The sequence below is a fragment of the Sturnira hondurensis genome, unplaced genomic scaffold, assembly GCF_014824575.4.
Source record: "Sturnira hondurensis isolate 20B ecotype Veracruz unplaced genomic scaffold, ASM1482457v3 Scaffold0022566, whole genome shotgun sequence".
NCBI lineage: Eukaryota > Metazoa > Chordata > Mammalia > Chiroptera > Phyllostomidae > Sturnira > Sturnira hondurensis.
In genome coordinates, this window is record NW_028095197.1 from 350,301 (window position 1) to 422,389 (window position 72,089).

General features: G+C 40.7%; 1 protein-coding gene and 1 long non-coding RNA gene across 3 annotated transcripts; both read left to right on the forward strand.

Moving 5' to 3' along the window:
- The first annotated feature begins 17,935 nt into the window (after positions 1-17,935).
- On the forward strand, positions 17,936-45,496 carry LOC118979723 (uncharacterized). 2 transcript variants are annotated; one of them, XR_005064977.1, is made up of 4 exons: positions 17,936-18,164; positions 39,712-39,810; positions 39,912-40,070; positions 45,184-45,496. It is a non-coding gene; the product is annotated as an uncharacterized LOC118979723 (long non-coding RNA). The 2 variants fall into 2 exon arrangements; XR_005064976.1 differs by lacking the exon at positions 17,936-18,164 and adding an exon at positions 37,249-37,455.
- A 6,849-nt stretch (positions 45,497-52,345) lies between these two features.
- Positions 52,346-55,795, forward strand: LOC118979833 (spermatogenesis-associated protein 31D3-like). Its single transcript, XM_037036139.1, has 3 exons — positions 52,346-52,436; positions 53,010-53,070; positions 53,352-55,795. The coding sequence occupies exons 1-3, from the start codon at positions 52,346-52,348 to the stop codon at positions 54,142-54,144; spliced, it is 945 nt and encodes a 314-aa protein (XP_036892034.1). The 3' UTR covers positions 54,145-55,795.
- The last annotated feature ends 16,294 nt before the right edge of the window (positions 55,796-72,089 follow it).

The following is a 72,089-nucleotide window of genomic DNA, read 5'->3' on the forward strand; positions in this document are numbered from 1 at the left end:
AGTAGGTATTAAATAGAGCAACTAAAAGATGGTTTATTTTAGATTAGTGCTAGAGTGAAATTTTCCCCATGACACTAATAATCCGGCAGCTTTCAGAGGCCCGTTTTCCCTCCATGTTTCTTCACAGACTCCCAGCTCCGTCTCTTCTGGCATAAGGGTGAGCCATTGCATCACAATTTCTGCCTTAGGAGAGGAATCACCTTTACTCACTGTGCTTGTGATATTTAGAGAAGAGGGGTAAAATGCGCTTTATTTTCCTTTGGAGGTGAGGAAGAGATTAAAAAATTCTGCCTTTGCAATGTAGAGCTAGAGATGTATATATAGGAGCAGCCAGGGGTGGAAAAAAATGGTGTTTTAAGAATGGCATTTTGTAATTGAGTGGTAATTTAAGGTGCCCCTTTATGCATGTATGCTGGTTTGAAATCCAGGGGATGCACCATTTCAGCCTGACATCTTGGCTGTCTGCACCATGCAGGATGCACAGTCCTTGTTTAATTGTGTTTTTCTTGCATACTTCAAGGGCTGTCACAGGAACAACAGTAAGAAGCGTGTCGTTGAAACCACGTCGTTTCCATCACAGTGAGGGAAAAAAAAAGGTCAATTGTGAGCTGGGAGCGTTGTTAGGTTTGAGCCTGCCCAAATTATTATATTTCATTCATGTTAAAATTTGAAGAGATGAGAAACATATTGCACGAGAAGCATAAGTTATTTTGCATCCGCCCCTTCCCCCACTGCAATATTGAAAGCCCGCCTCCTCTCTCACCCTCGTGTTGCTGGAGGGTGAGTTCTCTGTCAGCCCCCCTACCCCCACAACCCACTCTGCTGTTTTTTTTTCCAATTTGTTAAGATGCTAAAATCTGCTTTGTATGATTTATGAAGGAACTTGAAGCGATTATTTTCACAGTGCATGAAAATTCCTCGGGTTCATGGGGGGATGGCCAATCTGTTACACTGTTTGCTGTGGTGGACTGGATGGGAACATGAGCAGCTCGGAGCCATAAGGAGATTGTGTTGAGTTATTAAACACTTGTGGTAAAGCTGCTTATTGTTAATTCCCCGATGTCCTGCTGAAGCGATAGGATAAAATCAGATCGGATTAGATCAAAGACCCTGGGAGCCAGCCTTTGGAGCAGATTCATTTAATCAATAAAGAGACCTCCTGAGAGAGGGGGAGAGAATAGGGGCGGTCCTGGTCGCACGGGAGATTAAGATGGGGGTGGGTGGAGCAGGGGGGTGGGCAGTGAGGAGTGGGGAGGGGTAGTGGTGGGAAAGAAACTGCAGGTTACATGTATTTATTTTTATTCCCCCCCTCTTCTCAGGTTGTCAGTATCCCCTCAGACATTTTAGCTGAGCTCACCAAAGGGTATAAACATTACTTTAAGATTTTATTACTCCAATACTCTATTACTCAAATAATGCCCTTGTAAAGCAGGTTATTTAAAAGAAAAAAAACCCCACAGCTTCTATTCCATAAAAGGTATTTCAACAAAAGCGATTTAAGCTTAAATGAGTCCCCAAGAAACATTAATCCTTTATGAGTTAATCTGCAAAATTTCCTGTTGTCCCTTTGTGAGGAGAAATAGAGAAACAGCAAAAGGCCAAAGTTTGGCCCCACCCCGCTTTGTGCTCTCCTGGATGCCCACCTCCCAACCCCCGCCAATAATTATAAAGCATTGTGTATTAAGAGGTATGATGCAGAGTCCTTCACCCATGATTAACGCTTAAACGAATGCATATTCATTCATCGCTCAGTCCTACCAAACCCCTCTAAAATGAGGCCTTGCCAAGAAGGAAGTGACATCCATTAAAAAGTTAGCCACAGAAAATGAGAGAAAAAGTGAAGGATGGAGCAAATTAAGGATTCGAGTCCCTCAATGGTTATTGGCCTTAATGGTGTTGTAAAAATGATGTCGGCTTTTACCAGGAATAATTTATATTCCGAATTAAATAAGGATATGTATCTATAAATTCATTCTATAAAACTTAATTTCCCATCTAGATATGCTGATTACTTCGGGCCGACATACCTTTACCGGTTGTTAATTACCTCGGGATGGTTTAACACTATTTTCCAAATCAGCGTGCATGCATAAAATGACTGCGATCCAATTTGACACATTATTAGTGATGATTATTGTCATAGATAAATTAGATTGAACAGAAAATAACCTTCATCTTTAGCATGTTTTAGCTCTCAGAATTAATGTGATTTGGTGAACACATATAAATAAAAAGCTGATGAGTCCCTGCTGACTACAGGGCCTACTGGTGCTGAAGTGTATCAATTTCATGCAGATGATGAATTCCTTAAGCATTCAATGATAATCATGCTTGATTTGACAAGACTTTCTCATGCTATTTTAGGGCCTTAATTTTCTGTGAAGTTCTGTCAAGTGCTCATCAAGCACCCACTTATCTCCGTATCTTAACCTGGCAGCCAATCACAAGGTTGCCTAACAGCACAGCTACCAAGTGCCAGCCCATTAATATTCGAGTCGCGTAACTGTCCAAGGAGAGGAACCAATCAATGACTGATTAACATTCAGGTCACATGACTCCCGAGGAGAGTAAATGAGTTACACAGTAAGACATCAAACAAATTTTCATCTTGAAAGAGTGATTGCTTTTTCTGCTGCTGTGATGTTTGTCAAATTCGCTCTAGCCTTGTCCAATTAAGCTCCATGAGCTGAATTAATAATGAAGAGATGTAAGCACGGTGCCAGCATGAGAGCTGTGAGTGGTGCCACTGGAATAAGAACGGCTAAAAAATAAAATTCTTAGGATGATTGAAAAATCACATCTGGCTAACTGGAATAATTGCTTTTGCAATCTTGATGCTGTTTTGTGCTCTCCGGTGCGAAGTGCGAACTGTCGTGTGCTAGGACATGGTACTTATTTTTCCTTATACTTCAAGGGTGAGTGTGGTTTGTAGTTTAGAATGATTTAAAAGCATTACGTAAATACACGTTAATTGGATTATTGTTGTGGCCCTAGTAATGAATGTCATTTGTGTACTCCATTATGTTCTGGGGCCTTCGAGAGATGTCGCCTCTGCAGGTTTAAAACTGTCCGTAGAAGGAAAGGAGCTTATTTCTTGTATCCTGGGTGGAGGACAGAACTAAATCAAATACTTTAAAGAGAATTGGGTTATGTGTATATATGTGTGTGTGCTCACATGTGCACTGTTCATTTTATTAACACAGTAAATTAAGTTCACTGAATTATTTCATAATGCTCAGGTGAACTTAATGAGAATTTTCTGAAAAAGGCAAATGCTCTCTTCCTGTTGATAGCCAATGACAGCTTTCTTATAGTTTCAGGGAAAGTTCTATTCAATCTAGTCAATTGCATTTCAGTACTGATATGCCACTAAATTCAGGTAACATGTTTAGAATAGAGAATCTATGACTAATAAAGCTTTCATTCTTTCCCTGAAGGGAGTGAGACATGACTAATGGTTTATTGGAATTATCAAAGAGTGTCAAATCCCACTTAATAAGTTCCAGCGTGAAATTAGCTAAACTCCCGAAGGCCTCTCTAAAACAATATAGTCAAATAAAAGGTGTGGGGTGTGCTGGAAAAAGTGTTAAAACCAGTTACTTGGAAGTGATGCGAAATAAATCTAACTGTAGGCAGGAGGTAATGTTTATGTATACAGTTAATAACCTTCTTAATGGGACTTCTTGGCTTGGTGATTCCCATATGGGAAGAAAGTGAGATGTGGAGCCTAGGGTTGGAGAAGGGCTATAAGTCAATTCCCAGCACTGTTAGTCAAGGATGGAAATTGCAGAGAGAGAGAAGCAATGACTTTAAAAGCCCCAGCAAGCAGATGGAGGGGAAGGAGAGATGAGCTGTTCTGAGGGAGGAGTGGGGGTGGTTGGGAGTCTGACCATCCCGATAGAATGAAAACCTACTTAGTCCAAAGAACAAGGGGCGTCACCAATTCCCCAAGAGTGACTTTTTTCTAAGAGTTCCTACTAATGACTTAGAAAATAATGTTGTTAATAACATCTCAGGGTGAGGCCCAAAAGAGGGCATACTGTACACAAAAAAATGTTTTCAAGCCAAAGTAAAGATCCCAACCACAAGACTCAAACTGCATTTCAGAGACCTGTGAAAATGTGGCTCTGAGTTTGTGTCTGAGATACCCAAAGTAATGTTGATTAGACAGATATTCTTTCCTGAATATTTCACCCATGGCTGGCTTTGCAGCAAACCGGCAGCCTGGAGCTCAGATGACACAGTCAACCCACATGCAGGGGACCACTTCCTACAAGCACCCCACTTCCTGGTACTTGAGAGCTACGGAATGGAAGGCAGCTCAGTAGCTTTAGAAGGCCCTGAATAAAAGCGTATTCCTCTTTCTGCATAACTTTACATAATTAATAGCTTTCCATGCAAACTATTGTCGGCCTTAATTGTTGCTTCAACAGCTGTTTTCATTAAATTGTAAAGCCCGCTGTGTCTAATCCTTTGAGCCCTACTATTGATAGTAAGAACAGCTCTGAAGCTTGCTTTGGAAGAAGAGTTAGTTCCCTGCCAAGCTGGAAAACTGTCATGGAGTTACTTGAAAAATAAGGCCTACAGTGAGACTGGTTGTGTAGCTAATCCATTAGGCTTTTCAAAAGAGCCATGCTCTGTACCCTTATGGCTAAATTGACCCAACAACCAATCAATGCCTTTATTTGCTGCGTGGCTGCCCCTGAAGGGTCTTATAGCTGGATCCAAGTCGTAATCAAAGCCTCCATCAGTACTGGGGCCCTGATGACATAAATGGCCAAACTTTCAACACAGCTGGCCCGGGTCCAGTCACACCATTTAGAAGATACAAAGAGGCTGTGTTGCGTGGTGGAATTCATTTTCTTGTTTACTTCCTCCAGAAACAAGAGCATCATCAGCACGCTCAGTGCATCGGATCAGACCACGGAGTTGTTGACAGAAGCTTGGCTAGGCTTGCCAGCTTTCCACACGAAACGTTGGCTTTCTTCTCATCCACCCCCTACCGTTTGTGTCTTTGCCAATTGTAGCACATCAGAGCGACCATTGAGATAATGACCGTGAAGTCTCATGATACACTTTGATGAAGTGTAACATTTTTTAAAGGATTTTTGTCTGTGCCAAAATGATTGAGGCAGCTGACTAAAAATCACCCCATCAAAATCAAGGCTGATGAACAGCAGGCAGAGGCCTGAGCCTCCCCAGAGAAGATGGGGAGTTTTTGCAGCCAAAGTATCTTTCTTTCCTTGTCTGTGTGCACCACAGATTTTTTAAAAGCCATCTTTGTTTCAGTTGAATATATGTCAGTGACTGATGCTTCAGGCTCCAACATTTTAAAATTCTTTTTTCCTATCAACCCCCAGAAGGTACAAAGAATGATTCCTTTCTGACAGTTTCTTCCTAATGACTTAGAAAACAACAAGGTTGTTAATAACTTGGTCTTGGTTGGGAAAAGCCCATCAGGCCTTTTAGTGCAAGTCAGATGCCGATCCTGGACTATCGTTCGGGTAAATTTGGATTTCTCTAATTGAGCTGGAATTGAGAGTAAGATACACAAAAATGGTCCTGAGCCAATGAAATATAAAATCAAGCTAGTCACAATGTAAATGGAGATTGTACGCTTCTTGAGAAAAAAATCGTGTTTAGTTTATTGCCCTGGTCATCAAACTAATATTTATTGAATGTATGCTGTCTCTCAGGGTGAGGTAGGTATTCATGCAGAGTCTGTGATCTTCCCGGCAACTCCATTTCATCACCTCCGTTCCAGGTGAGGAAACCGAGGCCCAGATAAAGAACCTGAGGCCTGGAGATGTTAAATTACTTGATGAAGCCCAGACACCTAGGAAGTGGAGACGGCAGGGTCTGACTGGTGTGCTTGGTCACGGGACATGTTCTTCCATCTGTGGTTCACTGCTTCCACTGTACACCTGATACAGCTCATTAAACGGTGCTCAGTGGGAGAAGAGGAAACATTTGTGGTTAAATTGGTAAAGGCAATGAATAAAATGGATTTTCAATTTGCCATTCTCACCTCTCAACTTTTCAAGAAGACATTAGCTACATGGCATCCTCTCATCCCAGTTAACAAATATATGCTCAGAAACCAGGTTTCAGTGTGAGAGAATTTGCAGTGAGGTTGTGGCCAACTTCAGTTCGTCTGTGGTTTACCTTTTATTTAGGACAGGTCCTAACTTTAGGAGGGAGTGTGGGTGGTGAGATTTAGGACTCCTCAGAATGTCACAGTTAAAGAGACATCTGTGCCTAAGTAAGTTTCTGCAGAAACCACAAGTGGAAAGGGGGTTACTGTTCAGTTGTCTTTAGAATCTTTGTTTCTGCTTTTGAAGCGAGAATGTACGAGGTCTGTCCAGAAGGTATCCAGCCATAAAATATGAAAAATAGAGACATTTATTGAAGAAGATTCATGAAATATTGCAGATAAGACAATGACACTTCAGTGTCCTTTAAAGTAGGCACCTTGGGACCTCACACAGTTCTCCTAATCCCTATCAGCTGCCCCATCATATTTTCTTGAATCTCATCGATGGTCTGAAATCTCTTCCTTTTCAAAGGCGATTTTAGTTTTGGGAAAAGCCATAAGTTGCAGGGTGCCATATCTGGACTGTAGGGGTCCTGAGTCACCTGGGTGATTTGATGTTTCACCAAAAAACTCGGCACTAGATGCAATATATGAGCAGGTGCATTGTCGTAATGAAGCTGTCAATCAACAGTTGCCCGTAGCTGCAGCCTTCTGAATCATCTGAATTCCTTCTACGGAGGAATATTCAAGATTAACACAAAATTTGATGCAGCTGTTTTGAATGCAACAGCCACACAGTACACGTGCTCATTCAAGGGCATCTACTGTCCCCACTGACTAGTACAGTGAAGTGGTCATTGTTCACACACACACATTCCAGTCCACTCTCCTTGGCTGCCAGCAAACATGGATGTTGTGCAAACTGTTGTCATCATATTAACAATGGCTGGACTTTTTCCAGACAGTCCTCGTATGTCAGAGTGGGGTGGAGAACAGTAATTAGGGGGGAAAGTGAGAGTAGAGAGTAAATGAAGTCAGGGGCAGGGGAATAACAGTAAAAACTGCTTATATTTGAATGTGCAAATGAGATTCCCTTGGGCCTCTTTTAAATGTCTTCATACTGTTTCCCTAAATTCAGTCAAATAAAAGGTGACAAAAGCTCAGACAATAGAACAAAGGCATCAAGCTAATTTAGTGCACACACTGCAAGGAACAAGCTGCGGGGGTTCACAGGGTTTCACTACCCTCTTTCCGAGGAAAGCATGTTTTAAGAGTCCAGATGGATGCATCCCAGTTTTCACTAAGAGTGTATTAATTATTTAGACTTTAAAAAGAAACAGCACTCCAAATCCAAATGTTGCAGAGTTTAGGCAACCAAATNTGCTTATATTTGAATGTGCAAATGAGATTCCCTTGGGCTTCTTTTAAATGTCTTCATACTGTTTCCCTAAATTCAGTCAAATAAAAGGTGACAAAAGCTCAGACAATAGAACAAAGGCATCAAGCTAATTTAGTGCACACATTGCAAGGAACAAGCTGCGGGGGTTCACAGGGTTTCACTACCCTCTTTCCGAGGAAAGCATGTTTTAAGAGTCCAGATGGATGCATCCCAGTTTTCACTAAGAGTGTATTAATTATTTAGACTTTAAAAAGAAACAGCACTCCAAATCCAAATGTTGCAGAGTTTAGGCAACCAAATTTGTACACCCAAAGCCTTGTGAGAGAAAAAGGACAGTGGAGGCTGAGTGATGGCAGAAGTGTCAGGAAGGCTTCTATTCATTGAGCGGAAGCCAGGCAGGCATTACCTACATCCATCTGCACAAGGAAACTTATCTAATGGACCCAGAGGTGTTCTGAGAGTTCTTTCAGCCTCCCTTCCCTACCTAAGTATGGGAACACGCATTTTATAGTGGGTGAGTGGTCGGTCTACTGGGAGAATCGATCACAAACTCGTTAGCTCATTTCAAATAGCACTCAACCTCCAAAGGAGAATGGCTCTAGTACATTTCTTTCAGGAGCCCTAGAGTAAGGGAACCACAGACATCCACCGGATATTTGTTCATTTATTTCTCTTCCCTTTTCTTCCCATCTGATTTTAAAGAAAAGCTCATTATCTGTTTGAGCCTGTCCCTTACCCTCACTTTCCTTATCTGTAAAATAATGAGTTTAGATGCTCTGAATCCTTCCCAGCACCAGAAGTTCATAGTTTGGGATACAGACTAATGGTTTTCATTTCCACCAATTCTAAGAAGACCCTGAAACTAACCGAATCGGTCCAAATTGACAAATAAAAAGATCTATTTTTTACTTTTGAAATATGCTCTACTTCCAAGCCTTTGCTCCTGTAGGGGATCCTCAAAGCATGGTCCCAGGACCAAAGACATCGGCGTTGCCTGAAATGCAAATTCTCTGTGCCTTCTCCTCCCCCTCCCCTGTCTGCCCATTGGCTTACTGAACCAGAAACTCTGGACGTGGGGCCCAGCCAGTTTCATTGAACAAGCCCTCTGAGTAATTTTGGTGCTTGCTTAACAAGCCCTCCAAATAATTTTGATGCTTGCTCCAATCCCAGACCACTTGCTCAAGACGTTCTGGCTGCCTGAAATGCCTTTTCTGAGGTCTATTTGAGACCTAGCTCAAATTTTGCTTCCTTTGAGGAGCCTTCCAAGCATCTCCCACATGATTTTGAGTTCTCTTTCTGTCGTCTCAGAGCATTCTCTTCTACCGTTACACAACTTGTTTGTATCTGCTGTATCTGTACATGTCAATGTTTGTCTAAGACGTGGAGCCTGGTAGGTTCTAAAATGGCCCCCAGTGATGCCCATCTGTTGGCATTCACCACCTGCATATTATTCTCTTCTTGAGTGTGACTTGGTTTTACTGACTTACTTCTATGGCAGAAATGATAGGACGTCAGTTTCAACATAAGGTTATAAAAAAAGGCGGGCACCCATCTTGGTCAAGTTCTCTTGCTCATCCATCCCTCTTCCTCTTTTTCTCTCTCTTTCCCTCCTTTCTCCCTTTCTCCTTTCCCGCCTCATTCCCCTCCTCATCTTCTCCCTTCTCTTCCTTCCCCTCTCCCTCTATCCTTACCCCTTCCTCCAGCCCAGCCACCATGGAAACAAGGCCAGGCTATCACAGGCTATCCAGCTAGCAAAGCTCTGGAAGATGACTGGCCACAAGGAAAGAAAAGCATAGAGGCAGCCCTGAGGAAAGGCACGTGTGAATGAGCTTGTAAGGGGACCTTCTCCGCCCATTGAACCTTGAAGTGACTGCATCTCCTGCCTTGATTTACAGCCTTGTGACTGACCTGGAGCTGGGACCACCCAGTTAAACCTCTTCTCAAGTCCTGAGCCACAGGAACTGTAAGATAAGTGTTTGTTGCTTTATATTGTCAGGTTTTGGAGTAATCTTTTATGCAGCAATAGATAAATAAATATACAGGACTGGCATGTTTTTGTATTTTCCAAATCACATAATGGGATGCTTTCCTCATAATAGGAGTTTATGACAGGATAGAATTGGAGGAATGTTGCCTTGAGAAGCTTTCAAGAGTAGTTGAGTTCCAGATTTAAAAGGGCTGCATTCACTGTAGGTCCCAGTGAAAATATGTCTGAATAACTTGCCGGAAATAGAATGAAAAGGGTGGGAGTTAGGGGAATATAGAAGGAAAGGAAGAAGGAAAAAACATGTAATTTTTGAGGGAAACTCAGGCTTTTAGACTCTGCAGTTGTGGTTCTCAAACTGGACTTTTAAAACCCAACTACCCAAGTAAATATCTTCAATGCAATAAAGAAAGCCCAGAAGTACTGACATGCCAGCCAGAGGCCATCATCTGAGGACTGAGTATGGTAATGAAGAGTCTGAGCTTGGATTTAGCCGACACAAATGTATCAAAATGACTTGACCTTGTGTCTGTTCACTTCCCCCACTATGTGCCTTTTCTCAATATCCTAACATTCATATTTTCTGCTCATCAGCTTCCAACTTTGCTTTGAATAATCTTCTAAAAGGAAGACCAAAAAATCATGCAGAATTTGGGGGTAGCTAGAATTTGGTCCTCCTTCTTTTATGCACAGTGTATCTCTTGTCCGGCTCAGTATCACTTCTGCTTTCTTTTCCCTCTCTCATCTGAAGGAGAGCTCAGAGGAAGATGTTGAAGAAGGGCTAGCAGCCCCCTTGCTCACACAACCTGGAGCTTTTTCACAGAGCGGTGACATGTTGCTCATGCTACCTTTCAGGAGTAGGACTGAGATGCTCCTCGCGTGTTCCTGAAAAGAGGCTGCTGCCTCTTCACCACACACACACACACACACATACACACACACACGAGATTGCAATACACTCCTCTGAAAACTCTAATCTCAGAGAGAATGAAGCCAGCTGGAACCAGCGGTGGAATGGCCTCCCCTGGGTCCTCTGGGAACTCTTGGAGACTGACCTGGGGGACTGTGGACTGGGCGAAGAACGAAGACTTTAATAGCAGTGAGCTTGTTTGCATTTTCCTTGAGAAAAATCTTGGCTTGGATGACAACCAGTATAATATGGTTTATTTGGTGTAAAGTCAAGTGATTTTTTTTTCATTTTAATTTTCTCATTTCCTGAACATAGGGCTTTCTTTCTGAGTATTTTTTTTTTCATTCCACTGTCATTGCCATGTTTGGCTTCATTTTGAAGAGTGAAAATTTGCTTAGGAAAAAGGCTCAGTTAAGTTTCTTATATATTAGATTGGCTATTGCTTGTGTTATTTAACTAAAAAAAAAAGGCCCAATGAAACTATGTGACTCTGTGATTCAAGGCACAGCACTTTAGAGTAAGTGTCAGACAAAACTGTTTCTCTTAACGATCTGACAGGTGGTCTAAACAAGCTTTTTCTGAGATCGAAGGGATTTTGAAGTTGGTGCTTTACAACAACTGTGGCCTTTTCCTGGGAAGATTCTCTGGGCTCCCTCTGCTGTAATTTCTTACCTGTCCCTTCCTCCGCCTGCCTGCCTCACCTTCCCTTGGATAGAAATGGCTGCCTCCTCCCACCTACTCCCAGGCTCTCCCCACGAGAGGGGAAATGTTGCCCACGTGTGGCTAGCTCTCAGCAGGATCTGAGTAGGGTCACATTTCAGTGGATATGAGTTAGGTTAGATAACTATTGCTTGGCAAATCTCATGCTCCCCTTGTGGATTTACCTAATCCACATTTGGAGGGAGATATAAAAACCCTATTGGTCTCTGGCCCAATTAATTATTCCTAATACTTCTTCTTTGTCAGATATTAAAAATAATATTTTGATCCCTCTCCTGTTCTTGATTCCTCTCCCGAGCTTGTATCTGTGTCTCAACTGGCTCAGCGATCAAAGCCTGGACTGCAGCCAACATCCTCTTCACCCACCCGCGATTGGAGGGCTCATTCTAGCTCCTCAACCTGCTCTTTCTGACCTAACCCTTTCCAACCTTGATTCATTTGGTCTTGGAAATGTGGAGGCGGGGTCTGCTCTTCTCCACCCCAGACTTATTCCTGCCCAGGAAGACACTGGGCATAGGCAGAGGCCAAACAAAGGTGGTGAGCAGGCAAGGCGTGGAAAGAGCGAGTGCTACCCAGACCTCGCCTCCTCCCTCTGTTTATCCTTTTGTCAACTTAGGGGACGTTTGGCAGGGTAGAAAAGCCACGCATTCCTGGTATAATTTATAGGGCACTGCTAAGCAGCAGATGGTATAAGTGGTTTGTTTTTAAGAAGGTTATTACTGGTCACGAAACTTCAAGTCAGCTATTTTCAGGGAACCCTTATGAAGGAAGCCCCTGTTTGAGGCATCCACCCTCGAGAGCATCTCACAGAGGGCTTACTGTGCTTTTGCACCCAACCACATTTAATCCATTTATAAGACCCCTTTGTATGAGATGCCTTGCCAGAGGAAATTGATGTAGGATATTGCAAATGGCTTTTAAGAATGTCTTTTCTATAGAGAACTTTGTAGTTCTGAGAGCAAAGTGGGCTTTTCTTTTTTCCCATATTGTTATGACTTGACATCTCCGATGTGGAATGTTTCCAGCCAGTTATGATAAGAAAAAGCTGGACTTTTCACTCTTGTGGAAACCACAGAAGAAGAAAGCTATTATATTATCTATTCACTTACTCTCCTTCTGTAAATACAAATGCATTTAAGAAATGGGTCCAAGTTTGGGGAAGGGAAGTGGCAGCACTTAAAAACCAGGCAATGAAAAATGGAAAGTCCAAGAGGACAATGACTAGTCATGTGGACAGCAGAGGACAAACACGGGCCTTGCAGGGAGGAAAATAATTTCTTCCCCAGTACTGAATTTTAGACTTTGAATCGTAGGGAATGAAAACAAAATTTTTAAATTAAAAAACTGACATCACACGCCAACTTGTTTTGTTTTGTTTTGGAAGTACGGCAATGTGAAGAAAGCAACTGCCCTCTTTTAAGCTCATCATCTCATAAAATAAAGGACCATATGATATCAAAAAAAAGTAAGACATGATTTCATTAAAAACCACCCTTTAATAAGGCCATCTCTGTGTAAAATATCACTGTGCTGGGCTTTTCAGGTTTTGTTTTTCATCTCACAACAGGCCAGTGAGTTTTCCTTATTGCCTGGCCCCAGTTCGAGACCTGGTGCTGGGAACCACTGCTCTGGGCATTAAGAGCTGGGCTGTGAAGTCAGAACTCCCCTGCTCGGGGCTGTGAAGTCTTCGAAGTGTCCCAAGTGGCTGTCTGGCCTTAGGCATGAAATTTCCCTCAGTTTCCATTTCTGCACATACATAACGTGGATAAGAGCAATACCTCCTCTTTGTAAGGCTGTTGGGAAGAATAAATAAAGGGAGGGACGATGACTGGTGCGTAGTGAGTGTGTGGCACTTGTCAGCTTTTATCTGGGGACTGACATCCGTCTGGACCATTATAAAGACAGGTTATAACGTTAAAGCAGAAATGGTGAAATGGCTGACGTTAGAGGAGCGTGTTGTTTTGTTGTTGTTCTTGTTTCTTTGCTAAAGTCTCATGGATTTTGTCATTTATGTTTATAAGCAAACCATTTAGAAAATAAAGAGTATACATTTGAAAGAAAAGAAATAATGTCTCATGAAAATATAGGTTGCCAGTATATAAAATGGAGTTCATAGAGGCAAACTTTCTACTTGAGAGAGAGAGAGAGAGAGAGAGAGAGAGATGTAAGTCAGTTCAGATGTAAGTCAGATGTAAGTCAGATGCAGCAGGTACAATCTGATCTCTGAGAGCTGTTCCCCGTGGTCAGCTAGAGATAGTCCTGGGCCTCCCTCAGTCCTTAGGTGGAGGATGTTCCCCGCCATGGATTATTTTTTCCCTTGTTTTGCTTCTGTCCTCATTAGTCAACCTCTGATTAATAACTTAGCTTTCCAAATACTTTGGCCTGGAGCCTCACTCATCCCCAGTCTCTATCCTCTTGACCTGACAAACTCCTACTCATTCTTCAAGATATCTTCTTTTAAAAAGAACCCTCTGCCTGCCATATCCCAAATTCTTTTAGAATTGTCATTTTAAAAAAAAATCCCTGTCTTTTGTCATGAAATTGTGAGGTCTTGAAAAGCAGGAATGGCATTATTATCTTACCAGGAAGACTTACCCTTTCTTCCATGTGTCATATCCACTACAAAATAGGCACTTAATAAATGCTTGTTCACTAGACATTGTATTGTATAAATACACTGAATGAGAGCAGATCAACATGTACGCAAACAAGTGTTAGGTAGTGTGTTTTAGCAGAGTAAAGTGGATAAGCCATTTCTGGGGAAAATAATGTGTGCTTGATGTTTGAACACCATGGGTTTGAACCGTGAGGGTCCAATTACATGTGGATTGTTTTCTTTCAATTGACAGATTGAAAAAATTTGCATACAAACTGTGCAGCCTAAAACATACGATGTAAACTAATGGTATTGGTGACTATAGTACAGTAATGTAAATGTATTTTCTCTACTTTGAGATTTTCTTAATAACATTTTCCTTTGTCTAGCTTACTAAATTTATTGTAAGAATATGGTATATGATACAAAATATGTGTTAATCAACAGTAGGCTGTTAGTAGTTAAGTTTTGGCGTGTCAGAAGCTCCACATGGATTTTCGACTGTGTGGGGCATTAGCACCCAGAGCTCTGTGTTGTTCAAGGGTTAATGGTATTTTTAAACTTATTGGAAAAGAGGACATTCTTAAAGGGAGGAAGTTAGCACCAATCAAACAAACATAACAACAGCAAGTCTCATTTATTGAGTGTTTACGATTGGCTGACACTCCTCAAATTGGCTTACATACATTATCTTCGCGAAGTTTTACAGTAATCCCGTGAGGCTGTTGTTGCCATCCTTATTTCACTGATGTGGAAACTGAGGTTTAGAAGTGTTGAATAAATCTCACAGATCACACGGATGCTGAGTAGTGGACTTGGGACTTGAACCCAGGTCTGATTCCAAAGCTCATGTGTGTATTCCACCACATCACAGGCAACATCCGTCACCCTGCATAATACCCTCAGACCAGTGGGGGACACCACCATAGAATCACTTTTATATTTTCTATTTTACTTTATTTTCTAAAATTTAATCTTCATTGTATTTTTTTCCATCACCATTTGTCCCTCTTGTACCCATCTCTCCCCGATAATCACCACACTGCTGTCCATGTCTATAGGTCCTTTTTCCTTTTTGCTCAGTCCCTCCAACCCTTAACCCACCTCCCCGACTAACCACCCTAGAATTCGATGGTCTCCATCTGAGGCATGTTTTTTGCAAAAGCATTATCATTCAAAGGAACATGACTTCAGAAATATGTACAAATATCATAGTTGGAGAGATTCTGAAAGTTTGCTGATACCTAAAATTATATGTAGGGGTGGGCAAAAGTAGGTTTATAGCTGTAATACAAATTAATAATATGATAATTAATAAATAATAATACAAAAATAAATTGCACTTCATGTACTCACAACTGTAAATTTACTATTCCCTATCCCTCTATTTGGAAACTTGGGAAGACTTTAATATGGGAATGAAATTAATTTTGAAAAAGGCAACAACTGAGAAAACAGACTAACAAAACAGGTACAAATGTGGGGCATGCAAAAAATAACTGAGGAAGATCCAGTCTAAAACAGCCCCAATTACTTTTATGTGAAAAGACAAATATTATCTCACTTTACGGCAGAGGAGCTGGTGCCCTTTGGCACATACGCTGAGTTGCCAGCGTTGTCCAGTAAGCGGAAGGCGGGCAATGGGCTCAATCTCAGATCTTTTTATTTAGGATCTAGTTCTTCTTTTTTGACCCGCTAAGTTAAATCTAGTAAACAAACAAAAAGATTTTAAAATATTTTTTTCTCATTAAATTTTTTTATGAAAGGACTATTAAGTAATTTTTTTAAAAATCTGTACTTCTTAGTGAATTGCTTGATTACAGCACCAATTGCTATCTTTTGCTAATTCCAAAGTCTAGGAAGTGACTAGCAACTGGAAACTCAACACAATTTAGAAAACAAAGCACAGCAAAATCCTAGAAAAGTAAAAGTACTTTGCCACAAGTCCTTTTGACCTCTTATCATCCATTTAATGTTCTCCAACTTTCTTGAAGACTGGGTTTGTGTTGACTATCGCTTTCATATTATCCACATTTTCCGGCAGTGGATGGACTGGATTGAATTCTCATTGACTTGAAATTGCTCCAAATGTCAGTTTCCTTTGAAGTCAGTTTTAACTTTGCTTCTGGAATAGCAGTGGAGGATCGGGATTATTTTTCCTATTTTCTCTACCATAGCTGCTCTTGGCATATTTTAATGCGTTAACGCTAGCCCATTTGGTTTTAAAGCTGTGCCAATAGCCAAGAGTCTGACTGGCTTGAACAAATACTATATGATATAACTTATATGTGGGGTGTGAAAGAGCTAAACTCAGTAAAAACAGAGAGAATGGTGGTTACCAGGGGCTGGAGGGCCTAAGGGCACAAGCTTGCAACTACTGATGAATAAATCCTGGAGATCTAATACACAGCAGAGTGGTTGTAGACAGCAATATGGCATTATGGACACCAAGCTTCCTAACAGAGTAGATCTCAATTATTCTCACCATAAAAAAGAAATGATAATTATGTGATTGATAAAGGTGTTAGCTAATGCCATCATGGAGATCATATTGCAATATATAAATCTATCAAATCAACATGTCATGCCCCTTAAACATGCACGATATTATGTCAATAACTTTAAAACTTTAAAAAAGAGTCTTACTGGCTTGAAACCCACATGTGGCATGGCAACACGTGATTTTAACCTTTAAAGACAAAAAGAATACCCTCTACTCTTTACTTTTCTAATTTCTTTGGGGGAAAAGATTAATTGCCAGGGGGAAAGTGTGCTGCCTATAATTATATGGCACATGTAAGAAAAAACTAGCTCAAATTCACCAATACAGCTCCTTTTATAAAACAAGACTCCTTGGGTGGATAAAAGCAACATTAGGAATCAGACCGGGGAAAGAAATCAACCCAGATGTCACTATGTTTTATGATGAAAGTAACAATAGCATGAAATGACTTTTTAAAAAAAATTCAGAAACAGCCTACACTTATCCTCAGTTAGAGCTAATTATTGGTCTCTGATTGAACTTCAGAAAGATTTAAACTGCTATGAAACAAAGTATTCAGAATACACTAGCAAAAAAAGTCTTCTTAATGTAATGATCAGAAAAAAAAATAGATCAAAAGAAGGTCAGATGTAGCACCAAATCCTTAAAAAATTTTTAAAAGACCACACATTGTCATATCAACTGGGACATGGTATAACAATGACTTCTTTCAACAGAATTGTGTAAATATTTGACCTCTGATGTCGTTGTGGTTAATGTATGTTCTAGACCTCAGAGGATACGGAGACAGAGGCTTTGCCTTCTGATTGTCTCCGTAATAGCCTTTGCTGGCTTGGGAAATAGTGATAATATACTTGGTACAGTTCAACTCTTAGTCAATAGATAAAATAATAATGATCTCACCCTCCAATGATGTAAGTTCATGAGATTTGTAAATCAGTACATGATAATAATAACTTCTGGGTTAATTATTAACTCTCAGGAAATAGTCTCATTGATTGCCTTCAGGGCTAATACCATTCCTTTTTTTTAATTCTGAAAAGATTTGATGTAGTTGGTGTACATTCACGAATGTCCCACAAAATAAAAGTGGATTACAATTACACTAGATTTCTAGAACTTGGTATCACTCTTGCAATTTCTATTAGTTTGAAACATGCTGCCCTATATTAAATTACTCATTCTGATAACTATGTGAGAGGAAGATGCACAGATGGTATTTCTGAGAATGGCATCAAAGCATTTAAAATGCTCATTGGCAACATACTGCATATTTATATGTGAGTGGAAAGTCATCTTTTGACTATATAAGTGCTGCGAAAAATAAACACACTTTGGTCTCTGATGCAAAGTTTAAAGTTCTTATGGCAATATCTGTTCCTTCATTCTGCTTACCAGGTACAATAAAATAGTCAGCGTTTATCAGTCAACTGCATTTTCCAAACACCCACTGTGCCTTCAGCATCAGGTCCTGGGGAGCCTTAGAGAGAAAGACATTCAAGGACTTTCCAGTTTAATGGGGAAGAAGGAGAAACACTAATGTGTACATGTAAACAGCAGGACTAGTGAAGTAGAAACAAACACACAATCCTGAGCATCTGTGCAAAGACAGGCAGGAGTTGACTGAAGAATGGGGTGGGTGAGTGAAATGGGTGAAGCAGCTGAAATGAGGTGAGTCTAGTTTCGTTAGGGTTGTGTTGGTGTTTCAACAAAACTTGTTTTCCATTTCTCAAAAAATGGAGAGTAATGTGCATACATGAACAGAATTTTTCATTCTGTTTTGGAGGAGTCTATGGGATCTCAAGGGAAGGAAGTGAGGAGAAATGCCCATGGCAGTGGTTCTCGGTGCAATCCTGACCAGTGGCATCAGCATGATCCGGCACCTGTAAGAAATGCAGATCATCAGTCCTCACCCCAGAACCACTGAGGCGGCAGCTCTGAGCGGAGCCTGACTGTTTCCACCAGCTCTCCAGGGCAGCCTGATACTCACTTAAGTCAGAGAACCATTGCTCTGTGAGGTGAGTCTGAGTCTGGAGCAAAGGTTGCATTCCTTTGAAATGGCAAATCTAGAGGCCAGCTACATCTGTAGAAGGCATCTGAGAAGACAGGAGCAGCTGGGGAAGAGGAAGCAGTTAGTAAAGACCTCACAGCTCACTGCCAGAGGCTACATTGAGCCCTCTGAAATATTATGTCAGAGCCATGATTTGAGTTAATGTCTTTAGAGAATTCTAACTTTTATGAGCATGTTGAGTGTTGCAATTCCATGTGGCTTTTAAACGTAATTTCCTTTACTTAAGGAAAAGATGAGATGGGAAGGGAATTTATATGGGATGGGTCGTGGCTGGTGGTGAGATGGTAAAAATAGAGAAACCATTTGCAAAAGGAATAAAGCATCAGCAAAGTTGTTCTTGAAAGACATTGCTGCAAAACCTGTATACATGTACTGAAACACAGCAGAATAAAGTAATAATAAGAAAAGCTAATATTTTTAGAGCTCTCATGATGTGCCAGCTATTTCTAATGTATTTACATAAATCAATCCATTAATCTTCATGTCAACTTCTTTGGTATGGCCTATTGTTTTCCCCAGGAGATAAATAAGGCAACCATTATAGCACAGAGAGGTTAAGAAACTTTCTCAGGGTCACACAGCCAGAGCTGGGACTAGAATTTAGGCTTTCAGGCTGTGTTTTTGACTGTTAAACTATGTTATGCTGCAAGAATTTAAACACTTGTTGACAACTATTTCTATTTTGAAAGAGTGACTCTTTGTTCTAAATTGTTTGGCATTTGAGAATTAAGCTTCAGGGCCTGACGACATTCTTATTTAATTTTCTGGTTGGCCAGCGGAGTATTTCCTGAGTCTACCCAGTTCTCAGAGAAGGTAGCCGAAGCTGACTGCTGGGGAGAGTAAATCAGTTACAAAATGAAGGTTAGAGTCACTGCCCAGAACAGAACTTGAAAAGACTCTGGATTGATCTCCCTTCGACTCAGAATAGTTTCCCCGAGCCTCAGCAATCCCAGCAGGGTGTAGGAGCTCCTAAAAGACCTGGGCTCCCCTCCGAGTGCAGGGAACTGCACTCCATCGGGTGGAAGGAGTTAGAGGAAGAAGAAAGGAAGGACTCAGTGGGTTCATTGGTGTCGTCTTGTTTTCTGTGGGTCATTCTCGGGACAGTCATCACCATTTATTGGTGATGGGCTTTGGGGTCAGTTCACAGCCTGGGTTAGAGGCCCAGCCCCTTCCCTTGCAAAATGTGGGAACTTATTGCTATGCCTCAGTTTCCTCACTTATACAATGCAGATAATGTTAGTGCTTGCTTTTGTATTGTGGAGAGGGTTAAATAAATGATCCGCTTAAAGTTCTCAAGTCAGTGCCTGGCACAGCATAAGCCCCAAATAAGTACTAATCCTTCTTGTTTACTGATCTCCGGCTACCTGCCTGGCACTCTGCTCTCGAAGTTATCAACACCACCAGTGACCAGGGGCCACCGTGTCTCACAACACCATGACTTAGGTATCTCCCACGCTGCGAGTGAGGAAACTGAGTCTCAGTGGGGTCATTTGGCTGAGGTGACACTGGTGAGGCTTTATTCAAGGTGAGCCTGAGCCCATGGTTCAGTGGCACTGCTGTGCCCTTTCTCATAGGCAGACGTTGCTCCTACATGTACCCGCACTGGACTGAAGTAACTGGCTCTGGGGTCCTGGGGAAACTGTTACTAAGTTACTGCTTTGTTCACATTTTAAAAAGCTTGGCTTGAAGCAGCTTTTAATCTCTTCACTCATTAACTTTTAGCACTCTGTGGGAATACAAGCACCCCTCTCCCCCGCAGGCTGTCTCATAGATGCACCAGTATAAGAAATGTTTGGTGGGGCCTGCAGTTTGCCTGTGGTTATCTGCCCATTTGAGTGATTTAGAAGTGGTATGAGTCACCTATGAGAATTTCTCTGAGGAAACGACTGTGGACTCAGCAGTCACATGCCCTGACACTTCTCACAGGCTGCCCTTGCACTGACGCTGACACACTGGTACCATCCACTTGGAGCTGACTGTTTATTGTTTACATAGGAAGGACCAGCTGGTCCTGATCAGGAGAAGGAACTGAGTCAGGGTCCACTATGACCTCTGACCTCTACGCAAGCCTGGGCTGCTGTGTCACTGCCAGGCACACCACTCAACTGTGTGTTGTTGCAAGTTTAATTTGCTCTTCTCTGCTTAGTCACACAACAGATTTAGACTTCTTTGGTAGATTGACTTCTCCCCCTGGTGCCTTACTGTGTCCATGGCAGGCAAGAATGGGCAATATTGGGGACCCCAAATAGGTGGCCTAGGTGTGTTGGGAGAGACCAAAATTCAAGGGGTATATTAAATGGGCCATTAGCTCATATCTGTGCATGTTTTTACAGTTATTTACATGGTAAATCTCTTGGCTTTCTAATATTTGCTTTAAAGTATACTATATATTTAAAAACCAAAGAAGGAAGAAATGAAGTTCATAATATCAATGTCTATATAAAACTAAAAATAGAGACTATATTTGGCTTTTAGGTATCAGGTTGGAATGTACAGAATTTCCAATATTTAATATTTTTGACCTATAAAACCAGAATAGCCCTTGGGAAACAATGGAGTTAAAATTAAGTGAAAAAAGAAAAGATTAAGAAATATCAAAATGGAAGTCCCCTCTCAACCTCCACAAGTTATTAGCTCAAATGATAAACTATTTAAGGAAATTTAGCTAGAAAATTTAGCAATATCTTTTTTTAAAGATTTTATTTATTTATTTATCTTTAGAGGGGAAGGGAAGGAGAGAGGGAGAGAAATATTAGTGTATTGTTGCCTCTCGTGCATCCCCTGCTGGGAACTGGCCTGCAACCCAGGCTTATGCCCTAACTGGGAATCGAACTGCGATTGTCTGGTTCGCAGCCCTGTGTTCAATCCACTGAGCTACACCAGCCAGGGCCAAATTTAGCAATATCTTTACTAAAGAGGGGTGGGAAAAATGTACAATTTAGGAAAGATAAATTCGATAAGACAAAATATCAGAGAAAAAATATTATCATGGGCACTGACAACTTTCTGAGTCTCAGTTTCCTCATCTGTAGAATGGGAGCATTATACTGGATGATTAAATGTGTAGAGTCTGAGACTTCATGGATACTTGAAATAGTCTTGGGATTTGGAAACCAACTCTCCATGAGTCAGGATGCTCCCCAGTAGATAGAAAAGCCTTTTTGAAGATGTGTGAAAAAAACAACAACAGATCAACTCACTTTGACTACCAATTCTTGTTACCAACATCCTTGAAAACATCTTCTCCCATTTCAGCGTAGCAAAGGGTGTACAACACAGACCCTCACCCTCCTCACAGGATGCCAAGGAGCCACAAGGAGCTGTAGACAAAGGAGGAGCCTTTTCTGGGCAGTTAATAAGCCAATCAGGTAAGAACACTTTGCAGATGTAGTAGAGAGAAGCAAAGTCTCCTTGACGATATCATGATAATGTCTATTTTCAAGCAAGTCCATCAACAAGGATTAAAGTCAGTGCTTCAAATGGGAGTGATCTCCATTCAAGGAAACAGCATGTTGCTAACAGGGAACATTTTTCATTTATCGGTAATATGACAGGCACTCTTCCAAGTGTTTTAAATGCATGGCTTCTCTTGATCCTGATAACTCTCTGGGTTCAGGGCTGCTTCTTCAGATGATAAAACTGAGGCACAGCTGCGATGTAAAGGTTGGCAGTCCACACTGAAATGGATTACCCAGAAAAGGCTGGATAACCCCGAGAGAAGAGAAACTTTAACTGGAAAGGAAACATTCTTTTAGCTTGGAATAGTGGGAGGAACTGAGGTTTCTATCCTAGTCCTACAATGATTCATTTACTAGAACATGATATTTTATGTCATTTAATTGTATTATACACACATATGCACGTAGTTCTCATTGTCAGCTACTCTGTTGTCTTCATAAATCCTAAGATCATGAGTCTTTCCCGGAACCTTTACAGTAGATAACGAACAGGTGGGGCCACACCTGACACTGCAGTGTAAGTGCAGGGTTTGGTGTCTTACTGACTTGGGTAAAAGTCCCAGCTCTACTTGTCAGCTGTGTGACCCACGTGAATTGCCTGATGTCCTCTATCACTGTAAAACCGGTTTAACAATACCTACCTCACAGAGCTGCTGGGAGGTTTAAATGAGATCACACGTATATAGTAGTTAGTACAGTACCTAGCACATAGTAAATGCGGAGGAAACAGTGACAAAAGTAGCTCTTTCTAGAGTCACCTGACAAGGTAAGCCACCTCCTTTCATAATGCTCACTTTTCCAGGTTTAACTGGAATGTGGCAGGTAATAATCTTGTTCCTCAAGGTACTGTAGTGACCCCAACAGATAGAAATACATTTAAAATAATAAACTTGTTCATGATCTCACCAATTTTGTGGGCCACACAGGATCTACACTACCCATCTGAATGAAGTGATAAAGGTGGTGCTATGAAGCTCAGAGTTTTGTGGGGCAAGTCTTCCTACGGATGCCCACGCTAGACCTCCCTTTGCCCAATCTGCTTTTTCCATTTCTGTGCACAAAGCCAGAGCTATGTGTATTTTTGTGCCTAGTGTTCTCATATGTTGATTTTTTTCACCTACTAAAATGTAGTGAGCTTAAGAAAAGTTCAATTAAAATGGAACACAAATATTTTCTTTCTTACTGTGTCATTAAAAACTCTCACCCCCGACTCCCTGAAGTTACTTGGCACCTACCCAAAGGAAACATTTTCCCCTCTTGGCCTGTGATGTTTAAACACAGAGGAAACAGATCTGCTTAGTTTGTCTCGACAGGATCCTTACATGTGGAGAGGAGCAGAGGTTTCAAAGAACTGGAAAACAGAGAACAAAGTAGAAAAGTAAACAAAAAAGAAAAGGATGGAGAACAAAGGCTGAAAGAGGGAGACAAGAAAATGGTTTTATAGAACAAGCCGAGAGTGGATGATTTCTGGCAGGTGGAGTCTTAACGTTGGCTTTCTCCCTCGAAGGCATGGAGCGCCTTGTCAGGTGATGACCTCCTCCAGAGGAGAGTCTAATGCAGTGTTGTTATTGGTCTGGTTATTCCTGGTGGATCCAACATTATTCAACACAGCCGGTACTTCAGGCTCACGCAGTCTCATCATAGATCATCGTTCCTGGCAGCAGTAGCACTACTATTTATTAAATGTTTGCTATGACGTTAACAAGGATTGGATTCTTTAATCCTTAAAACGATTAGTGAGCTACATACGATTAGAACCCCACGTTTAAAAACAGGAAGTCTAAGGTTTCGGGGGCAGTTATAACTGGTAGACGATGGAACCTGGGTTCCAATCCCAGCACTTGGACTCTGGAGCGTGTGCCCGTACCCCATTCTGCAGCACACTCCATGGTTTTGGACGACTTTTCAAAGCTCTTCCACCTACGACTTTTCTCCCTCCCCCTGCTCTTCCTCTTAGTCTTCTTGCCTTCCCCTCTTTACAGGAATCCCACCGACAGATCTATTTTGTAAGTGGTTGGTCATTCCATTCTATTTCCAATCACAGAGCTAAGGGACTCCTACTAGTCATCTCTCTGATCGTCATTAATCCAGTGAAATCAGCATCAGACTCCACAGACAATTCAAATAAAGGGAACTGCTCCATCTAGAGTTCCATTTTGCACACAAATTATTTTCCATTTCCATGTGAAGCCCTTCCTCCTTTCCTCCCCTCCACAGGAGGCTTTGTCTTGTCCGAGCATTAGCTTTCTATTCCGGGTAAGACCCCAAATAAACTGATCCGTGGTTGTATACACAGAAAGTGGCTTCCTGTAAGTATTTGGAAGGCAGCACATTCCTTTTTATCTTCTCTTTTCTAAACAAATATTACTCTATTTTAGGCTTTCTTCCTAGGGAACTGCCCTTTTTCTTCTCAGATTCTGAACTCTCTCTTTGTCTCTCTTTCTTTCATCTCATCATTTAGGATCTTCAGTTGCTGTTCTGCTCACTTTAAAACCATATAGTCAAAACTGAAGTGAGGTTGGTCTATTGCTCTACATTGTACTCATTGTAATCGGCTCATCCTTACGTTTGTGTAGAAAAATTTCATCCTGAAACTCGAGACACAGAGGCAGTTGAAATCCAGATTAGGGTATCTCTGATCTTCATCTATTAAGGAGGTTAACACATCTGTAAAGAGGACATAGAGTTTTTTTTACTTACAAAGTTCAATTTCATATAAGAAAAATCCCTGACTTCTAAAAATAATGGTTCCAGAAACCCTTAAAAATGGTTGATTGAAAAGATTCCTAGAGCGGATTGGCTTCTTATGGTTATATATGATCATATGTGAAATATATTACTCGCCATGTGAGCTTGAATACTTAATCTCTACACAGCTCAGTTTCCTCCTCTATGAAATGAAGATAGTAAAAATAACTACATCATAGGGTTGGCATGGAGAGTAAATTAAAAATATATCTTAAAACTTTACCTAACATTGGAAGTTTAATATGTTAACTACTATTATCATTTATATGAAATGCTAATCTCCTTTTTGTTATTTTAGTAGTATCAATTTGCCACTCATACATTCTTCCTTCCTTCCTTTCTTCCATTGAAAAGAATGTGTTTATTTAGTACCTAACACATGCCAGATGCTATTCGAGGCTCTGGAGCACAATGGTAAGCAAAAAGAGATAGAGTCCCTGCCTTCATGCTTTTTACAGTCTAGTGGGCAGACCAGACAGAAATTCAACAACCATACAGGATTGTGTAAATATCCTATGATATATGTTACAAAGGATTTATGAGCTGGTTGATGGTGCCAAGTGAGTTTAGAACAAGGGAATTTGGCCTAAACCAAGCAGGGGAGCATCTTCCTCAAGCATCCCTCAGGAGCTGATATGGTTAAGAGCCAAAGGTGAGAAGAAGACAACTTGGCAAAGCAGGGAGTGAAGAGTTCCGGGCAGGGCAGTGAGAGTGGAGAGGGTGAGGAGGGGAGGGGCATGATGCAACAAAAAGAGGAAAAATGGCAAGAGACAGAATTCTCTAGGCCAAATGAACTTGATAAGTTTTTGGAGCACTGGGGAGCCAGAGGAAAAAAAATATTTAAGTTTTATGTGTATGTGTGGGGTATTCAGATTTTCGTAGCATTATTTGAATTTTCAAAGGATCACTGTGAATGGATTACTATGAATTAATGTGAAGAGTAGTTTGCAGGGGCTAAACAAGATGCAAGAGACAGGTTACAAGATGTGGTCATCTCTGAGAGATGACATCCATGGACTACACTGGGGTGGCTAAGGTGGAATGATGTGGATGGATGTGAGCAGCATTTAACGAACAAAATACATGATATTTAGAGGTGGATAAGGTTGGGGATGGGGCAGGGAAAGCTGAGTCCCCTAGTGAGTCCATTAATTCTAATGAGACTGAACATTTTTCCATTTGTTTCTCTCTAGTGACCAAAAGGTAGAGTAGGTACGATACCTGGGGCTTTACAGAGTTGAAGTAATCAGTAGACCTGAAACATTTGAGAAAGGCTGCTTAGAAGTGCTTGATTGGCCAAAATAAAAGAGAAAGTTGACCTTCAGCCCTTGTTTTAATTTTGTTCCAGTTGCAGAAATCATTTTTGGTTGCTCCCTGACTCAAGTAAACAGCATTCCCTATCCCCTTATCCCCCTGCTGGTCAGTTCCACTTCTATATTTGCACGGGGACACGATTCTCACTGACCTGAAGTTCAGCACCCAGACCTGCAGCTGTGAAAATACTTGCTCCTCTCCAGAACTATTAGTACTTCTGGGAAACACATCACAGTGCCAACCACTCAATGGTCCTGAAGTGACCTTGTTATTTTGGGAGGTAGTAAAGGAAATGATATAAAAACCCCCAAGTGGCACTCACTTTGGGCATTGAAAGGTGTAAGTGATAAAACGCTCACTATACTTAAAGACCAGGGGAGTAAATGTGTGCTGGATGTTCCCCAGACTCTCTCTGTGTCAGCAAAGTACATCTGAGCTTGGTGAAAGAACTCAGAAGCAAAGTGTTCTCTTTAGTTGAATAATTAGACAACAGAGGTGGTCAATTTAGAAATGCCATCTTCTTTTTCTGTCCTTGTTTTAGAGTTTTTATTAGAAGAAAAAAATGCAATCTTTAGGCAGACTTAAGAGTATTAGAAAAAGACGGTCGATTTTGAAATGTTGTGAGAGGTGCCCACGTATTATTCATTTTTGTATACCAGCACATCCATGGTGCCTATTACTTAGTACAATAAATACTCAATGAATGTTGGTTGGATAAAGGTTCATCTATGCTTTCATGGGGTATTTATATGGTATGGTGACTTAACAATTTTTTTATTTTTTGCCCCACTTGGTAGAGATGGATGCTTCTTATGCTCTATATTTATTTTGAACACGATTTAGCTACAAGAATGTACCGAAATGAAGTAATAAAGAAAATCAGGGTTTCTATGATTTTACATACACAGACAGATGCGCTTGGTAACAAGATGCAGCTATGGATGCCTTTCCCTGGAATATGCTTTTGCAAACTAAATTGCACTAGAATGAGGTATTGATGGGAGAGGAAGAGAAGGTGAGATAAAACTTGCAGCTTAATTTCTACACGAGATTGCCATTTTAAAAATTATTTTCAAATGCTTTTTGTGTACCTGGCACAGGCACTAGAGATGGTTTACTGATGATTTGTGATTTGAATGACCCAGAATGTGGTCCAATGGTCCCCTGTCCTTTGAAGCAGTTTGCTCTCTTGATTGCTGCTCTGTAATTTTCCACCATCAGTGTCCTACCCAGGGCCCCAATTCTCTTGTCTGCCCTCTTAAAAGAGTCCCTTTACCTCATTCTCACACTACTTTAGTCTTGACTTTGTTGCTAGATTTGTCTTTTACTGATTCTCAAATTGTGGCTTTCATACCAACGTCATTAGCATTACCTGGTAACTTACTAGAAATGCAAATTTGGGGGCCCCACCCTAGACCAACTCAAAAAAGAAATTTGGCCTTGGGGGCCTAGCAATTTTATTTTAACAAGCAGGGAATTTCAAATGTAAGAATCATTGCTATATGTAAAGGTCAATTCTGAGCATACTGCCTTAGTTTAATGCCCTTGTATGTCCTTCTTGCCAACAAATATGTAAGCGTATATTTGTATGTCCTAGTATTCAAGGCCTTCTAAAATAGAACACCAGTTTATGACTCCCTCTCCATGTGGGCATAATCCACACCTCAGTCCAGATGGATTACTTGCTATTTCCCCTGCTTTCCTGCTTTCTCTCTGTTCGTTTTGGTTCCTCTGTTAGAAATGCCCCAGCTTCTCTCTCTTTTGAGGAAACCTTACTTATTCTTGACAGCCCATTTAAAAATTAATATTTCTTTAAGTAATCCATAGCTGAGACTTAAAAATCAAATAATACTGAAGAGTTTATAAAGAAACACAATGAATAGAATTAACATCATTAAAGTGTCCGTAATACCTAAAACAATTCTATAGGTTCAATGCAGTTCCTATCAAAATACCAATAGTGGTTTTCACAGAACTAGAACAAATAATCCAAAGAGTTGTATACAAACACAAAAGACCCTGAATAGTGATAGCAATCTTGAAAAAGAACAACAGTGTGGGCTGTGTCATACTGCCTGATATCGAATTATACTATAAGGCTATAGCAGTCAACACAGCAAGGTATGGGCATAAAAACAGACACAGATTAATGGAACCAAATTGAGAGCCCAGAATTAAATCCATGTCGCTATGATAAATTATGCTATGACAAAGGAGGCAAGAACACATAATGAGGTAAAGACAGACTATTCAATAAATGGTTTTGGGAAAATCGGATAGATACACGCAAAGAAACAAAACTAGACCGCCTTCTTACACCATATACAAGAATAAACTTGAAATAGATAGACTTGAAAACAAAAAACTCCTAGAAGAAAACGTAGGCAGTAAAATCTCTGACATTTCTCAGCAATATCTTTTTGAAAAAAATAGAAACAGTCTCATAGATGCAGAAAGCAGACTGAAGGATGCCAGAGGGGAAGGGGATTGGTGACAAGGTGAAAAAGGTGAAGGAATTAAGAAATACAAACTGGTAGTTACAGAATAGTCATGGGGATGTACAGTACAGCATGGGGAATGCCATCAATGATATGATAATAACTATCTGTGGTGCCAGGTGGTTACTCAAAATATGGGGGAGAACACTTGGTAAACTATACAATTGTCCAACTGCTATGAAGTACACCTGAAACTAATAGAAAGTAACACAGAATGCTAACCTTAGCTGAAAAAATGAGTAAAAGACAAAAAGAAATAAAAAAGGAGCCTCCCACTTCACGATCCTAATCCTTCCTATCGCCCCGGTTCCATATCCCAGGGAAAACCACGTTAGCCATTTCTATTTTAGTTCTTCCTGTGTTTACCTCTATTTATATAACTAACACAAATACTTTTATTTAAAGGTAATTTTAAAATATTACCTACTAATTTCTTGACATGGTAGATAAAATTTAAGCAGATAAAATTTGGTAGCCACCCCATCCCACTCTTCACACTTCCCAATATATCCTCTATTAAATCTTGATTTTATGCCAAGTTCATTCTGGCATGAAAGGTGATCTCGTTCATGGAGTGTTTTCAGATACTGCTCTTACCCTGCTCCATGGAACTTTGCATCTCTGTTAGAGCCTTGCCCCGCCCCTCCTACCCTGCCTCCTTGTATGACAGCAATGTTTGTATGTGAGTAAGGGCCATAGAAACCAAACCTCTTTTTTTGCTTTCTTTGCATCTTCCTAGGATAAAACACAGGGCCTGGGGCAAGGTACAGACTGAGTAGATGTGGCCAGTTTAACCATAAAGTAAAATATATGTCTGATTTTCGACACTTGGTGGTAGGACAGAAGTATTAGAAATGAGTCTTCCCTTTCCAGTGTGGTTTTCTAACCTTATTGTGGAGAATATTAAACTGGAGTCAGGAGATGTGAGCCAGATCAGTCTTCTTGGTGACTTCCTCTAAAATCTTTGGTAAAGACCTCAATAGCTTTGTTTCCTTTTTCTTCACCTATAGAGTGGTGACAATAATATCTATGGATGTAATTATAGTGAGTACCAAATATAGCAGCACATGTTAGTAAATATAAGGTACTGTGTTGATTTGTTATATTTAGAACAAAAAGGCAACCCAATTTATGGTTGCATATGGGGCTATAAAGAACATTAGAAACAACCTTAAATAGGAAACTTAATTTTGAGATTATCCAGGGGCTTCTTCCAAGATCAGCCTAAGATTTCTTTTTCAGGGGAAATTGTACTCTCGTCTGAAATTCGATGCAAGAAAATTCAAATGTTTAGTACCATTTGTCTATTCTTACTTGTTGATGAGAAATCAGCATTACTGGCAACCTCTCCTGCTTTTAAGGGATTTCAAGCTTTATCTTGTCTTGGTGGTTGAAAAAAAAATCAACCAAAGATACGTTTTCAAAGTCCTTGGCCAGCCCTACTCGTTAGAAAAGTGTGAGCTACCGTTCTATGAAAACTAATTAAATCTTAACTGTATAAGCAACTCTCGATTATCAAGGTTAATGGGACTACATACATACATAATTATATCTTACATTTAATACAGCGCTTTTAACTTCTTCAAAGTACCTTTCACTGTATTGCATATATAAAACAGATGGATTTTTTAAAATATGCAAATAAAGTGAAAAAGGAATCTTGGAATCAATAATGTCAACTTTGTACCTTTTCCAAAGCTATTAGAACTAATAAAATTGGTAGGATTTTCATCACCCAACTCTCTTCTAGACCCCTCTCAACTGAAGTTGAGAAATGACTGAAAGATCTGGAGGAATATCTAGAGGAAAGGAAGCCAAGGACCTGGGCCATCCACGAACCTGATCACTAGCTCCAAGATAATTAAGAATTATTGACTATACCTGTGACTATAGCCAGGAAATCCGGAAAGAGATCGAAAGGCATAGGAAATGATGCATAAGTAGGCGTATTTGCCCGGAGCTTGTCCTTGCCATTCACTCAACAAGCATTACCGAGCACTTACTGTATGCCAGGTGCTTTTCAAAAAGGGGATGGATACAGCAATGAACAACCCAGGCAAGACTGATGCTGTTACGGGGAGGACCTCTTGAATGGCAAAGACAAACGAGAAACAAGAACACAAACACACAAAGAAGATAACTTCGGTAGCACTCAGCACTGTGAAGCCCATAAACCCAGGGATGCGACTGGGGAGGGGGTGCTGTTTTTGAGAGGGCAGCCAGGGAAAGCCTCTCACTGTATCTGAGCTGTAACCCGCAAGAGGCGAGTGCTCTGTGTAAGTCTGCTAACCAGAACTCACCAAGAATGTCAAAGGGGATGAGGTCCAGGCCTGACGCAGTTCTGTGGTTATTCACTCTGCGTCCTTTTGTGGATATTTCTAAAACCTCTCCCTGATTTATTGTCTCTATAATGGGGTTGCTGATACTGACCACCTTGACAGTGGTTCTCTGAGGAATAGTGGGTAAACAATTGTGAGGAGCTATATAAATGCTAAATAATGATCACAGTAATAACCTTTTATTAAAGTCAGTATCGTGATAGGCAGCTCACACTCGGATGCCTTGGCAAATGTGGAAATCGATATAGCTGCTCCCTGAGCACCCCAGCACCATCCTTTAAAACAGAAAAAAATAAATGAGCCGATGATCATGATATTCAAAGTGGTTAGTGATCAAATAACTGTCTTGAGAGAAAGCTGATGTGTGAAGTGTAAAATGGGCATCTTGAAACAATGGCACTTTACGGCCCTGAGCAGGTAGAGAGCTGGTGAATGCAACCGGATGCTTACTGGGACTCACGCCGCTGGCCGCAGGGTGGTAATTCAAACCTGATCAGGACCGCCGCTGCCACCGCCAAAAGCACTGGCAGACGGAAAGTGGGATACGAAAGAGCCAGATCAGCAGCATCTCTGCCAGCAGCCCCATCTGGCCCTCTTGGCCTTGGTGCACTTCCCCTGGGAGGACTGAGAAGCCAGCACCAAGGGGCCTTACCTTGGAAGGGCACCAAAGAAGTGAGAAAAAGGGGGAGGAGATGACTGAGCATTGCACTTTTTCTTTTCTAGAATGAAATATTTGAATGCTGGCAAAGTCTTTGATTGTCTTCATACAGGGGCCTCCGTACACAATTGGATAGGAATCCATCCCCTTAGCTGCTCCCCGAACCTCTCTCCAATAGGTAACATTAATGCCACAGAAGTGAATTCTTCTCTGTGGGTCTTACCATCTCTTTCTCTCTTTAAGATAAATACACATGTGCCTGTCTCCCACCTCGCATCAGCAGTCACATCGAGTGACATGAACTCACACCTGTACACGCAACCCCCCCTCCCCCATATCCTTTGTTAAGCCCTGGCTCAGGCCACATAGCAGAGAAGTTTAAACTATTGTTACTTCACTGGAAATCAGACAGAAATATAAGACAAGGGAAACGAACACATTTTTAGGCTGATGGTACACCCTTTGCAGGATAGTGATGGGGCAAGTCACTTTTCTGCTGTGACACAGGTGGAATCGAGGTGATCTGGGAGGTGCGCAGAGCTCCCAGGGCAGGCTGCACTTTTCGAGGGGTGACCGGAGATTAGGGAGGTTAAAACGAAGATGGCAAGATAGTCCTGGTCTTTACGGTTTACAGCTGGGGTGGGAGAGGGTCAAGATCCCCCCCCAAAATCTAACTGATTTGAATCCAGTGGGAAAGTTTTTAAATGTCAGACACACTGGGACATCATATTTCAACTACTTTGAGTAAACTTCCTGCAGGGGACATGGTACGAGTTCACTAAATTTTCTGCTGGTAGGTAAGGTATTTCTGTCTATCAGTGTCTCAGGCTGCTCAAGCCTGAACTAATTTATTTAAATATATCATTTTTAAGTGCTTTGTTTCCCAAAATAGTCAGTGGAGGAATCTGGGAAGAACTGTCCTCAAGAGATGTGGTCATCTTCAAGGCCAAATCTGTCTGGACTAAGGTTGTTCATTAGCAAGACTGCCTGAAAGGCTTCCAGAGGTTGTTTGCTGTTTTTAATGCCTTATCAATAATAGACTGTCAGTAAGGTGGGGGATAAAAGTCCTAAGGAAAGAGAGTGTCTGCTCAGATTCTATGCTTTTAGATTAAGCTAACCCACACTCAACCAAATCCAGTATCAAACCCTAGGAAGTGGGTCCGACTAGTGCCTTGGACCCTGTGTTTCACTCTCCTCTGTTTTTGGACCCTTTATTTCAATTCCCCCACCAAGTCTCAATTTCTGTTTTTACCTACCACTTGACTTTCTTAATTCCCCTTCTCCTCCCAGCTTCTGGCTCTGTCCTCATGCCTTGGGATTTGATTACTAATTCTGGCTTTTCTCCTTTTCACCTTTGGCACTCCTCTGAAAGTGGGTGGTGTTTCTCTTCTGGCTTTTTCTATTTGTGGCTGCTCAGAAGTTTTGACCCAACTCAGCCAAGATTTGATCCCAGGGCCTTTCCTTAGCTTTGACCTGTTTCAGTGGCATCTGTGCGGGGCCTGGCTCCTCCAGATGAGGGCATGACAAAGAGGGAAGATCAAGCAAGGGGACAGGAAGAGCACCTGGCTCAGCTGAACACACAGGGCACTGAAGCCCCGCTGGTTGTGCAGTCTCTGTCTCCTCACTCCTCTGCTTCTTAAAATTCCCTCCTGTCTCCACTCTTTCTATTTCAATTTTTATTAAGTCTCTACCTTCTAAGTGGTCAACCCTTTCCAGTATCCCTCTGTAAGACTTCAATGAAAGTGAGAGTGAGTGGTAACCATTAGCCAAACTAAATTTGATAGCCAGGAGAAATTGCTGGGTCTCCAGGATCTTTACAGCACCTGTCACGTGCCTTTTCACCGTAGCAGGTGGCAAAATGCTGTGGCTCTCCAGATAGTCAGCCGGTAGGTAAGTCAATGAATATCTGTTGAACGAATGAATGCGTATTAGTTGTGTGGCATTGTGTCATGTTCTTTAAATAATCCAAAGTATAACACTTCATCCTTGTCTTAAAAAGGACACCTTCTTAAGGCCCATTCATAAAGAGACTGAAATGTCACTGGGGGTCAGAGCAGCTTCAGTACTTCTAGAGAACGAGCCATTACTAAGCGTGCAACCAGCTTCATTTGGACAAAAGGGAATGTGAACAAAGCACTAATTATGGCAGGAACAGATACCTATAAGCTAATGAATTATAGAAGCTGAAGATTTTATTACTATCCGTGAATTTTGGGTATAACATTTTCATAAGTAGCAAACTGCCTAAAACATAGGTGAGTAAAATGAGTTGAGCATCCATAGAACCACTCATGCCAAGTAATGCAACTTGGCCCCAGAAACCTTTACTCTCCTGTTTGATATAATAATCTTTTACTTACTTTTCTTTACAATTTTATCACCCTTATAAACTCCCCTAAAAAGTTTAGTTTTAGCCAGTTTTGAATTCAAAATTGATTAGAAAACAACAATAATTGCATGCGATATTGGACGTAAAAAAGAAAACTTGTTTTTCTTTAATAAGGTATTTTTAAGTGTACAATTTCTGTTGGTGATCAAGACATTTATGCCATATTCCACTTATGTCTTCTGGCTTCCAGTCACTCTATTTCTTAGTACTTCAAATATACGCTTCCCAAAGCTTCCTTTTGCTGTTATACTAATGCTTTCCTGGACTCAAGGGAACTTTGAAGGATACTGAGCCCATCATAATGAAAACGGATGTTGACATTCCATGATTATCACTGTAATTATTCCTAATTTGTACTTTGCTTCAAAAAGTCTCTTTCTTTGCCCTATAAAGTCTGTACTTTCAAAGTGGTTGCTATAGCTTTAATTATACCTGACAATAAACTTTTCTCACCACAAAATTTGTTTGATCATGGACTACACCCATCATTATCTTCAAATATCCTATTTTTTTTCAAAAAGTCCCATTTATATCAGACTCCCAGAGAGTTATAATATTTGCAATGGTGTTTTCTTAACTGCTTCTGTAATCACTGTTTGTAATTACTGTGAATCCAAGTTGTATGAATAAATGGATACTGGTTGAATTATCTACTAAACTGGAGTGAAATGGTCCCTTAAACTACTGTGCACTGAACAAATCTACAGAGTAAAAACTGAATGGAACTTGGGCAGCTTGGTCTCTGTAGAGTCAAATCAGATGCCTGTAGTTAAACAAGATACTTCAGGTCCAGAATAATCCTGCTAATCACACTTCTTCCAAATTAATTAGCTAACATAAGTTTCCATAAAGAAGAGGTCTTCTTTGGGTTCTGGTGAGATAGGATTTGGAAAGGCAGAGAGCAGCAGAAAAGCTCCTGGTGATAAGATCAATTAAAGCAAAGGACAGAAGACAAAATGAGAAGGTTATATTTGTGACAAGTGGTCAGCACCCTGAGTGCTGTACTTAACAAGCTTGAAATGTTGCCACGCTGCTTTGTGAAAAACAATCTTTTTTTTGTTGGTTATTATTTTTTTTGATTTAGACTTCACATTTTTCATGATGTAATAATGAGATATAGTGTTATTTCTCTATGTATTTGGATACAGTGAGTAGAGTGCTCTAGTTGAACTGATAGCTTTATGTAAAGGAAACAAGATTGGCAAGGAAAGTTAGGTCAGATTATGAAAATCCTTAAAATGCTTGTATTGGACTTTATCCTTCAGATGTCATTTAGTGTTGTCACTATTGTTTTTTGTTTGTTTGTTTTTAAAGTGGGAACACTGTGAGGAAAGTAGTGTTTTGGGTGGTTTCTATGGAGGATACAGACTACCTAATCTTCCATTAGGTAGGTTGGTCCAGCAGTAATTCAGGGAGTAAGAGATAAAGCTGGACTGGGCTGGATTTGATGGCAATGGCTGGAAAGTAAGGGATGGATGCAGTATCATATGGGGAGAATTTGGCTTGTTTCTCTTGGTCTTTTTAGCCACCTGGGCTTAATACTGTTCAGTCCTCCTGATTTATTTCCCTTCCATTTATATTTTCCTTCTCTCTTAATTATCTAATTTTTCTTTCCCACTTTCCCCCTACTTTTTGCTTGCATTGAAATTATTACCTTATTATGTAAGATGATGACTGAATCAGTCAGGTAGATGTCAAATGGGAGATATGGATAGAAACTAACCATAAGATTTACTAGCTAATTAAATATGTTGCTGCTTAATTAATTTATTTCCACCTTTTTTTCTTCCACTAGAAAGAAGGAAAGACAAGAAATGAAGGGAAAAAAGAGAGTAGAGTGGAAAAGGAAGAGACTTTTATTTTTCCACTTATTTAAGAAATGCCATCTTTCCAGAAAAAGAGACAGAGCCAAAGAATAGAACAAATACAACAAAATACTTTATCTCATAACTTTTATCATGTATTTTTCCTGTACTCAGTTGTGTAAAGTAGAGATGCCAGGGTGAGAGGCAAAAGACTAAGGTGTGATGGATAATGTCCTTCCCTCCCTTTATGTCATATTGTTTTTCACTATGAAAAGGTGGGGTTGAACTCCTTACCTCTACACCTTACTGACTGGCTCATTGACTAGGATGCTGTGCAAGCGAATTTCAGGGACTTCTGAGGCTAGGGTGTAAGAATTCCGGGTCCTTTAGAACATTTACTCTTGGGATGCTCTCTTTTGGAGCCCAGCTGCCACTCTGAAAGAAGCCCAAGTCACATGGAAAGGCCGTTTATAGATCCTTTATTTGGCATCCCCAAATAACAACCAGCATCCTCTGCCAGTGATGTGAATGAACCAACTTGATGTTTAGTCCACCTGAGCCCACAGGTGATTGCAGCCCCAGCTTACAGCCTCCTGCACTTTCTAGAAGACCCTAAGCAATCCCAGTCAGTCCACAGACCAAAAAAACACAAGGATACATTACTATGTTGTTTTAAGCTACTACAGTTTGGTGTGGTTTGTTACATGGTATTAGATAACTTCTTTCATCATGGCGTGAAACACAAATAATCCTTTATCAGATGTTTGAAAAATTCATAATGCCACTCAGAATGCACATTTTTCCTTTTTATGTGTTTTTTTCTTTAAAGATCACTTTATTGCTCATGAACCTTGAAATTGGAGTCTAAATTGAACTTGGTCATAAATTTGAGGAAATATTGGTATTTAAGCAACTAGTATAACACTAATATATTTTTAGTACTGGCTCAGGATAAAGTGATATCAGTGTGACAAGAATAATTTATTATAATCAGATGATGGAGTTTAAATCTTAGTTCTATCCTTTATCACTTTATGACCTAAGGCAAGTTATTTAATGTTTTTGATTCCTAGTTTCCAATGCTCTAGTGTAATTGAAATTCCTTAGTAATGTGTGGCAAAACACAGATGTTAAATACATTTCCATTTCTTTTCTACCTACGAAAGTCTGTGCTCATAAGCACAACCATTTGAAGTTTTAACATATTATCATACCACTTCCTAAAATGGAATATTTTATAATTTACCAAATATTTATCTTTATAAATACTTCATAAGTTTCCATAGTGTTGCCTTTGCTAGTGTGAGCTACCTTACCTTTCCTGAGGGGCTGGCCTGTTTAACACATTTTGGGCATTCGCTGTGTTGCTAGGCTCTCACAAAGGGACTTTTGGTGTCAACTTTCTTTGGTTTCAAGGATGGGACCCTGTTTCACATCTTGAATGTGGTTCCCTACCCTAGTGCAGATGGTAATAAGTTAAGTGCATATCAAATAAGAATTTTAATCTTGTTCATCATATGTTTATGTATTTAAATTTAAGAGTCAAATTGATATAATTGGTAACATTACCCGTTTGCTTTGATTTGAGATGCCAAGTGATTGAAAAAAATTTTAATTTAGAAGCAAATTACCTTGCTTATTTGAATTTATCATTTTTGCATAACTAAGATGAACTAATTTAATTTGCAGTTATCCTTTTAAATGACTTAAATGATGTCTGCTGAGAGACTCAGGGCCCATGATTACTGAAGTCATCCTCAATATCACTCTGTCTTACAGCGTTGGAAAACAGAAGTGCAAGTTGTGAAGCCTGGTGGCAGAAGTCGCAAGCTTTGTCTTTTCTCCATTAATACCTTTTTGCTGCTTTGTTCCATTCACCTCACTCTAAGCTGTTTTAGGTTTTCCAGAGGGACCACACATTGTGTTCGGTGATGGTCCCCCTTTTCCAACTGTTCTTATTTTATACCATTTTCACTTGATGTTCCGTTCACATCTCAGTTCTGCAAAGGGAAGGCTGGCTATTCATTTGGTGAGTTATGATAGGAATCTCCAATATGATGCCCTTTGGGAGGACTGAGATTTCTTTAGCGAATATTGCTTTTTGGTAATGCATTTAAGCGAGTCATTTTAAAAATTTGGACACCAGACTACTGGCTGGGGTGTCTGGAACCTATAATTTTAAAATAATGTTTCTCAAACTGCAGGTCCTAACAAGTAGTGGATTATAAAATAACTATTATAAAATAGTGGGGGTTTCGACAAGCACTTAAAAGCAATGAAATAAAATGTAATAGATAATATCAGAGTGCATTATAGGTAACGTGGTAAATACAATTTCATAAAACATTTTTATTAGTTTTGTGCATGTGTGTGTATACTGGTCTGTGATAAAAATTATTCTGTATATTTTTTGTGAGTTGCTGTCAAAAGAGTTTGAAATTCACTGCCTTGAATTTAAGCTATCTGTGGCAGTTTACTATATAGAGGTTTGAAATAAAGTATTTTAAAGTACAAAATACATATTTAAAATACATATTAAAATCCAACATATTTCAAATACGAAAGTGAAGATAACTATTAGGTGCTCACTTTAAAGAGATTGGTGGGTTACTGTTGCCTGCAGAGCCTAGTCCTGAAATGCCTGAGGACTTTCCAAAGGCCCGAACCCAGTTACCCTAGTGAATGGTAGCAGCCCAAATGCTATCTGCCTGAGAAGGTCTGAGGTGAGAGGTTATTCATCTATCTGTGATATCACTGTTGCCTGCTGTGGCTGTGCTAGGGGAGAATACGAAGCACAATCTTGGTCACACTAGTATTTAATTTGTAAATGGGGAAAGAGAGATGGTCTCCCAAAGGAATTGATGTTGCCCTGATGCCCTCTATGGTTTTCAATTCTTACATTCACAGCCTATAGAGAAAGAAGAAACTTGGTGTTCATTCTAACTGTCTCATGTTACAAAGCAGCAAATGGAGGCTCGGAGGCATGAGGTCATTAAGACCACCCCCCCCCCCCCCCCCNTTTTTAACACCCCCCCCCCCCCCCCCCCCCGGCCCATTATTTACTTGGCTGTTTGAACTGGGCAGTTTCAGGAAGGGTGCAGAAAAGTAGAAGTATTTGAGTGCTACTTAGGGATGGTAATAATCAGCATTGATTGACTGGTTGGTGGTGGGCCGACAGATTGGGCACTGGGGGGAGAGGGAAGATTCAAAAACAGTGTTTGAGTCTTTAGTTTTAGGACCCATACGTATGGGAGGCATTCATTTTCGAGGAGGACATAGGAGGAAAAGTATACGTGCGGAGAAAGATTACCAATTCAGCCTGGGAATGTTGCATTCGGGTGCCTTTGTAAAGTCTCCAAAAGAATGTATTATAATTAAAATATACACAGGAGGAAAAGCACATGGCTATCGAGCTATGGAAGTTTAGTCGAGTCATTATTTCCAAGAAAAAGTTATCATTCAGAGCCATAGTAAGGCCAAGTAAGACAAAGACGAAAAGATGTCTGTTCGGTTTAGCTCTAAGAAAGTTGGTGACTTTCCACTCTGATGTGTTGCTTCAGAAATCAGGGAAGGTCCATCCTCACTGGCAGGTAGTTGCAATATGTGTGCTATTAATTGCAGACGGAGGAGGAGCGTCCCCACCTCAGGCAGGAAAACAAGTGAGTTTCAAGGCCTTTATAGTTTACCAAGCATTTTTAGAGAACAGTCGGTTTTGAGTAATGAGGACTTGCTGTACACGAGGGAACCGTCTATTATACATAGTAAACAGGGCTCAGGGGAGGAGTGGGCTTGAAGGGCGCTGTGGAAAGTTCACAGTCAGAAGTTTGGGAGTCTGTCTTTACTGACTACAAAGGAAACTCAAAAACCCTGTCTGCTTCAAGTAAAATGCCATCATTTTCCTCCCCGCAAACCTAGTCTGCTAAGAGCTCCCCTGAGCTTGTGTTGGCATTAATGGGGTTAACGACGACCGCTTAGTCTAGGCTAAACAGACCTTAGGGTAAAGTTATGACTTTGCCATAAACATGAGGTGACTGGGAGAGTCCTCATAAAAACAAATAAAATCTCAGATCTTCCACCGTTAATCTCTCTGCAGTTTGCTTTATTCATAACTGTGTCCATATGTTGTAGCTACAACCCATTTCATAAACACAGCCACCTTATTACTTACTAATAAACAGACAACTTCTGATTTTAAAGCAACTTAGCATATCGAACTTGACTAAGAATTAAATGGCAAAAAGAGGTTTTATTTTATTACATGTTGTTCTTATGTTTGTCTTAAAAGAATTTTTGAGATGGCCTTGACCTGATTTCTGGGTCAAGTGGAAAACCAGCATCCAAGAGGGAAGTCCAGATGTCTGCCATCTATCTCCTCGACCCTCAGGTACCAGTGGAGCAGAGGGGAGGGCATCAGAGTTACTTCTATTACTCAGAAACTTTAAAGGTAACTTGGAAATCTTTTCAGAGTTTCTTTCTTTCTTTCAGCATAAATTCCAAATCTTCTCCCTCTTCTACTTTGGACACAGAGATAAACTGCATGATTTCTGCCTCCAACAACTAACAATCTAATGGGAAAATAGTCACCAAAATAACTAAGTGCAACACAGGTGATAAGGACCACTCAGTTTGGGGACTAAGTGCCAGGTGAGCAGAAGAGGGGGGTGTTTAATTATGTTGCTCAGGTGGAGGGTGGGAGGTGGTCCTGAACGTCACAGTATGGGGTGAGATTACTAAGGAATTAAGACCAGATAAGACTGAACCTTGAAGGATTTCATCGGACAGTGAAGCGAGTGGAGGGGTGTGTATGTGTGTGTGTGTGCACGCGTGCTGGGGACAGGGAAGAAAGTTTCCCAGAGCAATGAAAGAACACAGAAGTCTGTGCTTAGTTGGCTTTAGAGAGAGACTTGCATTGTTGGAATGTGGGAGCCAACTGGAGTAGGAAGTTGGGGAAAAGAATTAGTTGAACAAATCTTGCTTCCCTAGTTCATTAGTGATGGAGAACAAAGATGTGGAAAGTTTAGGTGGCCCACTTAAAGTTCACAAGGATAAGAATGCAGAGAGTAATGGAAAATGATGCAAAGGGAAAAAACCAGTCCTCTGAGATGCTAAGAAGGAAAAGCTTTCTGTTTTCCTAAGAATACAGATGGTTTGTTTTATCAGGATTTTAGACTGCAGATGTCAGAGAAGGTACCACTGGGACCTGTCAGCAAAAGGTGGTAAAGACGTGTCACTTGAATGCTCTAGGCAGACAGGTCAGTGTGGGCGAAGGGGGCCTGAGGCTCATGTCTCCGTTCCTGGTCTGACATGGGGTCACTGCCTTTTCAGCTATTTCCACATTTGTTTTGGTGATCAACTTTTATCCTGTGCTTATCTATATTCTATATGGTTAAGGCTACTTCCATTGACCTGAGGTTAATTTTTTTCTTCTGCAAAGATGCAATTCCATTTTTTGCCAATAGACTCAATGGGAAAATTCTACTTTATGACCAGTTTGAAGTAATTTCCTTATTCTCTATATTAATTCCAATTATATTTGTCAGAATTTTGAACTGAATCTCTATACTAAATATTGATCATCTGCCAGTCCCAGTGAGCTTTCCACCTGCCTCCATCCTGCTTTGTGCCCAGAGACTGGCTTCCTGGCCTGTCAATGTCCAAGGCACCAGAAGGTCATAGAGAAGCTCAGCTCCATCCCTGTCTTGGGCAATCGCTCCTCCCTTACCCCATTCCAGCCTAGAGGTCTGTTGGGTAACCCCGTAGTCCTGCCCACATCTTCATAAACTCCTCACTTGCTCTCTGACCATTGAGATTTTCCTGCAAGCACCAACTCATGCTTATTTAGATATGTTCACCTGAAGGATATTGAAGATACATATATGATGCTTCGCATTCATATACTAAGTTTATAAAATAAACTGAATTCAGTGGGTACAGTTGGAAACAGCTTTTTTTCTTTATATTAACATGTAATATAAAACTAAAAAATGATCTCACAATCAACAATATTCTTTAGGACATTTTCTTCCTTATCGTCGCTAAGGAGGGATGAACCTTATCTTCAGATCCAGACAATGGTCCTGCTTGGTGTAAACCACCGAGGCGAATCCCATGTCCTTGTCATAGAGATTGATATAGATTTAAGCCAATCAGAGCATGGCATTCCTCTAGCTGCAGAGATTTTATCATGGTAGTTCAGTTAGAGTGACGTTTGAAACTTTTGTATCATAGTTCTCAAAACCGGCCTTGGACCACTGGCCAGTTAGCTCAGCTGATTAGCACATGGTGCTCAAAACTGGCCTTGGCCTTTGCTCTACTCTTACATGTGAATAGAGAACCACCATGAATGCTGCTGGGAGTCCTTTTAGGAGGCAAGCCCAAGAACGAAACTAATATTTGAAGGCAGGTAGAACTGAGACAATAGAAGAAAACTGTAGCCAGAGCCTGGACCAAACCATGCCTGAAACAGCCATGAAAATCTTATGTTCTTTTCAGTTACAGAAGCCAGTAAATTCCCTTCATTGTTTAAGCCAGTTGAATAGATTTTCTGATATTTGCCACAGATTTTATCTCTACTAATAATATCTGTCATATTTAAGAAGTTTAAACTGAACTAAACAATTCTCATTTGAAAGACAATACTTTTATAGCTTCTGAATAACAAATACATTTACAGTTTCTGTTACATACACATTGTAAAGGATCAAAAGTAAAATACCCAAAGCCAACTGTGACTGCTTTATTCACACAAAGGGAACTGGAATTTGAAGGGAAACAAATTTTAATATTATAGTTGACTGAAGATAAAAGGGAAATTATAGATGAGCCAGGGCTGAAATAGTTTGAGAAAATTGACAGTTATTTTGACATAAACTTTTGCCAAGATAGGCAGAAGAGAAATGAAGAAAAACTGGTGGTAATTCCTAGTTGACCATTTCCCAGTTACTTCCATAGACGTTATCACACTGAGTTCTACAACAGCCCTCTGAGATTGCTCTTGTCCCCTCCATCCCCCACCTCCACCCCCATACTGCATTCGTGGAGACAGACTCAGAAAGACACATGATTTGTTCAAGATCATGCCATTATTTAGTATCAGAGGCAGGATTTGAGTCCATATTCTGCTCTTTCTGCAGGGGTCCATAATGCTAACCAGGGTTGGGGCAACTTAGCTGAAACTATCATACAGTGGTTTCAGAATGCATTTAGCAGTTGCTTCGTGTGCTGGAGGTTTGTTATATTGCAGATCCTAAGCTTTAGCTTTTTTGGTGTTATTTAATTTTCAAACAAGTCTGGCTCTTTGCCCTGGAAATAGCAAACACAAGGAAAGAATTGGCTTCAGTAGTGTTTGCTTCCACATAACCTAAGCAAACAAAAATGCCTTATTCTGATGCACTGCTTCCTTCTTGTTTTCCTAAAAAGATTCATAAGCCCTCTGCCAACATGAGTGTTGGGGGAAATGAGTTTCTGAATTGTTGTTCTAGGAATTGCCTTTTGCAGCTGAAACTTTACCACTTAGTAAAACCCTCCCCTGCCATCTGCTTGGCTCCAAAACTGCTGCAAAGGTTGAGAGGAGCTGCTGAAATTATGAAGAACAAAATATCTGTGATAGATACTCCATCCCATGGAAATCTCTCTCTCTTTTTTGAGCTTGTTGAACACTGGCTCCAGAGGACCGCATTTCTACAATTGCCAGGGTATTATCAGAAGATATCAGGTCTTTGAAGACAGTTCTTTCATCAACAGATGGTTGTTCGTAAAAGTTCATCTCATAATCTATGGTTGCAAATTCATCTCATTCCAGGATGAGAAAACAGAGATTTGAGGGAAGGACTAATGCAACGTTGTACCCCACGAGAATTTTTATACCTTATGATTTCCAAAAAGAATTTTTAAGGATGTCCCAGTGTCAGGTGCTAAGCAGCTTTGCCAAGGAGTAGCTAAGTGGGAATGCTGGGGATATTTGTATTTCCCACTCACTCATCCCAGCAGGCAAGTTCTGCCTTGACATTTGGTAAAACAGGAGAAAGGAGGCTTTGGGAAAGCAACTGTAGCCTGTTCTCTGTATGCTTTTTACCTTCTTTGAACACTCTTGTTTGATTTCCCTACATATGTAAATCTGGGAAATGACGGGAATATAAATTAGTATTTCAAAATGTTCACAGACCCAGTACCTTGTTTGAGGAGGCATTGGAAAGGGCTCAGGAAATTATTCTGGGTAGTTTCCTGAATAACCAGTTCAGAGGTAGCCAATGCATAGGTTTTTTTCCACTCTGACCCCTTCTTACTCTTCTACTGTCAGACATCACTAATAGATCACTGCATTCCCTGAGACAAAACCTCAGAATCTTGCCTAAAATACTTCAAGTAGCCATGATCAATTAGTCAGGTTTGGCACATGAGAAAAAAACCTTACTTTTCAAAGCTGGTTTTATATATCTCTAAATATGAGACTCTCATTCTACCTTTTATTTCTTCCTTACCTCTTCATGAAGTAATAAATCCAGGCCTTCAAGACAGGGACTGGGAAAGCCTCACACCAAGGCATTCTCAGCAGAGTACAGAACACAAAGGTGTGAGGTGACCAGATGGAGTAAAGCAGAGTGTGCATTGGAAAGTCACATGAAATGAGCTTGAAATAGGAGGTAGGAGTCAGATTAGGGTGGATATTGCATCCAAGCCTGAATATTTGAATGTGCTTTCAAAAGTCAGTGTTTCCAAAGGCTGGTAAAGGTATTAGGGTTCTTTAAAGAAACAGAACCAATAGGATAAGATAGGTATACAAACACACACACACACAGAGACAGAGAGAGCCAGACACACATACACAGAGGAGTTGGGAGTAGGGATTTATTCATAGGACTCTGGCATTTCTGTACCTCAGTGTTACAAGCATGGGAAAGGAATTCAAATCAGTGTAGTAAGTACCTTATGTTAGCCCAGCTCAAAGTTTCTTTGTTTTAATGGTTTCTTCAAAGCCATTTGAACCCTGTGATTCTATTAATAAAAGTTTCAATGGGGAGGGTAGACAAATGCCCATGCAATGTTTAGCCTATTAAAATGGCCATTTGCAAAACTTAAGCAGAGTATATTCTTACCAAGAACTTTGAATAAGGGCAGGTCGACATGGAAGAGAGCATAAGAAAACAGGAGAGCTGGAGTGAGACTGGGAATGTCCTCTCTCCCTCCAAGTTAAGTCTGACTATTATAGTAGACATTTGTTAAAGCCCTCTCTAATGTGGACAGGGAGAGATCTCCCCAAGGTGTGTGTGTGCTTCCAGCATGCTAACTCACCCCAGACTTCACAGTGGGGCATGTACATTAGATCACAGTTTCTCAAACCCTCTGTGGTGACGAATCACTTTGCTTCCTTTGCACATCTCCATCCACTGTGGACTGATAGTGTATTCTTTACAATCAAAATAAATCACTGAAAAATGACACACGAAACAAAAACACAAAAAATACATGTCTCAATTTTCTATTATTAGATTTAATCACTCTGTCAGATGGCAATTAATGTTTCTTTCTAATGATCCTTGATTTCTATACTTAAACTCTTGCAGATGGTAAGAAAAGTATGAAAACAGACTTTGGTCCACAAACCACACTTTGAGTAGCACTGATACAGACTTTGCTAAGAGTGTTCTCTGGTTCCCATGAATTGCATCAGGAGTGTTCTCATGACTGAGCTGGTCCCATTCAGTGGAATACTGGGACTCTAAGAACACTAGAACAACAGTTCTGTTTTTCCTGCCAGAATGCCATCTTGGGACCACAAGACAAGTGGATTGGGAATGTGTCAACACTCGGAAAGCAGAACCAAGGGTTGGCAAGCCAAAAGCTCAATCTACTCTTGTACTGTAAAGGAATGAAAGCCAAAAAATTAAAATTTTTGCTAAAGCCAGAATTCATCTGGTTTTCTATCATCTGCAAGAGAAAGTGTCCCATGTGACACAGTGATTAATTTGCACATCTCTCCAGGATATCTTCTCTTTTGCCCCTCACCTTACAAACCAGAAATCTGGGTATGCCTTTCTTCTGTTTATGAAAACCTTAGCTTCTCACTGCCCTCAGTATTGTTATTTAAAGTCTTCCAAAATTGAGGCCCCTTCTATTTTTTAGCCTTTTTTTTTTTGCTGCTTTTATCCTTAAGCACTTACCTTATGCTTTATTGTGACCAGACACGTACTATATGTTATAGGTTTGCTCATGTTCCCCCTGGTTGCACAAAACTTCCTCTACCTACACCCTTTCAGACTTTCTAAGAATAGGATCTTGAGAACATAAGGTGTTCATTATTTTTAAATGTTAATAAGCCTTACACATCAACATCATTCCTGCTGATTCAAGGGCTGTTTTTGAGAGTGTCAGCAGATATTTGATAAAAACTGCATTTAAACATGAAACGTCTTATTTCATAGGGAATCTAATAGGGTTATACTATCAAAATCTCATAAAGTAAAAAGCTTTAACAAAGCGCAACTTTAAATTATGAGAAAAATGAATAAGCAAGAAATGAAAGTATAGGTTTGTATCAAAACATATGCATAGGTGTTCATCATAGCTTTATTGATAATAGCCAAAAAATAGAAATGCCCAAATGTTCATCAAATGATTCATATCTAAACAAAATATGGTCTCTCCATACAATGGGATATTATTTGTCATAATAAATGAAGTAGTGATTTATGCTACAACAGAAACAAATCTTGAAAACATGCTGAATGAAAGAAGCCAGATACAAAAGCCTACATATTGTATGATTCCATCTGTAGGCAATGTTCTGAATTGGCAAATCTATAAAGAAAATAGACTAGAGGTGTTCTAAAATGGAGGTGTAGGTAAAAACACTGTACTTCCTTGCACAGCCAAGTTTAAAGACAACAAAGTTTTAGTAACAAAAACGCAACCAAAACACAGAAAATTGAACTGCATGGAAGTCTAACAACAACGAACTATTCAGCCAGATGGGTCAGAGGGGTGAAGTCAGCAGCTGGTGGAGCAGGGTCATGCAGGTGGTGGTTGGCAAATCCCAGGCGTGGGATGGCAACAGGCAGACCCAGTGAGGGTGCAAGGCGGCTGGCTGACCATAGTCACACATTTGTGAGCAGATAAACCAGGCAAAAGAGTGAGCCCTGAGACAGACCACGCAGGACCCCAGCAATGGGAATTAAAGCCTAAAAGCACCAACTGGAAAAACTTTTGGGGTCAAGGTGCCAGGAGAAGCTCCCAGGCTCACAAAAAGTTTGTTGGAGAGACCCACAGGGTCCTGGAGGGTGCACAGGTCCACACAGCCCGGAGCTGGCACCAGGGGGACAGGTTTGCTTGCGGGAAGCAGCAGAGGGGACCAAAATCTGAGAGAGAGTGGAACAAAGGCCTTTGCCCCTCTATAACCCCATCCCCCATATACAGCGTCACGACCCAGCAACTGGGTTGTCCCACCCTGGTGAACACCTAAGGCTCCACCCCTCATACATAACAGGCATGACCAGACAAAAAAAATGGCTCAAATGGAAGAACAGATCAAGCCCTACAGCCAATATATATAAGCGACCAAGAGATAGTTAACCTATCAGATGCAAGTTTAAAGCACTGGTGATCAGGATGCTTACAGACCTGGTTGATTTTGGTTGCAATTTAGAGGAACAAAGGAAGGCTACACTGAATGAAATGAAGCCAAATGCACAGGGAACCAATAGTGATGGGGAGGAAACTAGGACTCAAATCAAAGGAGTGGACCAGAAGGAAGAAAAAAAATGACCAAACAGAAAAGAATAAAGAAACAAGAATTCAAAACAATGAGGAGAGGCTTAGGAACCTCCAGGACATCTTTAAACATTCCAACATCTGAATTACAAGGGTACCAGAAGGGTAAGAGGAACAGCCACCAGTGGAAAACTTATTTGAACAAATAATAAAGAAGAACTTCCCCAATCTGGCAAGAGAAATAAACTTCCAGGAAATCCAGGAAGCTCAGAGAGTCCCAAAGAAGTTGGACTCAAGGAGGAACACACCAAGGCACATCATAATTACATTAGCCAAGACTAAAATGAAGGAGAGATTTCTAGAAGCAGCAAGAGATAAGGGGACAGTCACCTACATAGGAGTTCCCATCAGACTGTCAGGTGATTTCTTAAAAGAGACCTTCCAGGGAAGAAGGGGCTGGAAAGAAGTATTTCAAGTCATGAAATCCAAAGACCTTCATCTAAAATTGCTCTATCCAGCAAAGCTTTCATTTAGAATGGAAGGTTAGATAAAGTGCTTCTCAGATAAGGTCAAATTCAAGGAATTCATCATCACCAAGCCCTTATTATATGAAATGTTAAAGGGACTTATCTAAGAAAAAGAAGATAAAAAATATGAACAGTGAAAGGACAGCAAACTCACAGTTATTAACAACCACACCTAAAACAAAAGCAAACTAAGAAGACAGCTAGATCAGAGCGGAACCATAGAAATGGAGATCACATGGAGGGTTAGCAACAGAGGAGTAGGAGGAGGAGAAGTGGGGAGAAGGTACAGAGAATAAGTAGCATAGATGGTAGGTAGAAAATAGACAGGGGAGAGGGCATGAATATAGAATCTAAAGAACTTGTGATACATGGACACAAACTAAAGGGGGGAAATTGTGGGGGAGGGGGTGTGCAGGGTGGAGGGAAAAGAAGGGTAAATGGGACAATCATAATGGCATAATCAATAAAATATATTAAAAAGAAAAAAAATGGATAGTGATATCTTAAGGCTTGGGGGCCATAAGAAGTTTGAAACGTGAAGGCCAAAGGGAACATAATTTCTTTCTGAGTTTTGAAAATATTTTAAAATTGATTGTGGTGATGCATGTACAACATTGCGAATATACTAGAAGCCATTGAATTGTACACTTTTAATGGTTGAATTGTTTGGCATGTGAATTGTATGTCAATAAATGTTTTTTAAAAGAAAGTTTATAAGATCTTTATTCATAGTTGCCAAAATTGGAAGCAACCACAATGTCCAAGGTGAATAAATAAAGCAATTGTGGTACTTTCAAATAATAGAATATATTCAACACTAAAATGAAATGAGTTATTAAGCCATGAAAGAACATAGGAAAACCTTAAATGCATATTACTAAGTGAAAGAGGCCAGTCTGAAAAGGCTACACACTGTATGAGTCCACCTAGATGATATTCTGGAAAAGCAGAACTCTCATGACAGTAAAAAATATCAGTGATTTTCTGGGTTTATGGGAGAGAATGAGATAAACAGGCATAAAAAAGAATTTTCAGGGCAGTGAACCTACTCTGTTTGCTATTATAATGGTGGACACACGACATTATACACTTGTCCTAAACCCACAGAATATACTACACCAGGAGTGAACCCTCATGGAAACTCTGGACTTTGGGTGACAGTGATGTGTCCATGTGAGTTACCTATTCCCAAAATGTTCACTTGGTGTTGGACGATGATAGTGGGGAAGCTTGTGCCTCTGTGTGTTGGGGGCATACAGGGCTATGCACTGCTTGCTAAATTTTGCTATGAAGCTAAAGTGCTCCAAACCAGAAAGTCTAAACAACAAACAAACAAACAAGTAAGAGGTGTAATAGGAGGAAGGAGAAGGGAGAGGGGAACACACTCGCACAAGGCCTATCTAAAGTTTTTCCTGACTTCTCTATCCACTGAGTCCTGGCTAAAGAATTAATTGCTTTTTAAAAAATGTTTGCGTTATGTTCTTATTTCTGAATAATTTAATAATTATTAAATTATTAAATTGTCACTGAATAATTTAATTATTCCTGTCACTTTATTTTGGTTGTATGCAGATCACTTAGGGAAATATTATATTTACAAGGTCCACAAGACTATCAGGTGAGGCTGCTCAAGACAAGATCTACCTTAAGGCTTTGACACTGAAGGCCCCTTCCTACCACCAGAGGACTAAGAAGATAATAGCTTAGCACAATGCAACCTATGTTAGCTTTTGGTTGTGTGGTAGGCTGAATGTTTGTGTTCTGCCCAAACTTCATAGTTGAAACCCTAACCCCAGTGTGATAGTATTAGGATATGGGGCCTTTGGGAAGTGTTTAGGTCGTGAGGATGGAACCCTCATTAATAGGATTAGTGCCCTTAGAAAAGAGACCCCAGAAAGATTTTTTCCCCCCACATGAGATGGTAGAAAGAAGACAGCTGTCTATGAAAGGGGAAAGTGGGTGTCACCAGACACTGAATCTGTTGGTACCTTGACCTTGTACTTCCCAGCCTCTAGAGCCTTGTGAAATAACTGTTTGTTTAAGCAACCAGTCTATTGCATTTTAATTATAGCAGCTAGAAATGACTAAGACAGGGATTTTTATAGTTGTTAGGAGATTGATGTAGAAGGCAGAATGTCTGTATTTTAGAGAATAAAAAGAAGTAGGGTCAAAACAAAAAAACCCCAAAATATTAAAATTTAAAAAGGAAACAGAAAACCTTTTATTTTGAAATTACTGGATTTGTGATGTGTGTATCCATGTGTGTAGTATGTCCTGAAAGTATTTATATGTTTAAGCTTCACTAACTTCAGAGAAATAATTGCTACAGATTTACCCCCAAGATCATTTGAAGGTTTAATTATTTACCCTTATTATATACTTGTAATGTTGTTGGTGGGAATTATGTCCTTCCATGGGATGAAAAGAAAAGCATTTCAAGGACCCATGCGTGAGAGATTGTGGTGTGGCATGGTTTATTTGTGTGGTAGAAGCTGCCCCGTGGGTTTCCAATGTCCTATCTTACCATGGAAAAAGTCCAACTGAGTCCTTGGCAAGGCCAAGATAAAAGCCAGTGTCCAGAGTTCCTGCTCCATATTAAAGTCCAGTCCAGTCCAGCATCTAGCTAGCTTAGCATGTGTTTCCAACTGCAGTCCATTTCAGGATCCCTCCGTCAGCCTATGTGTGGAGCCCACATGGCCATGGAGAAAGGTCACAATACATGGGTTGAGAGCCGGTCACCCAGACAAGAGACAGCTTCTTTGTTCCCTTGGGGTTGTGTTAGCTTGGGTGTGGGACAGACCAGATGATTTCTCAAAACGATCAGTCAGTTTCTCAAACTATCATGTACTTTGGGCGGATCCATCTCCCAACCAATCCCTTCTTTCCCCAGGCTGGAATGACAGGCCTCTCTGGTCCAGCACCGCCACCTGCACCATTCGGACTTCTATTGCACATACACCTGCTTTCCTCTGCTCCCACTTGGTCCACATGGTACCCAAGTGGGGAAAGGGAGGAGTGTTAATCCTCCTGGAGAAAGAAATGTTATAATTCCCTGGAGTGTGAAGCTGCAGCTTCCTGGCTGGACAAGCAGACAGACTTATGCTTCCCAGTTTATTAAACTCAATGTCTAGTTCCCTTTGATCCCCTCTTCTAGACAAACACTGAAGGTAACAATTTTGGTTTTGTGAATAGTGAGTAATAAATTATCACAATAAATTTTTGAGTAATAGTAGTAACTATTTTAATTAGTCCCTCTGATTGAATCAGTAAAGACTAACCAAATCAATTAAAATGTGCTATTTAGTGCTCAGAAAACTGAGTATAAAGGGACATTAAGTTCTATATTTATGTTCATGTAAGAAAAACTTTCTATAGGAATGATGGATTTAAGGACATATATGATCCTGAGTGTAAATGTCTGGGTATAAGCAAAAATTTCAGGCAGTATTTCAGACTTTTAAGGTGGTGAAATTCATGAGCCCCAAATCAAGGTTTTTAAACATTAAAGGGAGACTCATCTGGGTTATAGATGGAACAAGGAGAACATTCATTAAAGCACATATATATGATATAAGGTGGGTTAGAAAATAGGATGGCAGAGTAAGACAGAGGGACCTAGAGGAAAAAAAGATGGGTGGAGAAAAGCTGCTGGGCTAGTGTTGGGAGAGGAGATGTGAACACACTCTCTTGAAAGTGTGCCCTCCCCCACCCTCAGAAACCCTTTGTGACTCCTCAGTGCTCAGTGATGCAGGCCTGGCAATAAAGTCAGGAGTCTGCGCTCTCAGAGCTCAGTTGCCTCAGGCAGCTTTGCCATTCAGAAAATGACATCCAGCCAGTTTCTGAATAGCCTCTCACAGCTTTATCTGAGCTTCTGCTCAGAATCTTTAGATTTTAACCGCACCCTGATTTACATCTCTGTGTTGTGGTTGCTCCTTCTCTTCGTTTATTTCCTGGTGAAAATATCAACCTTCTGGGAAGATGAACCCACACACAAGGTAAAGAACCTTGGGAGAGGCCCCAAAGATATTCTTTATTATTGTTTCCATTTCTAGTCCCACATTATACATGAGTTTAGTGGGGTCAGAGAGACACTTAAGTTGGGCCATCTAATGAGAAGTTAGAACATCGCTTTTCTAGAAGAGACCAGGCAGAGCTAGGGGTTCTGGGAGGACTCAGATTAATTTCTGAAGCCACATACCGCATTGGTGTGGTGGAGGATTCCTTTAAAAATCCCAAAAAGCGATCTTCTGGCCATGGTTTGGGTTATTTTGAGTCTGGGTTCTCTGCAAGAGATAAGAGTTCCCTTGCTCTTCATCATGAGTCATATTCCTATGTCAGGCTTCGCCCATAATTGGATGAAGCTTTTCCTTGTACTGTGCTAATCAGGAGAGCAGTGCTGAGCTTCTGAGAGCCTCTGATCAGAGGCTGAAGCCTGAGCTCTGATCCGGGTTACAGGGTCCTATCTGAGGGAGCAGCTGTGTGACTGTCGGCCTCAGATTCTATGTCTTCCTTGAGCAGAAGACTTCTGTCTGGGAATACCAAGTGTGAATCTCATAGACACAATATTACTTTGAGCTTTTCAAAGATGAAAACATGGGAAATATCTTTGAACAATAGAAATTGATAAAAGGAAGGAATATGAAATTCTAGGAATTAATATTGAGTTGTATTATTCTTAGATTATAAATGTCTGAATTTCCTAAGGAAAGAAACGACTCTTCTCTTTTTCAGTGTGAGGGCAGAGCCAAGAGAAGAAGGAAAGGTGGGAAACTGAAAAGTAAGTTTCTGCTTATTTTACTTCAGCTCCCCAAGGGTGACCCTGTTCCTCCTTTCCATTAAATCCCAGGTTCACGGTCTCTGAGGTTGTCAGTTGCTTGATGCAATTCCTCTCAGGAAACAGAACCCACAGATGAGAGGGTTGTGGGAAGACAGTCAGAACCTGAGACTCTTCTCAGATTCCCTGCTTTGCCTTCTCTGGTATGAAGCAGTGACGGACCTGGGCAGTGGGTGTTGCCCAGTAGATGTCAAGACTCCGAACTTGTATTTCCTGACTTTGAGAAAGTTTTTTGACTTCAGGATGATCAGATTCCTCTTTGACGTAACTATTGACCTTTCTGCCTCACAGAGTGGTTTTTAGCATCAAATGAGATAATGTTAGTGAAAGTAGTTTATAAATGAAGCCACACACACGAGGGAACCACTTTAATATTATGGCTGACCATTTGATACCATCTACTGAGTCTTGGGAATTTCCAAGTTTAATATCCTAATGGTCTCCCATAAAGAGACTCCTCTATAATATCTGTGCTTCTTCCTTCAACTAATAAAACCCACTGTCCTGGCTTTCCAGGTTGGAGATACTACCAAAGGGAAGAAGAGGAAAAAAAGGTGCTGATTTCTATGTTTAAAAGGTAACTTGTCATTCCCCCCTTTTTTGAATACTCTTTGGTATGTTCTACGCAATTTCAAGGATTCAGTGCAGCCTTCCATAGTCATGGGAGTGGGTTGCCATAGGAATGGGGATGTGAATGAAGGCCTTGGGGTGAGTGGTATTGAGTGCATTGTGAAGTCATGGATGTGGGGTAATGTGAAGGGGCAGCACGCTTCAGGTGGCCCCACCCTCATAGGCAAGGAGGTCCTCCTTTCCTTGTTCTGGTCCTGGCTGCAGCTTTGTACCTCCTGTCTCCTGCAGCCCCCTTGGCCAGCATCACGATTCCACCCGCTTCCGTCAGCTGTTGTGTCCAGACCCCTCCTGTGAGGTGTGCAATAATGCAACCACTGAGATGGATCAGCTGCTGTTCTCACTGGCCCAGGAAGATTCTACTACTTCTGGGTCCCCTCTGCCTTCCTCCACTCCTGTGACTAAGCCATTGTTCACTGAGTCCCCTGCCTTCTCAGCAGTCCCTCCAGGACGCCTAATACCACTTCTTCTGCCTGAGCCTTTCCCACCACGCCCCTCCATTCTCTGCCTTAATCCAAGGACTCCCTTCCGTAATCTTCTATTGCCATCACCACTGGTTCGCTCTCTGCCACCAGAGCCTTTTCGTCGTTTGGCATCCAAATTTCTAGTGGACCATTCCCTACCCAAACCTCTTGACCTTCCCTCTCTGCCAACACATAGTAGTCATAGTGCAGATGCTGCTGTCCAACCAGAAGACCCTCTGACCCTGAATACCATCTTTCTTGACTCTTCTATGACCCAAGATACCAACCCCTTTCCTCAATCCCTGCCCCAGTCTCAGCCTCTGTCTCTCACTCAGATCCAACCCCAGGCTCACCTTCAGTCCCCATGCCCAGTCCTATCATCCAGCCCCATACACCAGACTAAGAGCTGTGGAGTGCATTTCCACGGATTCCAGAGTGAATCGGATTGTGTCAACTCATCTCAAATTCAACACCTCCAGAGGAATATGTTGCGGAAGCATCAGGAAAGTCTGTCGGGTTTACCCGCTATGGTCCAAAAGTCTCAGAATTTTGTTCTTTAAATGCCAACAATTATTACTGCCAGTCATCTCGAGCCTATGTTTACTTTCCATCTTTCCTGTAAAATTTCCCCTTGGCAATGAATTTTGGGAGAAACTAGAACACCTTAAAGAGAGGCTTATCCAACACCAATGGTGCCTGCGCCACAGGATCCATGAGTCTTTGTCACTGATGAGTCTTCTAGCCATTTCTCGGGTACATCTGAGTAAAAGAGAAATTAGGGCCTCTCCTGAATCTCTTTGAATAAGGGTCAGAGTAGCGAAAATCTAAATATTGGATTGAGCCAACCCTGGAAGCTTCTCTAGGAGGAGCTCAGAAATGCTTCAGCTAGAGGAGGAGGGGGGGAAGGATGAAAAACACAGCTCAGAGAATGATCCAAAAGATTATCTGTTGAATGACTCAGAGAGTGCTTCGGAAAAGGATGTGGTACATGACTCTGAGAAAGACGTAGACAGTGACATGAATCCGTCAGGAGAAAATTCAGTGATGTTAGGGCAGAGTATAAATCAGACATGAATGGAAAGTGTCCTGAAAATGCATTTGAACAAGAAGTTTGAGGGAATGAGAGTCAGCTCCCTGGGACTGTGCATAGTTAGTAACATGCTATCAGGCAGGCACTTTTTGTGAAATCCCCCACTGAAGTAAAACAGAAGAGTTAGCCACCACCAGTGGGTGGGAACAACTGCCCTAATACTTCCCAGGAACTTTCCTTTCTTGAATCCAGCGCACAGCTGCTGCTGGAAGCCCATATTACCAAGTTTCCTATGAGGAGGTTGTACAACTTCTCTCCATGTTCCTTCAATCCATAGAGATCTTTAATTTGAAAGACACTTTATTTCACTTTTCAACCTACATGTTTTCTGAGATGGATTCCAAATCTGGTGGCTTCATGCTTCTTAGAAGAAGCTCTAAAATACTTAAAAAAGACAAAGAGGGTATGGCAACTTCAGCTGCCATCCTGAATTATCCTCTCCTTGCCACATCTCTTGTGGGCAAGGAAGAACAAAGGACCCTAAGACCATCATCCTCTAATATCCACCACGGGCTTGCAGAGGAGGTTTAGAGAATTGGGGATGCTACACAGATACTTCTGCCTGTCACAAACAGCATCATTGGCAAAGCAAGTCAGACACATTCTCCAATAGCCAACATTTGCCCCCATGCAAGGCTAGCAAGGACTGAACATTAGCCAACAGATTAGTATGTAAATTCCAAGAATATACTAAAAATGGGAAGAGGCAGAAAAAATGGAGAAGAAATCAGAACCTGTTTCTAAGCTCAGTGTGTTCAGGGCTAAGAGCTTGATGCTCTTCAATCCAAAACTAGTGCATGAGAGTAAAGTAGAAAGTACTCTAACCACTGAAAGTCCCCAGAAAAGATATCAGTTGTCCAAGATCCTAAATTATGAGACCTTAGAGAAGAACTTAATTGTTGAGTCAAACTCTAAATAGAACAGGAAGCATAGCCAGGCCCAAGGCCAACCCACTGGCATGTCACATGACTCAGACAGCTTGGTTCCAAAGCTTCATGCTCAAGGTGCCTCCAGTGTGGACATGGGAGTGTCCCAGATGCTACATGTCCATCTGGAGGACAGAGGAGTCAGTATGGAGCAGTGGCAGGAGCCCTGGCTCCCTGAGCATGTCTTAAGCTTGTGCCAGGGTAACAAGCTCCCAGCATTGCAGACTAGTGAGCCCCACAGGCCCCAAATCAGAAGAGCCTGGTGGAGGGATGCAGGGTTGGGAACCTCCCGAAGTAGAAGGGTTTCCCTACTCTGGATGAGGACACACTTGGGAGCAAGGCTCCCCAGACTCTGTCACAGAAGGGACAGTTTTCTCCTAAAATCCTTTTCAGAAATTAGGTGCTTTTTTTCAATAACTTTGTCCTGGTATATAACGCAAAAAGCAAGAAAAGTCCCAGGAAAAGGGCAGCCCTATTTCATCTTCACAGAGCAGAGGCCCAGTTAAAAGTAGAGCTGCCTTTACTGGAATGATGGAAGCTCAGAAACTCATGACAGACATTGGGAAGTTTCTAGGGGAGAAACTGGGGCTTCGGCAGGCAGTAGACACCATCTGCTCTCCAGACACCTGCCCCTCCTGCCCCCTGGTCAGTGAAGTTTGGGAAAGGTCAGCAGAAGGCCGCAGTGTGGGCCTGGGTGGAGTCTGTCCAGGGGCATCCGTTCAACTCCAGGGTTCCCTCCAATAAGTGACAAATACAAAGTTCTGCTGCCCAGCAGCTGTCTTTGCTGGACAGAGTTCTGCAAGCAGTAGAGAAGTCAGAGACAGGGACAGACACCACCAGAAATTTGGGGCCATAAAGTACCAGCTATGAAGTCAGAAGCACCCTCAATCTGTGCCCCACAGGGGGACTGTGCCCCATCCAAACCTCACCTGTGGGCCTCAACTTGCCCAGGGGCCTCCTGCTGCTCTCAGCACTGCTGAAGGTCCTATGTTCAGAGATCAGTCTCTATTCAGACAGAAAATGTTACTCCAGAATTTTGTGGGGAAAAAATTTCCCACACCAAAATAATTCCTTCCCTCTAGACAATATTGATTCACTTTAATAAATGTTTCCCTAATAACAGTGATGTCTTTTCTGTGTACTGTGTTGGGGCATAGGTTCAGGGTATCTCATGACTTGTGCTTAAAGAAAAAAGTTAGTGTAGCNGACAGACACCACCAGAAATTTGTGGCCGTAAAGCACCACCTATTAAGTCAGAAGCACCCCCTATCTGTGCCCCACAGGGGGACTGTGCCCCATCCAAACCTCACCTGTGGGCCTCAACTTGCCCAGGGGCCTCCTGCTGCTCTCAGCACTGCCGAAGGTCCTGTGTTCAGAGATCAGTCTCTATTCAGACAGAAAATGTTACTCCAGAATTTTGTGGGGAAAAAATTTCCCACACCAAAATAATTCCTTCCCTGTAGACAATATTGATTCACTTTAATAAATGTTTCCCTAATAACAGTGATGTCTTTTCTGTGTACTGTGTTGGGGCATAGGTTCAGGGTATCTCATGACTTGTGCTTAAAGAAAAAAGTTAGTGTAGCACTGATTGCTTTCTTTCATTTCCAAAAGTGACCAGTCCCCCTGGAATTCTTGTTGAAAAATAGATATCATCATGCTTCCCTCCCCAAAAGCCCATTTCTTCCTTGGAGAATTTTGAGCACATGGGTTGTCACTTACCTCTTAGGTTAGCATTAATAAACGTGTATAGCAGCCCACACCTTTCCCCTGGGAGAATACTCTCCACTTGTACACACTGAGACTCAAAAATGGGGTGACTGTCTTAGAGAGCACTTGAGGTAGTTTTTGCAGTAAAGCTTGTGAATATTGGGTGCAAATAAAAAAAAAACATGTCCATCACAGTCAACTCTCACTACCTCACTTGTATTTTCTTGTCCGGAGTTATGTCACTGACCCTACAATGTCTGAAGATTGGGGTCACAAAAATGCAGAGTTTGTGGAAGCACTGGGAAGGACAATAGGCAGGAAGAGGCCCAGGGCAGGGAACTTGAGGAGGTGAGCAAGCAGTGGAGGGCTATAACATCCATGTAGACGGAGCCGCCAATAACCCAGCCTCCCAATTCCCACATCATCTCATATTGTCCTTTATGTCCACTCTAGTGCAGTTACTTTTGAGCTTATTGCCAAGAACACCTCTGCCATCTGGAACATTATGGTCTGACCTTCTACCCTTTGACCTGAAATGTCTATCCTTACAGTTTATATGCCCCTAGTGAATCTTCCAACCCCACATCATTTTTCCACTTACTCCTTGTCAATCCACCAACCTCTTTCTTCCTCCTTCACCATCATAGGCTAGATGGTCTTACTGGGCAAACAACACTTAAAAAGCTGCAATGCAAATCAACCCCTTTAAATTCCCTTTAATCCTGTCTGTCTGGCAAAAATTCAACTTTTTATTTTTCCAGAAGTGTCTTCCTATTAGTAATCGATCAGTATTGGATTACATCTCAGAATGAGTCAACTGGTGCCCCAGAGCTACCTGGAAATCATTCATTCATCCCACAAAGAATTATCCCATGCTAACCAAAGTGGACAAAGCAAACAGAGCTTAGGTCTCTGTTTCTTTAGTCCATTCTCTCTCCAAAGCTACTCAAATCTATTTCAAATGTCACTTGCCACAGACTGAGACCATCATCACTTATTCAAATGATGTACTGGACCACTGTTCTCAGAGGACCTAGAAGCCTTGGGGTGGGAACTTTTCAACAAAACACTCCAACAAAACACTTTCACATTCTTTCTTTCCCCTTTTCTTCATGTTATATGGAAAGTAGTTTCCTTCCCAACCTCAGACGAATGACACTTCCTGAAGTCATCTTACTGAGGGATAGCTAAATTCTTGACTTGATGGACTGATACATCCTGGCCAGGTATCCTCCCCCTGCCCTTATGAGGTACCCAATATATTTTATTTTTTAAACTTATTATTACAAAAATACATAAATATACACCAGCACAGATAGAATAATATGTCTTCCCAGTTACCCTCACCCAACTTTCACAGTCATTATTTGGCATATGTATGGCAATCCGTTTTTCACATTAGGATTAAAGTGCAAAAGGCCCATTGAAAAAAACATCTTGGCATCCATCTCTCAGACATATGCTATGTGCCCAGGTCAAAGCTCCCACATTTCTCTGATATTTATCACGTGTAGAACACACATCCACCACAGATGTAAACAACTTTAGTGATGAAAAAGCATTGAGCTTTAAAGGCTTTGGCAACCAGTTCTGCTCTGCCTTTTAGTCAACCCTGAGGAGTCCTTTGAGTGAATTCTTCTCTCAACTCCATTCAAGAAGTAATCTTACAGAGCACATCCAGTGCACAATATTGCTATTTCTTAATCACACAGTAACTATACTAATATGCTAATGATAGGGAAGTAGAAAAGTATGTAATAGGCATTGCTATATGATTTTAAATATTTAGAAATGCTTTTCCTGTCACCCATGAAGATGACTATAGGAGACCATTCTGCATGGTGTGTGCCCACCTCCCACTCAGAAAGGCCAGTGGAAAGCGAGGCCCAGTGCACACGACCCACGTCTATGAATAGGTTCTCCCATGGGGAATCAGGCCTGCATTGTACCTAGACTGCTATAAGACTTGCTTTTGCTAAAACTCCCTCACCCTGAATTGAAGCAAAAGGTGCTAACTGTAACTTCCTAAATTCTGTGCTAAACCTGCCAGTATGGAGTGTAACCAGTTCAAACACTTTTGCCCTTGGTCTGCAATATCCTTCTCTTTGAAGTAATTAGCATCATTCATATTTTCATATTCATTCATTCATTCATATTTTATTCTCCTTGTAATTTCTACTTTCATACCATTGTGGTCAAAGAAGAAGATTGATATATCAACTTCTTAAATTTGAGTCTTGTTTTGTGGTCTATCCTAGAAAATGTTCTACGTGTACTTGCAAAGAATGTATTTTGTACTGCTTTAGGGTGAAATGCTCTAAAAATATCAATTAAATTCATCTAATGGGTAAGTTAAGGTTGCTGTTTCCTTGCTGATTTTCTATCTGGAGGATCTATGCACTGATGTCAATGAGGTGTGAAAGGCCCCTACTATGACTGCTTTACTCTTGACCTCTCCCTTTATGTCTGTCAATATTGTTTCATATATTTAGGTGCTCCTACATTGGGTGCTTACATGTTAAATAAGGCTTAAATCCTCTATTTGGATCAATGCCCTTATAATTATGAAATGCCCTTCTTTGTCTCTTATAATAACTTTTGTTTTAAAGTCTCTTTTGTCTGACATAAGTATTGCTCTCCTTGCTCTTTTTTGTTTCCATTTGTGTGAAATATCTTTTTCCATCCTCTTTTTTAAAGTCTGTGTGCATCATTTGATTTGAAGTGGATCTCTTGCAGACAGTATCTGTATGGATCTTATTTTCTTACCATTTTCTTAAGATGATTATTGAAAGGTCTGTAGTTATTGCCATTTTATTATTCATGTTTATATTTTCCCCCTTGTTCTTAAAGATGTCCCTTTAACATTTTTTGTAATATTGGTTTGGAAGTGATGAACTCCTTTAGCTTTTACTTGTCTAGGGAGCTCTTTATCTCTCTTTTGATTTGTAATGGTATTCTTACTGAAAAGATTAGCCTTGGTTGTAGGTCTTTGATCTTCATAACCAAATATTTCATGCCAGTCCCTTCTGATGCAAGAGTCAGGGTGGGTAGTAGACTTCTGAGGGGATCACTTTATAAATTAGATAACTGTTTAACCATTATACCGTATACCTGAAACTTCTGTAAAATAATATTCAATGTCAATTGTAATTGAAAAATAAGCAAACATTCATAGCAGTATCACTCATAGCAGTCAAAAGATGGAAAAAACCCAAATGTCCAGAAACAGATCAATGGGTAAGTAAAACATGATATAACCATACAGTATAATATTATTGGCAATAAAAAATACAAATACATGCTACAACATGGATAATCCTTAAAAACATTATGCCAGGTAAATGAAGCCAGTCATAAATACTCACATATGATTCCATCCCTATGAAATGTCCATTTAGGTAACCTACAAAGTCCAAGTAGATTAGTGGTTACTTAGGGCTATGGGGAGGGGATAGGAGAGAGGTGATAACTAAAGGTTACATGTTTCTTTTTGAAGTCGTGAAAATATTTTGAAGTTGACTGGTGATGCACATACTTGTGAACATACTAAAAATTGTGGAGCTATACATTATAAATGGTTGAATTGTATGTGAACTATCACTTCAATAAAACTGTTAAAAAATTAAGAGTTTAAAAAGAATATGTGCTTAAGAAAGACAAGAAGGGAAGAAGACAGCACAAAAGATGTCAACACATTTTTGGAGAATGAAAACCCAGGTGAAGGGTAGTTAAGTGGCTAGGAGAGCAGAGGACGTGCTGGCAAACTCACTCACGCCACTGCCCCTGGAAGACAAATGACCTGGTGGCATCAGACAAGAAATTAGGGGTTCCATGCTGTTAATATACTGATATTTTTGTTTTACACTGTGTATATTTTGTGAAAAAAAAAGCATTTTGGGAGAAGGGTGGTTGTCTTTTATTATTGTGTAAAATCCTGTTTGTAATGTTAGCATGTTTCAAAGGTGCAGAGAACCCCAGTTTTTCTGGGTGGGACAGTATCAGACAATTGCAAAGTTGGCATTGAACACTTCTGGGGACAGGATATAAAGGTGGTGGTGGCTGTGGGAATCAAGGGCAGAAATATCAAAGTCCTGGTAAAATTCAGGACATGGATCAATGGTCCATTTTTAAATGAATTTATTTGAAAATAATTAAACTGGAAAAGTTACACATATGGAAAACAATATACCTTTCATTGAGATTTAGCTACTAACATTTTGACCCATTTATGACCTCTTCCATTTTTCTCTCTGTTTTTGTGTACTATGAGCACATTTCTAAATATTTGAGAATACTTTTTATGTAGTATATATTTTCCCCTATTTGTTTTACTGTATATTTTTTAAGAAAAAAATATTCTCTTGCATACAGAACAATCATTCCCTTCAGAAACTTAAGATACGGCACAAAACCTATAACTAGTCTCCCATTAATATTCCATTTTGTCAACTTATGACATAATGCTATTTGTAGCTTTTTAAAAAAACCTCCATTATCAGATTTAGTTGTCATACATCTTTAGTCTCCCTTTATCTGGTTCAGTTTCTCAGGCTTGTTTATTTTTGTGAGAAGGCCATTTTTGAAGAATTTCATGTGGCATTTTAATAACCCTTTCTTACCTAGAGCATTTTGGTAGTGCTTATCTTGCTGAGACTTTACAGGATGTTTTTGAGACAGTTGGTTAAGATGGCAGCATAGGTAAACATGGCTTCCTTCCTCACACAACCACATCAAAATCGTAACTAAAATACGGAACAACCATCAGTCAGAACTGTCAGCCATGGAGTTGAGTGGAAGTCTGACAGCTACAGAATTAGAGAAACCACAACTATCCAGACTGGTAGGAGGGCAGAGACTTGGAATAGGCTGGTCCTACATCCACGTGTGGTGGGTAAAAATTCAGAGGGGATATCTGAGGCGCAAGGAGTCTCAGCCACACATCAGGATGCCCAGCGAAGGGTTCTAGAACCAGAAAGAGAAGTCCTGATAACTTCTGGCTGAAAAACCAGGAGGGATAGAGTCAGTGGAAGAAACTTCTAGAGTCCCAAGCAGTTCCCCTTAAAGAACCCATACATGGACGTTTAGACTCACTCCCTCTGAGCTCCGGCTCAGGGGTAACAGGTTGAAAGGCACCTGTGGCATACAGGAAGGAACCAAAGTGTCTGGCATCAAGGGAGGAGCTGGGAGACCGCTTTCTCCCAGACAGAAAGGCAGGCAGAGGCCATTGTACCTTTTTTGAACCCTCCTCACACAGAGCCACAGAGCCAGCAGGCAGGTGCCATATCTGAGACTCCAAAAACCTGGCTAACACTGTTCGCCCCACACTGGAGATACCCTGGAACTGTCTCATCCAAATTATGGGTCCACCCAAACTATTAACTGTGACTTTTCCATATGAATGGCTGGAATTGGCTCATGCTTCACAACTTCCTAAATCCTATCAAACAAGCAACAGTTGGCCTCAGTAAGCCTCCAGTCCCCCTACCTCTTCTTAAGTGGTCCCAGGTCCAGCACTAGCAGCAGCCAGCCTACGTTCACAGCTTGGCTCACCTAGAAATCTCCAAGCCCAGCACAAATAGCAGCCACCTCAGACCGCTTTTCAGCTCAGGCAAGGTGGTCTTAGGTGGAACACAAGAGGGGGTTCATCTTGGCCTGAATTCCCCAAGAAATCCCAGAGCCTGCATACCCAGTGGACAGTTACAGACCACGTCAGAGCAACACCACCTTGCCTCTGCACAGCTGATCCTCCACGGAGGGTGGGGTTGGTGGTCACTGGTCATGCCATTCTTGCAGCTGACTGGCCTGGGCAAATCCCTCCCACTGATCTGCCAACAGCAATCAAAGCTCAGCTACAAGAGAAGGGAGTACTCAGCCCACATGGAGGGTGCACTCCAAGTACCCAGCTTGGATGATAGAAGAGGCTGTACCAATGGATCCTACAAAGACACCTACTACATTAGGCCACACTACCAAGACATGGAGTCAAAGGAGCTCCACCTAATAGTTAGAAACAAGCACAGGAAAATCAACAGGAAAGTGAAAACCACTATGTGAACCCCCCCATTCTTCCTTTCCTTCCTGGTATACTGAAAGGCTCCCCTGGGTGTTTTCAGGACATTGCCCACCCCCACAGCTGGGATGTGTCCTTGCTTTCCAATTCACAGCACTTTCCTCACTGTGTAAAATATCTGGCTTAATTACATTTGACTTAAAAAATGTGGGTTTGAATTACCTGGGTCCACTTATATATGGATTCTCTTCTCTTTTTTTTTCAGTTTAATTGTATTTTTTAATGTTTTGGTTATTGTATTACAGTTGTCCCAATTTTTCCCTTTTCCCCTCTCCACCCATTTCCTGCCTTGGCCCCACCAGCCACTCCCACATTCAGTTTTTTCAATTAACTTGCCCAGTTCTACCAATCATAGTTCAATTGACCCGGGAAGTTCAATTGACCTTGGCAGTTTAAAAATGCGTTGCTCAAGTTTCAACCAGCAGTTTTGAGAGTGTGTATGCACAAGGCCAACTTAAGTTATGTGCAGAGTTTCGACTGTGTAGGTAGTAGGCACCCTAACCCCAACGTTGTTCCCAAGTCAACTGCATTTACCTTCTGGGAGGCCAAACGTTTACTTCCTCACGGCCCAGGGCACCTAGTACAGCTCAGGAACCTTGGGGGGAAGGAACCTTAAGCAGAGGGAGCCATTTGTCGAGAAGGCTCCACCCAACGTGCCCTGGGGGCGGGGCCACGTTCAGGAGCCTGTTGGCGACTGTGGCTTTTGGCTTCCTAAAGCGGAGGCTCGGGGCAGATGCTGAGAGGACGCTTCAAACTTCTGGGAGCCATGTTCGTTGTTTCTGGCAGCTAGGAGTTGAGGTTTAACACACAGAGAGGTTGCCAGAAGGTATGGGGCTCCCCAGTGACTGCCTGCCGGGTCCTTTCCTCAGTCCTCCATTTCCATCCCCATCTGCTGGGCCTTAGCAGCTCTCATTCCCTGACTCTGGAGGCGGAGGCCCCAGAAGAAGCTCAGAGGCTGGAGATGGGGGTTTGGCCAGTGACACGGGGTCCTCCTTCCACGTGGGGACGGCCATAGTCCTAAAGGTAGTGCCAACACTGACGACTCTAGGAGCTTCCCCCTGCCCTGGCTGTCTGGCCTTGTGAAGTAACCGGAGTCTCAGGTCCCAGCTGTTCTGTGCAGAGACGCTAATGTGCACTAGTAGGTTTTGCCCTGAGAACTGGAATAAGCAAGTAAAAGGCCCAGGTTAAGGAATGGGTGGGCCTCGGGAGGGTCTGCACAGACAGGACCCTGAGAGGCCAAGTTCCCAGCCCACACTGCAAGTGGTGAAGTCGTCATCTCTGGATCTCTGCACGACCAGTGACGGGAAGAAGGTGCTCACAGCACTCTGGTATTCTTTTCGGAGGATCCAGCAACAGTTTTACCTGTCTGGGACCCATCAGTGAATCTAGTAATCTAGTAATCTGAGGTAAGGTGTTCATTGCAAGGATAGATACACTTAAGCATTTATTAAGGGCCCAGTGTGTGTCAGGTTCTTTGTTAATTAAGAACTGTTAATTTGTTAATTAGGAACTGTCATTATGTTTATCATAGGAAGTTGTAGAGGAGAATACTTTTTGTGACTTTCTCCACTATTAGGATGTATTATGTAGTAAATTTTAAAGATATGGAAAAGCCAAAAGAAGAACCTCATAGATTCTTGCCTTCAAAACAGTTAATTATCTGATACATCTCTTTTCAGATTTTGCTATGCCTATTTTTTGTTGCATTTCTTAAATACTGTGTACTTTAAAGTAAAAACACTGTCATAAACATTTTTATGTTATATACTTTTATAACTAACATTTTATGATCAAATCCTATTAAGTGGAGCAAGAGTAAATTTCTACTTTTTAACATTTGGATATTTTCTGATATTTTGAAATTTTAATGTTTTGTTGATCATGTTTGCTCATAATGGTGTTTGCTCATAGACGGTGCTGTCCAAAGAGCATGAAGCTTTCCCTAGATGTCTGCTCACCCCAGGACTTTGTCCAGAGCTGAATGCTTCTCTCTTTCTCTCTCCTCCTTAGATGAGTGTCAGCACTAGAGTCTCCTCTGAGTGCCAAGCTACTGAAACCAATTACTTGCTAAACATCTTCACTGTAGAATCTTGCAGACTTAACCCATTGTCTTCCTCTATCCCGAACATTCTCTTCTTCCTATGTTTTGAGTATCAATTATAGCACCTGGACACCCCAGTATAAACAAAAGAGGATAATTTTATCCTCTTCCTTCGTTTTCTCCATAGCTGGTCAGAAAAATCCTAGAGTTCTCTAGTCTGCTACGTTCCCCCTCTCCCACTCCCCAGATTATAAGATTTTTCAGCTTTATCTTTATAGTCTACCTTAATTATGCTACTAAAATATTGTCATAGTCTCTGAGTCAGAATTAAAACATTCTCATTAAGGTATTTTCAATTTAATCACTTACTTGTTTCCTCACTATTTATATTAATACAGACTCTTGGTTTCCTAACAGATTCAGTTAAAAATGTTACCATTTATTTTGGTGCCCAGTTTCACAAATTTAGCCACGCATTGATGTGTCTCTATAATTTCTTTCTTTCTGACACAAAAAGATTTTTCTGGCTGATTGTGTACTTTTCCCTACGTCAGTCCTGGGATACTTTCAGCAATTTCTCCAAGTATTTCTTAAATGGGGAATGGTATTTAGAATCTAAAGTCGGGGTGTTAGATGTGCTCATTATTATTAGGATGTGATTGCTTCCAGGCCCTCTCAGAGAGGACGGGTAGGGAATAGGGAAGCAGTCTCTCATCACCACTGCCCCTTGTATGGATGGATGTCCCCCTCTGTCACTTGTGCTGTGACATCAGTGTGTTTGGCGGTTGGGCAAACCTCTCTACCAGGGCGAACAGAGTGTTCACCCTGCCTGGGCTCTGACACTCACGTCTGGGGCATTGCCAACACCTCTCAAACTGCCTTTCCCCGCATCTCCTCCTGGTGTGGATGCCGATTTGTTTGGCTTACCTAATGGGCATAAGGCTCAGTCATTCAGAAAGGGAACAGGAAGAGAAATATGCCATCTTTTTCTCCTTAGCTTTCATGAAGCATAATTGACATGCAAAAGACTGCATGTATTTAAAGTATACAACTAGGTGAATTTGATGATTAAGTGATCACATTTTGAGGTTTTTTTTTTTAAGTGAACTTTTTATTTTGAGATGAATGAGGGCTCACATGGCATTTTAAGAAATAAGTAGAGATATCTCATGTGCACTTTATACATGAGATATCTGTATACAATTGAGAAACATTGGATCTCACAAAACTGCATTATGCTGTCACAATGATGGTATTGACATTGATGGCCCTGTGAAGGTAACCAATGAAATTCTTTGGTTTTGCCTTCATGTATTCTGTGGATTTCTGCTTCTTCCACCTAATGGTTACCCTCCTATTGTGGTCTTTATTGTAACTCTGATTAATCTATTGTTCAAGTGTCTGTTGCCTTTATTAGACTATGAGCTCCAGAAGAAAGAACCAGTGTTTTATAAATTCTGTTTATCTAAGACCTGCCACAGTGCCTGACATATAGCAGCGATTTGGTGTTTATTGAATACTCTCCCTTCCCCATCTCATTTCAAGGATTACTTAAATATGTCAAATGCCTTGAATGTGAAAAATACAATATTGGATAATATAAAGAGGGCTGATTGCTTGGATATTTAAAGAGATTATACTGTATTTCAAGATGTAGATCCATTTACTGTGCTGAAATTTAGCATGACTCCATTCTAAGGGAAGATACTTTCTTTCGAAATGTATCACAGATTTGGCTGTATTTTTTTTCTTGCTCAAGCTCTTAGCCACCTAGTCTGTCTCCCTGTTGCAGCTGGACGTGAATGTGGCTTTAATGGAACCTAGTGTTTGGAATATATGCTAAAAATAATTCCCTTCTCCAGATCCAGTGTTTCTGTGATTCCTCTTAAAGGCAGTGCCTGAATCCTTACTGTTTAAAAGTTGGAAAGTCAACATGTTCTGTATTTTTTTGTGATAAATGCAAAAAATAATTGATAGTGTTTTGAAAGACAAGGGAGGGGGTCTGTTCTACAGGATAAAAATGACAGCATTATTATCACTGTGATCCAGAGATGAAAAGTTATAAAACATTTTGGCTCAAAGAGATGCCATGTGAATTTAATAATTTTCCTGTGGCTAATCATTTCCCGAACAAACTGTAGCCATGAATGAATCCCTTCTAGAAAGACAGAGGTGCATCTTCAAACAAACTGCCTAAGCTATTCAGTTTTCTTTTTCATTCAGCAAGATGGATTATGAGGGGTAACAACCAGAGCTGTGACAGCTTTGGCCAAATCCCACCTGGCATTCAATCACTTTCTCGTTTAAAAAGCTCTCCAAGTTCCTAATTCTACAAAAGGCTTAAAGTCATTGGAGGAGTGCCTTGACTTGGAGGTGTGGAGGGGGATTTAACATGCCAATTAAAAAACTCGTTGTTACTAAAAAATTCTTGGGGTGTTTTATTTGTTTAGTGAAAGCAACCCAAATATGATTTCCTATATGAACAATGATGCACTTGGGCTGAAAATGAAGTAAAGTAAAAACATTGAGGGTCTATAATACTGCTTTTATTGCGTTTTTACTGGTCAGTGAACCTTCTTGGGGCACAGCGAAGCTGCCATTTTTCTGCTTCTATATATCAGATCACACATAGCACCCACCCACAATCTCGTTACATACACAACAGCCATGGGAAACCTCCTCCATCATATTCATCAGCCTATCTGGTTACCATCTGCTTCATTCCCTTCACCCTGGCTAAAACTGTCTGTAGGGAAGGAAAAAAAAATCATAGCCTTCCAGTCTGTACGAGAGTTCTAGACGAGGAGTTAAAAGTACAGGACTAAATAGCTATTAAGTAGTTCTTTTTTCAGTTCTGTGGTGTCGTGCAAGATACCTCACAGTTGTTTGGTTAGAATCCTTAAGTTAGTGTCAATCTTTTGAGGCCAACAACTATCCCCTTTGAAATATCAACATATTGGTCAATATTTGTCACCCATGAAGTGTGTAGCAGATAATTTGCCATTGCTAATTAAAATGCTCACATTTAACAAGAAATTATTTAAAAAAATAGGAGCTGATAAAATTAGGTAGGGCTCCAGTGTACAGGTCAGTAATACATCATCTGTGTATTGTATTATGTATTTGCCACCCCACATCAGGTTTCCTTCCATCAAGAAAAAAGAAAACAGCAGCGGTAGATTTTTAGTGCTATTTGTATTTGGAGAAAAAAATTACAACTATTATTATCCTACAATATTAGTTTGGAGAAATTTGTTTATTTTATAAATAAACATATCTTTAAGACTAAAGAAAAATAGGAGCCAAATCAAAGCTGTCCTTATTTATAGTAAAATCACTTTCCTTTACTTGCACTGAAGCAGCAGAAAAGGGGTAGCGTTAGCATGGAGTATTCTTGACTGTGTCCATGGGGGAGTAACATTCCTGGGAGGGCCAAATGTTAAGAAACACAGAATTGGCTTAAAGGACAGAAAAGCAAAAGCAATAGATGGCAAAATTAGACGATTTTATATTCTTTTATTGGCTCTCACCGTTCTCTGTATGAAAAGTAATTTTATGCCTGATGCTTACTTCTTAAAGTTGTTTTTGAGGCTTGGTTTCTAATACGTAATTACTTAGCATTGATTTGATCACAAATGCTAACAAGAAAAGAAAACCATCAGTAAGTAACCACAAATCAAATCTTCCCTTGAAAATGAGCTGTGTATTTCAACTACTTGAACAGATTTTTTAATTTGAGTTGTTATTAAGTGCCAACATTATTTATATCTAATGTGCTCTCTATCTGCATAGCTCGGCAGGAGTACAGGGCACAAGGGTTGTCAATCTATGGGAAAAGGAAATAAAATTGTAAAATTTGGTGTTTGGTCCCTTGACGATTCAAGAATGGCTATCTATTAAAATATTGATATGTGCATAGGGTATCATCTGTTTATGATATTCCAGTAACAACTATCTTTGAGAATTCTGAGCTTGAAGTTTAAGGAAAGCAGGAAGTGAGAAAATGGAATTATGCAAGCCACTTTTCTTATTCCGAGTAATTTTTTTCCCCAGATGCAAAAAGTCCTCAAAGGGAAATGTTTTGCTTGTGTAGAAGAGGTGAAACAAAAAATGGCAGAAGTACTAAAAGGCATCAAAATCGACGAGTTCACAAACTGTTTTGAGCAGTGGAAAAAACGTCTTGATAGGTGTATTGCGTCAAATGGAGAGTACTTTGAAGGACACCGAAGTTGAAACGTAAGAATAAATACACAATTTTTTATAAACAAATTCCAGTTTTGGAGGCTATCCTCATATTCCAGTGATATGATTGGCATTGGTTAGTTCTTCTAGTAATTCTGCTGAATATATAGGTTTATAGCTATCTATCTCATGTTTGTGGAGTGATAGAAATGACTTTTCTCTCCACACAATAACTATACAAGCAATTGAAGTTTACATATTTTGGCTTAATTGTAATGCTTTATATGTGCAAAGCAAACAGTAGTCTTATAACTACTATTGTCACTGATTTTGTAGAATATTTTCTTAACCTATCACATGAAAAATCCAGTAAGATGGTGAAATAGTACTACTGTCCCCACTTTACACATGTAATAGTTGAGGCCAGCGGAGGTAGTGTGCCTAGACCCTGGTTGCTTAGTACATGAAGTGATGGGAAAAAGTTTTCCATCTCAAATTTCTTTCTGTATGTACTGTTCCCTCATTCTAAAGAACTGAAAAACAATTCTTCTGAGTTCTGCTTTTCCAAGGTAGTGATCATTCGAACTTGGGTTGTCTTACTTGCTGTATTTGAGCTGTGGTTTTTAATCTGGAGCCGTAGCAGCAACAACAGCAAGTGTTAGTTGGATACTATTCGTTAGATGCCAGACAGTGTGTGTGGCATTTCGTGAACATTTTCTCTCATCATCTTAAAATCCTACATGGTAGGTAAGTAATAACCTCATTTTACAAATAAGAAAACTACTGAGGCTTAGAATGATGTTTTCCCCTCACCAATAAATATTTTAAATATTACGATTTAAAGGAAAGAAAGGAAAAATGTATTGCTAATTTTAAAGTTCATACTGTAGACAAATATTTACCAAAACTATTCCTCAAATAATTATCTTATATGCATACTTAATGTTTTACATTGAAAGATTTCTATTTATTTCTATTAGATTTCTATCAAATCATGGAGTTTTTAGAATCATTTCTTTTTAACTTCCCTAAGATTCCTATTAACTTTTATAGTCTGACTAATTTTGGATAATGAAGTAATGTTTGTGGCCAGTTATAGTGGACTACCACGGCTCAAAGTTGTGTCTTTTCTTCATATGTTTTATACTAGCTTCTTTTCATGGTTCCCTCTGGGAACTTCCTCTTCAGCACCCATGCTCTCACCCCCGGGATGTAAATAGACCCATTTTGGCCAGATTGTCTCATTTATTAAACCTTAGTGATTGATTATTTTAGGGATGGCCAAATAGGGTTGTGTAATAAGGAATTTGGCTTCAGCTCAAGGAGAAGGCTGGCCTCTGTCCCAAGTTCCTAGTAGGTAACCTCTAATCCCTCAGAATTTTCTACAAGTGTTTTTGTTAGTCAAGATGGGCCCATTGGATCACATCTGGTACTTTATTTAAGAAAATGAATTATGGCATGCCCCTTGGACCATGCAATGTCAGCCTGACTTCCAGCAGGTATGTGGGCTGGAGATTGGGTTAAACCATGTAGGTATTATTCAATGAATCATGCGTATGTATTAACCTCCTATAAAAACTTTGGCCACAGAAGCTTGGGTGAACTTCCCAAGTTGTCATACATTGGTGCTGGGAGAATAATGTATCCCTGAGGATGAAAGCTTCGTGCCTGGAACCATTCCAGACTTTTCCCTATGCATCTTTTCCTTTGGCTGGCTCTCACTCGTATCCTTCTGCTACAATAAAACTGTAATGATAAGTTAATTGTTTTCCTGAGTCCTCTGAGTTTTTCTAGCTAATTATTGAACCTGAGGGTGGTATTGTAATACCCTACATTTGTAGCTAACCGACTTGAAGTGAGGGTGGTCTTTTGGGGACCCCTGAACTTGAGGCTGGTGTGTGAAGTGAGGGCAGGCTTGTGAGAACTAGTCCCTCTGATTTTGCACTTAAGCACTTGGTGTCAGAAGTCTTAGGCAGACATTGAGTTTCACTAACCTTGGGTAAAGGTCAAGCAGAATATTCCATAAGATTAATATTTGGGCAGAGAGGGAAATTGTATTTCTAGAAATTTTAAGCTGGGAATGTTAAGCTGGAAAGATGTAGTTGGCTTGCTGATGGCCACATTGACTACCATGTGATAGCCTGCATGCGGAATATAGTTAGGTAGAGTAATAGAATAATGAAGCAGAGAGAGAAAGGGGACCTGATAATATTGTTTGAGCACATTGATTTCACTGTGCCAGATGCCATATGTATCCATGGCTTCCTGATTCAGTAAATCATTAAATTTTCATTTTGCTTAAACTAGTTTGAACTGGCTTTCACTGTTGCAACCAAAGAATTTGTCACACATCTGTTCTTTGGACCCAGTGTTTCTTGTGGAGGATCACAAAGCTCCACATGTATTACTGAACAAAATTTTGACCACCACGAGTCTTATTTTCATGTGATCCTCATAATCACTTAGAGCTTCATGTTAAATTTACT

Bases quoted from the DNA above. Each gene is read 5' to 3' on its own strand.
- LOC118979833 (XM_037036139.1), top strand. From the start codon at position 52,346: ATGTCTGAATTTCCTAAGGAAAGAAACGACTCTTCTCTTTTTCAGTGT. The intron at 52,437-53,009 runs GTAAGTTTCTGC...CTGGCTTTCCAG, and splicing joins GAAAGGTGGGAAACTGAAAA to GTTGGAGATACTACCAAAGG. The intron at 53,071-53,351 runs GTAACTTGTCAT...TGTCTCCTGCAG, and splicing joins CTGATTTCTATGTTTAAAAG to CCCCCTTGGCCAGCATCACG.